General features: G+C 42.6%; 1 protein-coding gene across 6 annotated transcripts; it reads right to left on the bottom strand.

Moving 5' to 3' along the window:
- Positions 1-19,109: 19,109 nt before the first annotated feature.
- GPATCH2L (G-patch domain containing 2 like) lies at positions 19,110-54,517 on the bottom strand. Of its 6 annotated transcripts, XM_017835713.1 has the most exons (11): positions 54,407-54,473; positions 53,622-53,827; positions 52,846-53,513; positions 46,559-46,623; positions 42,967-43,143; positions 42,510-42,589; positions 40,376-40,443; positions 39,356-39,410; positions 37,316-37,401; positions 27,177-27,268; positions 19,110-22,119 (listed from the first exon to the last, which is right to left on the bottom strand). In XM_017835713.1, exons 3-11 carry the CDS (start codon positions 53,502-53,504, stop codon positions 21,947-21,949), a joined length of 1,455 nt encoding a protein of 484 aa, XP_017691202.1. In that variant the 5' UTR covers positions 53,505-53,513; positions 53,622-53,827; positions 54,407-54,473; the 3' UTR covers positions 19,110-21,946. The 6 variants fall into 6 exon arrangements, with proteins under 6 accessions (XP_017691202.1, XP_017691203.1, XP_017691201.1 ...); XM_017835714.1 differs by lacking the exons at positions 39,356-39,410; positions 53,622-53,827 and adding an exon at positions 39,462-39,501 and having other exon boundaries at positions 54,407-54,517; XM_017835712.1 differs by lacking the exon at positions 53,622-53,827 and having other exon boundaries at positions 54,407-54,517.
- Positions 54,518-72,089: the final 17,572 nt, after the last annotated feature.

Here is a 72,089-nt window from a genome sequence, read left to right as displayed (position 1 = left end):
AAGCCATCTCCCCCCCTTCCAGATTCTTTCACCAGCCTTTCATGAAGCAGCAGGGCAGAGCCCCGCGCTGGGCTGCAGGAGCTGGCCACAAGAATTAACCAACTGTGGCTGCTGTTTACAGGGTAAAGAGGAGACCATCAGCACAGGCAGGAGGAAGAGCAGCCAGGGGCAGGAGGCAGCAGAGACCTGGCAAAGCCTCTCCTCTCTGCTCTCTCTAGTGGTTCTGCGGGCGATTACTCCAGAGCACCCAGCCATACCAAAATCAATAAACAATTTATACGCAGCCCAAGGAACTTTGACACACTTAATAAAAGTCTCCAGTCACAGTTATGGCTTCATTTCACCTTAACGTCTTCTTTAACTGTCCCTTCTTTTCAAGATCAATTAGAGGCACATGCAAACAGAAAAACAAAGAACCAAACCAAACAAACAAAACCACCACCAGAAAAAAAAAAAAAAAAAAAAGGGAAAAACCTAAAAAGCAAGGTCATACTAAGCAGCTCAGCTTCTCCTTACTACTCTCCTGAGGCAAAGAGAAATACAGGGACTGACAGGTAACACATTGGGACACCTTGTTTACACATGCTTCTTGCAACCTCTGGTTCTGGGCACAGATCAGCAAGACAGCAGCCTTATTTAGGAGAGCTGGAGTATTTGGTAAGCCTCAGTTGAGCCTGCAGAAGACATCTCTTTCCCTGTAATTAATTTCAATGGAAATTCAGCACCTCTGAAAAACTCCAAATATGAAGGGTGAAACTCTACCTATCCTCAAAAGGGGTACAAATCAGGCACCTTTAAGTAGGTCTTTGTCTTGTGCTGGCATGATCCAGTCTCACTGTCCCAATCATGCCTTTGCTTCTGATAAGACATCCAGAACTCTGCCACTGAATCATCTTCTCTACTCCAGTGATTTACAGGAGGAAAGAGTTAATGAAGGAGGGTTACTTCCAGTAATAGCAATAGGCAGCAAATAGCTTTTGATCTCTCCTCCCACTCTGTGAATTGAGGTGCTAATATTATTTTGATGTTGTGTATTCATATTGAAAGTATTAGAAAAGTTGTCTATGTTTTCTTGGTAACTTGTTTGAAAACATCTGGGACGTCTGGGACATCTGCTCTTGAACAAAACATAGGAAAGTAGAGGGCCTGCCTGGCCCATTTGCCAGACTTTCAGTCCTTATGAGGCTTCCTCACCCAAAGTCTCTGCCCTAGCTGAGCTGAGCCCACCAGCCACCATAGCTATTACAGACAAGAACAGCTGAGCCAGCTCTTTTCATTGTTTTAAAACATTTTAGACCCAGGCAAAGTAAGATTCGACAGCTCCATGGCCCTGATACTACCACTGCCTTTAGGTCCTTAACCAGAACTGTATAGTAGAAACTGACTGAAATCATTACAGCTCCTCAATTCTTCTCACTACTGCAGGAATCAGCAAGGGAAGATCCACTTTGCATTCATGCCATCAGACAGAGGACGGAGCACCTGAAGAGTTACCCTGGCTAACCAGCAACCGGGTTGACTGACCTGTCCAGGGAAGACACTGCTGAATGCTGCCACTCGGTGGCAATGGCCCAGAAAATACTATTCCCACAGGTAATAGTTTGGTGTCTCACATTGCTCTTACAGAGAGGGACCTTCCAATTGAAAGCAGAGCTTTGGAGCACAATTCATGGAGACTGCAGAAAGCAGGACAACACTTACCACCATGTCACTGTCACCAGCCAAGCATCTCCCCAACTTGGGCCTCAAATCAGAAGCGCATCTATAATGAGCCTAGGTTTCTTCTTCTGCCTCCATCACAAGGAAAAAAGAACACAAGAGAGAAAGTCTGGGGCAGGCAGACACCATTCTCTAGCTGGCTCCCACTGCTTTGGCAGGCTGTACATAAAACTAAATGCATGCACACAGTCAGCAGGGCAGTCTGGCTTTTAAAATGAAAGAATCCAAAAAAGGTAGACAACAGAATAAGACATAAAGAACAAAAAACTGCTCAGCCTTCAATCCAAATCATATTTCTCTGATAACATCTCCAAAGTGTGGGCTCTCTTCCTCAGCTGGATCTCTATTCAAAACACATTTACCTCTTATCTTGCTGCTTCTTCTTTCTACCTACACATGCCTTCATACATGTATCTTCCCTGATGACTTTCAGTGTGCTTTAGCTAATATGCTGAGATGCCCTAGCTCAGCTCCTGAAAGTTAAGGACAACTAATTCAGCAATCAACAGTTCAGCAGTATCTCTTTTTTTGCTATTTTATTTCACAGTGATGTCATCACAGATCATGTATCATCCTGTTCTTTCTCACCTTTACCCCTTGTGGCTTACACCCACATCTTTCTCTGTTTGGACAGTATGTTCTCTGGACAGTAAATGCTCCTATTCAAAGTCTGTAAAGCCTCAGGGTCTGATAGACTTCAGTATTGACCAGAACCTTCTAAGGACTATAAAAGTACAGAAAGTGAGGAAAAACTGAGTTTACAATGAACCCACAGACTACAACAGTTGCTCAAGGTACCTTGGCCCTCACATTCTTTGCCGAAAGAACAGTTCTTACATCTCTCAGACAGAAATACTACCTTTCCAGAAGGCCACTCAGTCACTGTTCTTCATACAACCTTTGTTGGAGGAGTTTAGAGCTCTTCATCCACCACTCACTTGATACAGTGCAGATTTTTCAGCACACTCATACCATGGCAACTCTAAAATAACTTAAGTGTGGTTCAGAGGGAGTGAAGCATTTCGAAGCAGGTTATGCAAACCTGCACCTGGTTATATCCTCATAATTTGAAGCCTCTCAGGGAACATTGAGATCATCAATATATTAAAGCATACATCAGAAACTAATTGGGTGTTAAATATTTCCAACTGAGAAGAGCCTACATGTCTAGAAGGAGACATGTCCAGTAAAAAACTGTATGCTGCTGAATCACAAGCCTTCAGCAAGAGAATTTTCTTACTTGCAATATTTTACAGACTGTTCAAAGCTAAAGAAAATCTACCTTTGTTATTTAAATGCAAAATACCTTAGTGACACCCTGTGATAGAGAATTAGTCAGCATCTTGTGCCATGTTTCTACTGTCTGTATGAGTGGGTACACAGTAAGGTCTAAAAACTGTGGCCTTCAACAGAATGCATTCGCAAACACAAGAGGGCTGGAGAGTGATACTTTCTCTTCAGCTGTGGAGGAACGTAACTGCTATATCTGTGTGCATCCAGACACACAGAGCTCAAACAGCATTGAAGCACTGTCACTGCTCTCCTGGACCTGGCAGATAGGAAAAGGCAGAAACCTTTTTGGATTTGAGTGCATACCCCAACCAATCAGACATATTTTGGGCTGCTTCCCCCCCCACACACATCCTTTTTAAATAGCAGTTCTTTCTCTTCTGGCTTCACAGAGTCCTCTCGAACTCCAGAATCCTTCAGCATTCCCATCTGACAAATTTTTATCTACCTAACCTTCTAAAAGGGAACAAGAAGAACAAAACATCTGTGTTCAACAGTGCAGATGGACTTCTAAAGCCAGATGGTTCATGGCAAGCTGAGAGTTGTTTGTTGACATGACAGCAAATTTGAGGGTGGGCTCAAGAGACAAAAAGGTGGACAATGCATTGTCCCGTCTGTCCCTCGTTCCACCTGAGACAAGTTTGTCACTCCTTCGAAATCCTCACTTGAACATTCTGTCCTTTCTTGGTGATTCAAATGCTTAGCAAGCATCCTCATTAGCAAACCCTAAGCCTCCCTTTCACAAGTGGCAGACTGCTGTAGAAGGACACTTTACCAGGCAATAACACCTGGTGGAGAGAAAATTCCTGTAAGCAGATTTCTTGTGACTGAAGCAGCAACCTTGACCAGTCACTTCAGAGTCCTGTTACATCCATAATGATACTGTCTCCACCTTTCCCTTCCCCCTAGCATGAAAGATGAGTGGTTGTATGGAACGAATCCCCGAGCTGTGATGGGAATCCGTCTCGCTTGGCTGCAAAAAATATATATATCCTGGTATGGCTGTGATGAATCCTTTCATTATTCATCTGCAATTGCCCTGCTACTGCTGCTGTTCCATTCTCTCTTTCTTTTATAAATAAAAACGGAAACAGATTGATGACAAATATTGACAGATATTGGTTTTAAAGAGCCACACCTGAATGTGGGCTATCGGGGAGAGGCAGTGGCAGAGCAGCATCAAAGGGATGGAAAGACCAGAAGAGACTAAGTAAGAGAATGGGAAAAGATAAAGATGCTCGCTCCAGTTGGGCTAGATGAGCAGTGACTGGAGCAAGGTATCTTTCTGGTGATGTGAACCTCAATTTGCTCCAAAAAATGAGCTCTGGATTAACAGAGCTATGCTTCCAAAATATTTGAAGTAACTAGCAGTAGTCAGCTGTGCTGTCAAAGATACTCTAGAGCTAAGTTCACAGAGAATGAAGCAAAATATTCACAGGATAAAATGGTAATACATAGAGGGTCAGTTACATGAATAAATGGTACCTGATAATGGTGTTGAACCCACTCCATTCCGGGTGACCAGTGAACATCAAGGCTCTAGTCTGTGCAACTGCCAAAGCTACTTGTATTTTAGGAATGTGGCTCAGATGGACAAAAACAATCTGTGACCAGTCAGGCCACAGGCTGACACAATGAATGAGTGCATCCAACATAGGAAAACCTGGCCTCATGACACCCTTTCCTGGCTATTCCCACTGCATGAAGAAACAAAAGCATTTTACTCCAGTAGTACTCCAAGAAGCTGAACTGTTTATTCCTATTTAACATTTCATCCCCTTATTGAAGAAAGAACAGGAGCGGGAGAGGAGTGGCAGAGGTGGTACCTAGCTCTTAGAGAAGAAGAGTGGCAGAGGTGGTACCTAGCTCTTAGAGAAAGAAAAATCAACTCACTTTGGGTTTACTTCTCTTCTTAAAATTACCTGTTGTAGCCATTCTGAGCAGATGGGCTGCAGGAGACAGAGCTCAAAGTGCTGCCCTCTCATAACCAAACTATGCCTATTCTTTGTAGATCCTGGGACATTTTTTCTCATCACACAAACAGGTAAAAGACCTGACTTGCAAAATGGCCAACTTGGACTGCTTGTTGTGCCACACACTGCTGCAGCATTGCAGAGAGGGGCAGGGAGCTGCAGCCATTGCACCTGCCTTAGTTTTAGCCTAGATATTGCGTCTTAGACCTTCTAGGTGCTGCGTAGACCCCACAGATTGAAATAAGTCTCCTCTCCCCCACAGGAGGACTGATGCCACTCTTCTGTCCTACACACCTACTGATGGCCTTCAAATCAGCTGGGGGTCCAGAGATTACTTTTTCTTTTTTTTTCATTTTTCGCTCTGCTTTTAATCTTTTCCTCATTCTCCACAGACAGCTTGAGTTATGTTATCACTTCTCTATGTATTTCTGCTCCTACAGTGATCTCCAGCAACTGCAGTCTCCTCCTCCAGGTCCCATGCTTCCTAACTCAAGCACCTATCTATCTACCTGAAGATACCATGTCTGCTAAAATCACCTTCTACCAAACCGTTTCCAAGGCTATCTCACCTTCCTGACATCATTTACACCTCCTATCTAGCTCCTTATTCCCATCAATGTGTTTCCCATCACATTTGAGAACAGAGATGTGCATGGATTCATTGCTGCTTGCTCCTTGCCAGCCTCCACTTAACTAAACCCACTTTCCTGCTCTTTTGGTGCCAAGCCACTCTCCCACCCTCCTGTCCTCCTCAGAGCACACTGCTCCTTGGACTCCTTTCAACAGCAGCTAATTCAAGACATTACAGCACAGAAGCCTGTGCCAACATCCAGTGCATAAACAAAGACCAGATACATGAGAGAACACACTGTCAGCATTTCATAACAAACACTAATTGTGAATAGGGGGATGGACTTCTCCGTGCCTGTTCTCTCAGCAGCCAAAAGGCACCCGAGCCAGGGAACGTGGCCATTCACAAACTGGTATCCATTAATTGCTGAATGGCTCAGTATCCAACTGATTGACACCAGACTGCTCAGTGTCTGACTGATCCACTGAACGGACAGACAGCCTACTGGAATTTTATTTGCACCTCATTTGTGTAGGGACACGGAAATATCAGGTATTTAGTGATGCAATTTCAAAAGCTTTTCAGCTTCACCCTATAATCCTCGAAAAATTTTAATTTCTTTCCGTGCCTCTAGTTTTCCTGAGAAAAGTGCCTTATATCTGACGCCAGAAACATGTGGAGCAGGCTGTTTGTGGGCCTCAAGATTTCAGTACTTTTATTGAAAGCTGTTGCAAAAGACAGATGGGGTTTTTAATAACATTCTCGATCACCAGAAAGGCTGGTTCTCATCACATGAAAATGATGTAGAGATACTAAGTAATTTCCATCATTTTGCTCCATCATTCATTGTGCCTCATAGATAAACAAATCAGACCCTTAAAGAGACCCACTGAAAGACACTTTGGGTTCTCTAGAGCCAGCAAGTCCCTTCCAACCATAATCCCTTTTTAGGAAGCATATATAGTTATGTCACAGGAAATGTCCCTTCTCACCTCAGCTAAAGATGATGTCAAAACTGCTAAGGAGCACCTGGGAGGAGTAAACAGTTCTTGGCAAGGCAGCTTGCCAAGCTTACAACCCCCTCAAAGTATCTCTTGCAGCCTTGGACTGTGTGGAGTTCCTATGAGCCGCTGAATCCCTGGAGACCATGGGGTGGTGGGCACAGGTCTGTAAGCAATTGAGCCAAAGTTAAAACCTTGGTGCTGCCAATTGGGTGAGCATTCCCAGGACTTTCTCCCAGCCCACTCAACTCCCCAGCCCCAGTTCTGCCATTGTGCCTTGGGCACACACATCAATTGAGCCAAATCAATGGATTAAACCAGCAGAAATCAAGTAATTTTTTGCAGTTAGGGTGGTTGATGTGACTCCTCTGAGCCAAAGGAGTGAAAGGTAAGCAGCAGGAGCTTACAGCCAGACATGAAGAGACTGAATTAGAGATGGAAGGACAAGGCTTCTCCTTTTAGTAGACATGAACCGCTTACCTCACCTCATGGCCTTGCACCCCGTATTTCCAACAAACACCCCTAAAACTTCAGTCAACTGCAAAGACTTTTTAGAGTGCTTTAGGATGTATTTGGATAAAAAAGTAGCACAGAAATGGAAAGTCAACACCCTTCCAAATTTCTTCATGCTATAGGGTTTCAGCTCCCACAGCACTTGAGATGATGTTGGAAATCCTTTAAGTGCATTGCAAGTGAACCCACTATCCTGATCCAGCTGCACGTGCAGCCCATCATACATGCTGCTATAGTCCTCACTATACTTCTCCATTGATTTTAAGCTACATTGCCCTTCAGGATTCAGTCTCAGTCTCCCCAGTACCCACACCTTCTCAGGCTCTGAGGCCAGTAGTTGCACAGCTACTTGTATATTTACTTAGGACAGCCTCATGAGAGTTTCAGATGTTGTCTTGCCTTGGAAACTTTATTAGCTTTGATGTTTCTCTTCAAACCCACAACTGCATTACCCCACACAATGTTTTAACTCTCACAACACTGAGCAGATTTGAACTCTATGGAAAGACAGAAGATCTGGAGTTTACTGACCTTCACACCCCATTGCAAAGTCCACCTTTCACTCAGACTTATGTTGAATGAGATGATATGAAGGGCCTAAGTAATGGAGTATAGTATTCATATGGATATAAACTACCCAAGGAAAGGCCTAGCCAGCCTGGCTCTTTTTCCTCCTTTATCTTGCCCCTTGTGTCTCACAGCTTTGCCCCTTTGCCCTTGTTTTGACTCTTTCCTGATCCTCCCACCAGGTGACAATTTGAATTTTAAAGCCATTTACACTCCAAAAGGTGCATAATCAGATTTTTATCCTGTACTTTTCTGATGTGACTTTTTTATTATGACATCAAGTACTGACCCATAATAAGGATGTAAATGCCCACTTTAATGTCTATTAGCAGTATCTGCAGATGCATATAAAATTATAGTATCATCACATAAGTACATATTAACCTCTTGAGCTCCATGACAAAGTCTCCAGGGAACACTGTATTCCAATTTTCAATTACCAGCAGTAGTTCAGTGACAAGCAGTAGAAGTTGTACTCATCCATATCCTAAACACTCAAGGTACTTGCAGAATGACAGAGTAGTCACATTCTGAATACACCAGTTCTGGTGCTTCCAGTTGCTAGCTATCTGTGACAAGCATCTGGGTTCTTCCCAGGAACAAATACACAATTACATTTAAGTACATATACAGGTGGGATGTAGCTTACCTGAAAAAAATTTATGGTTTTCAGCAAAGTTGTTTCTGAGTCACAGGGTAGTGCACAATCATCACTTTATCCACAGCGATTAGCAGAGAGAGGATAAGGTGTACACAACATACCATGTGCCATCTTTTATGCTTTTGTTGAGCAAACAATGCACTTTGCTCAGAAAATGCCCGTTTAGCATAGGTGTGAGATGCAATGTGTGAGCAAGGAATTATGTGGTCCACAGTACTTTATTGCAAGATTAAGAAAACTAAAATTGCAGCTACCTGTCCAATCCCAAAATGGTATTAATAGAAATCCAAACATTCTGATTTTCATGTTTCAGGATAATGGTATCTGTTTACATCAGAAAATGGGTATTTAGCTGAAAACAGAGCCTGCCAACCCACATCTGACAAATGACCACTATAAAAAAATTGGAGGGAGGTTGTTTGTGTTTGGGTTTTTTTAAAAAAAGATGCACTAGTTTCTCTAGAAGATCTAGACCTGACAGTCCATGGAGAACAGAACAAAACACAGGATATGAAAGACAAAAGTTAGTATTTTTATCTTTGTATGTTTCTCCTTTGCAACACAGCTCAGTCAGATGATTGATCCTGGTTCCAAAGAGGAGGTCTCTGTCCTGAGGGCATTTTTCCCAAAATATACACTAAGATTTCTGATATTTTAAAACTTTGCTGAATTGGGCATTAACAGGCAGCCTATCACTTGTTAAACAACAGCCAGGTTTTCTTCACTGGACAATCATTACTTTGGAGTTTAGAGAAAAGAATCAAGAGGACAACACTTGAATATCACTGCAAGACATGAGTTAATATTCATGTCATCCTATTATGTTCAGGTAAAAGTATATAAAGTGTGACTGCTCAATAGCAAGTTTTCACCTACCTATTGCTCTTTCTCAAGTTATAGAAGACAAGTTATTTCATGGCAGATTCTCTGCAATACCATGGATTTGGGCTGCTCTTTCAATTCCCTTGAAGTCCATCCAGAAATCATAGTATTTCCAAAGACAAGGCATTTTTGGGGAAACTAAAATACCTTTATAAGGAAACCCCAATACAAAGTGAATACATACCAAAAAATCTTAGCTCAAAAATAAATAATATATATATACAGGCACATATATATCTGGTTACAGATAAAAATACTCAAAAGGGAAGAAAAAAAACTGTCATCCTAAGTTGCCCCTCAGTACATACACTTTACAATAATGCCAAATCAAATGATCACACAATTTATTATTTTGAGAATCTAGCTTCATACAGAGCACAGAACACACATCTCTAGAGAGGTGAGGGCCAAGAATTGAAGGAGATTAGCAGCAAATGAGTCAGACCCAAAGACAGAAAAGAGAAAGCTGGAAACAGTCGAGTTCTTACAATGAAAACAACTGACCACCAGCCCTGGGGAGACGCCTGCCTGCTGCCATCTCTCTCTTAGCTGAGAAGCCAGAGAGAGACTTCAGCAATGCGGACAGCGGTCCACACCTTGTCACTAATTGTGGCTGGATTTGAAGAAGCCCTGAGCACTCATAGCTGCTACGGAACTTAGTAGGAAATGTGATTTGAACCTACAAAAGGCTACAAAGTAAGCCACTCCAAATTGCCAGTGCCTGGGTATTTCATCTTAGGCCCCTCAAATCCAGAGATAACTCCTGGTTTTTGCCTCAGTCGTTCTGACTTAAACTCCTTATTTATACAATAACATCTAAATGCTCAGCACATAAATTCATTAACATTCTAAGTTGCTATAGAAGGAGGTACCCTGAAGACACTAACAAGGAAATTACTTCTTCCCTCTTCAGAGTGGAGTCTGGATGCTGTGCAGTAAATAAAGCTTGAAGTCAGTCTAAATGAGGAGGGAAAAAACCAATCAAAGCCAGTAGCTGTACACTCAGAGACCTCAACTGTCCTACACTAAGGCGGGAACTTGGTGTGAAAGCGGGGGATGGAGGACAGACAGGCCAAGACACACAACTCCAACAACAAATCATGCAAGTGCTTGACTGCATTGTACTGTACGTGCACGAGGGCACTGATTACAGGAGTTTGGGTCACTTGAATTGTAGCCTTGTCAACAGAGCTCAACTTTGTTTTGTTATTTGGGGTGGTGGTGGTGGTGAAGAAGGTACTTGTTTAAATGTCTAAATAAGTATGTAAACACATGAAGCCCGTGGTTTAGAGTCATTTAGCCTGTCACTGTGGTGAGAAGAGTTTGAAATGCCACCTGCCTCAGGTAGCCCTGTGGTAGCCTCAGCACCACTTGAGTGCAGGACAATGGCCAGACTTCATGGTCCCTTCTCCCCACCTGGGAATCAAACCCTGCACTCCTCACTCCCATACCTTTCTGTCTCCACAGTATCTGAAAGGACCAGCATGGGATAAAGGGTTCCCAAAAGCTCCCCTTGCTGCTCATTGGACAGCTAAGAAAGAAAACACAGGACTTCTTTCACTCACCATACAACGCTCAGCAATAAGAGTGTATGGCTTCTTAAAATGGGACTGCATGTTTCCCCATGGAGGGTGCCTAGGTGAGTCCAAACACTTGCAAATTATGTAGTGAAGCAGAATGAAGAGTCCTAAGACAACATCAGTGAACGTCTCAGGATGCTGGTGTCAAAATTACTAGGAAAACAGCAGTGTCAGTGCTGGCATTAGTTTATCAGAATCACTGGTCGGCCATCACTGTACCTGCAGGCAGTCTGAACTACAACACTTCTCAAAGGTACAATCTTTAGGTACAATTCATTACATAACAACAAAATCATTACATAACAACTCCAAAGAATGGACATGATAAATTACCTCAAATTCACTCACGTTTGCAATTCAAAGGAAGAAAAGCCTAGTAACTCCCTACAGACCTTCAGGTTACAGGTTATACTTAATGAAATGATCAAGGAAGCATGCAGATTAATGGACATTCCAATACTGTAAATCTAGTTAGATGTCAGTGAAATCTCTCTTCCACCACTCTCAACTCAGTTTGCTTTATATCAGATAAAACAATTCTTTCATATATTGATTTATTTCCAGTTTCTATAATCAGAAGAGAGATTCTGCAAGAACCTCATTCAGAGAATACGCATCATGTTTTAAGACAGAAGAATCTTTCTTATTTACATGTTACCCCTAAAAGAGAGTCCTAAGAACCCAGAGTCCAATCCCTAACAAACAGTTAAATTTTATGACCCCATAAAATATTTGGGACATGCACAAGGCTGCTCTTTACAGATCTTGTGTAGACTTGTTTGTGAATTATCTCTAGGTAAGCCCTCTGTGACAGAAGGAGGAAGCTAAAATGCAACTGATGGTAGCTTTGCCTGTCTGGTGTTGCCAAAACTTGAGAGAAAATTCAATGGTTTCAGCAGTGCACTGCGTCTCTGGTCAGTCCAGACCAGTCTCAGTTCATGGCCCTCTTAGAAATGCCTTCAGCAATGAAGTCTCACATGCACCAATCTAGGCAATTAGGCTTTAGCTTCAAGTTGATTTTTATGCCCATCTACACAAGACAAGAAATTGCCTAGCATTTCCATTTCCATAGAACACTTTCTATCACACAGACAATAATTAATGATGCGATAGATTTTGGAACAAAAAAAAAATTCTTACTTTCTAGGATCTTGTGCATTGAAAAGCAGTGGTGAGAACTTTAGGTTCAGAGTCAACTGACTGAATATCACCTTCTATGGCAATGTTACAGTAGTGTTTGGGCAGCAAAGGTTAGCATGACAATCATATGAAGCCCGAACAGCAGTATAAGAACACTCTGTAGAGAGTACTATAAGTGACTCTTACAGTTATACTCTGTAACTCTAAAGAATACTCTAAGTGTAGACACTAGCACTGAATGCATATGGATGTGAAATACTGGGGATTTTCATGCGGGAGGAAAATTAAAGGTTAAATGACAAGTTTTCAGTGTGAAGCTTATGAAAAATTACTTATATGGGTTAGTGGATTACATAGGACTTGCTGGGTGCGTATAGGTAGTTATACATGTCAAAAAAAGCCTAATTGTAAAGAAAGAACAAGACTTTTCAACCTTGCTGGAAAAAAAAAAAAAAAGCAGAGTAAGAAACAATGTCAGGATGTTCATAACAGGAAAAAACTATTCCAAGAAAAGATGCAATTTACTTATAAAGAGAGTAATTAATAAGAAAACTGATTACAAACAAAGATGAGCTAATTCTTACTTGATGCTTTTAAAGTCAGGACATGTCCTTGTAAAAATATCATTAAATCCACTTGCAAGATAAATACTATAGCCAAAAGGTTTGCAAAAGTTTTCTCCAGCTTTGAAAAAAGTTTGTACATCTTTTTGAGACTGGACACTGGGCTAAGAGAACACCAAAAAAAGCATCATTATAAAACTACTTCAGCCTTACAATACCCTTAGGTATCCAAACCCAGTCACTGTGAGAGACAGACTACCAAGGCAGATAGATCTTTGGTCTGACCCAGTACAGCTTTTTTCATGCTGTTCATCCCATTTCCTTCAGACATTACAAGGACAAGAGGGTAGCTTTACAAAATCCTGATCATCCTCATAATACTGGCATCTCTGCTTTAAGACAATGAATACTCTAGGTCATAACACGCAGGGCTCAGCAATACTTTTCCTGATTGTCTGTAAGTATATATATATTGCATCTTTCTCTGACATAACATGCTGCACTAGTCCATTTTCCACTTTTACCAATCCTTTAAGTTGGTAAAAGAATTCTCTTTCCCTAGTATGTCAGTTAATACATCTTTGTTAACTCACTGGAGTCCCACTAACAGCCATGTTTGCAGTTGGGAAGGCATTCTACCCACACTGAAGTTGAGAAGGATGTTGAAGGTTCCCTCTGTCTCCACAACGTAAGTCTGTATTGAACATCACGTGGCTGAGGGCCAGCCATGCGCCCGTCTCCAGGCATTGGTGCCAGTTTAGTCTCCCTGCACTTGCCTATGGCACTGTCCACTTTCTTAAGAATGAGATGCTTAGGTATAATTAAGACATTATGTTCTCTGTGCTGAGTTCAATCCTTGTACTGGGTAAAAGTTAATGGTCTAAGATAATCTTGTCTTACCTTCTGCATAGCAAGAGTCTCCTTATGCTTAATGCCTTAAGAAGCATTGCTGTATTTTTCCCATATTTGATGGCATAAAAGGAAGATTTCTCATCATAAAACACAAACTGGAACAGAATACAGAAGACAAAGACATAGTAATGAAGTATCACACAGAGAACTGAGTTTGTCCTTTGATAGTCTCCTAACAGACTATTAAAATACATTTTCTGAACAAATGATTGGTAGCGTCCTTCACTTTTGCTTCAGTGAAAAGTACTCAACAGCAAACTGCTGAGGAACAAACTGTTCCTCAAGACAACAAAGCAAAGCTCTTATCCACTTAATATAATTCCTTTTCAATATCCAGGCACACATACTGTTTTTTGTAGCATCTTCCTTCTTCGGTACAGAAGGGGTTACAATAAAAGATGCACTCAATCACCCTTCTTGTTGTCCGTCCTCCAATTTCCCTTCTCATCCTCTGCTCAGGATCTCTGCAACATCCACAAAATAACCGCAGGAGTTTCTACAGTTTGAAGGGCAGCACTGACCAACTCGATGTCATTATTCAGGAATGATGCTGGCAAGACACACCTCTGCATACCACAATTACAAAGCTAATCTATCACTCAGTAGCACTAGTCCCAGCCTTTAACAAGTTTCTCTCCAGCTGCTGTTTTGTTGCCTTCTTCACTCTTCGTTGTACCTTAAAATTACAAATCCATCAGGCCAGAAACTACATTCTTTTAATTTAAACTTCTCCAGTACCTACCAAATTGAGTATTAAGCCTGACTAGAGCTCACTGGAAGTATTGGAAACATGCAAAGAACTACTCAGAAACATGCCCCTCTCAGCTCTTGATTTCTTTTTCACTGAATGTCCATCTTCTCTCTGTACATAAAAGCATGTCATTTTAAGATGGGTCTCTGTCCTCTATGAAAAAATGTGGCAATTGCACAAGGTCCCCAGTGACAAGAAGGGGTACGTATACATCATCTTTCTAAAAAGACACAAAGGAGTATCTGTGGAATGATAGGCTAGTCATCCCTACCTCAGTCCCTTGCAGCTTTATGAAGCAAGTTCTGAAAGCCATTTCCAGGCACCTAAAGGACAAAGAGATAACTAGGAACAGGCTGCCATATTAAAAGAGGGAAAATCAAGCCTATGAACCTGACTGCCTTCTATGATGAAATGACAGACTCTGTGGATGCATAGACGGCAGTGAATGCTGTTTACAATGACTTCAGTAAGCCTCTTGATGCAATCTCTCACAGTATCCTTATAGCCAAATGGGGGACCTATGGGCTACGGACCAGTGAGAAACTGGCTTAAGTGCCAGGTTAAAAGAAAAATGATCAAATGTTTGAAATCTGCCTGATGGCCAGTTATGAAAAGCATGCCTCAGAAGACAATACTGAGATCAATACTCTTCAGTGATCATTAGTGACCTGGTGGAAAAAGACAGAACAAAAAGATCAGAAAAAACGGCATGTTAGGGAAGGGAGCCACTGATATGCTGGAGGGTGGGGGTACCACCCAGAGGGACTTTGACAGACTGGAGGAATGAAAAAACAGAAACACCACAAAGTCCATGTATAAAATACAATAGTTCAGCTGGAAGGGACCTAAAATGAATACCTAGTGCAAATGACTGATCACATCATGACTAACCAAATGTTAAAATAAGGGCATTGTCCAAATGCCTCTTAAACAAACAGGCTTGGGGCATCAACCATCTCTCCAGGAAGCCTGCTCCAGTGTTTGACCATCTGACTGTATAGAAGTGTTTCCTAAAGTCAAGTCTGAATTCCCCCTCATGCAGCTCTGAACCATTCCCATTTGTCCTGTCACTAGATACCAGGGAGAAGAGCTCAGCATCTCCCTCTGCTTCCCCTCCTCGAGAAGCTGTAGAGAGCAGTGAGGTCACCCCTTAGTCTCTTTTTCTCCAAACCAGACAAATCCAGATTCCTTCACCAGTTCCCACAGGACATGCCTTCCAGCTCCTTCACCAATTTGCTGGTTTTTATTTGCTCTGTTTTAAAATTACATCGTGAGCCAGTCGAAGGAGGTGATTGTCCTGCTCTGTTCTGCACTGGTGCAGCCTCACCTTAAGTCCTGTGTGCAGTTTTGGGTACCACAATATAAGAAGAATATAAAGCTACTAGAGACCATCCAAAGGAGGGCTACGAAGCTGGTGAGGGGCCTAGAGAGGAAGCCATATGAGAAGCAGCTGAGGTCACTTGGCTTGTTCAGCCTGGAGGAGACTGCAGGGAGAACCTCAACACCATCTACAACTTCCTCACGAGGAGAAGTGGAGGGGCAGGCACTGATCACTTATCTCTGTTGACCAGTGACAGGACCGAAGGGAATGGCCTGAAGTTGTGTCAGGGGAGGTTTAGGTTAGATATGAAAAAAGGTTCTTAGCCCAGAATGTGGTTGGGCACTGGAACAGGCTCCCCAGGGAAGTGGTCACAGCACCAGGCCTGAAGAGTTCAAGTGTTTGGACAATGCTTTCGCTCACATGATGTGATTCTTGGGGCTGTCCTGTGCAAGGCCGGGAGTTCATAGAATCATAGAATCATCAAGGTTGGACAAGACCTTTAAGATCATCAAGTCCAACTGTCAACCCTGCACTACCACTGTAACCCCTAAACCGTATCACTCCGTGTGAGATTCGGGTGCCTCTTAAACACCTCCAAGGCTGCTGACTCCACCACCTTCTTGGGAAACTTATTCCAGTGCCTGACCACCCTAACAGTGAAAACAAATTTTCCAATATCTAATTTAAATCTCCCCTGTTTCAGCTTAAGGCCATTCCTCTGCTCCTCTCACTATTACAGGCATGGCAGAAGAGACCGGTCTCTACCTCACTACAAACTCCTTTCACGGAGCTGTAGAGAGTGACAAGGTCCCCCCTGAATACTGAGGGGTGCACTCAACCCCCACATCCAGATAATGAGTAAAGATGTTAAACATGACTGGCCCAAAAACTGAGCCCTGGGGAGGGGGGCCCCAGTGTTCCTGGGGAACACTGCTAGCAACTGGTTGCCAACTGGATTTAGCTCCATTTGCCATAATTCTCCAAGCCTGGCCTTCCAGACAGTTTTTTACCCATCAAAGAATGCACCTATCCAACCTGCAAGGAGACAGTTTTTCTAGGAGGATGCTGTGGGAGATGGTGTCAAACACTTTACTGAAGTTTAGATAGACTGTATTCACAGCCTTTCCCTCATCTACTAAGTGGGTCACTGTCATAGGAGACCAGGTTAGTCAAGCAGGACTTTCCTTTTGTAAACCCATGTTGGCTGGGCTTGATCCCCTGGTTGTCCTGCATGTGCTGTATAATGGCACTTAGGATGGATGATCTCTTCCACAGCCTTGCCCAGAGGTTAGGCTGACAGGCCTGTAGTTCCCCAGATCATCCTTTTTGCAGATGGGGGTTCCATTTGCTAATTTCCAGTCAGCTGGAACTTCTCCAGTTGACAGGACTCCTGGTAGATCATTGAGAGTGGTTTGACAAGTTCTTTCACCAGTTCCCTCATTACTCTGGGGAGGATCCCATCAGGGCCAGTAGACTTGTGAGTGCCTAATTGGCATAGCAGGTCACTAACCATCTCCTCTTGGATTACAGGGGCTTCACTCAGCTCCCCATCCCTAACTTCCAGCTCTGGGGGCTGAGTATCCTGAGGACAACTGGTCTTGATATTAAAGCCTGAGGCAAAGAAGGCATTAAGTACCTCTGCCTTTCCCTCATCCCCTGTCATTGTACTACCCTCTGTATTCATTATGGAGACACTCCTTGATCCTCCTTTTGTTGCCAATGTATTTATAAATACTTTTTTTGTTGTCTTTAACTGTAGAGGCCAAATCAAGTTCTAGTTGGGCTTTGGCCCTTCTGATCTTCTCCATACATGACCTCGCAACATCCTTATAGTCCTCTCAAGTTACCTGACCCTCCTTCCAGAGACAATAGATTCTCTTCTTTCCCCCTAAGTTCCAGCCTAAGTTCTCCGTTTAGCCAGGCCAGTCTTTTTCCCCAATGCCTTGTCTTTCTACACATGGGGACAGCCTGCTCCTGAATATTTAACAATTCCTTTTTAAAGCACATTCAGCCTTCCTGGACTCCTTTGCCCTTCAGGACTGACTCCCAAGGGACTGACTGTATCAATCAATCTCCTAAACAGGCCAAAGTCTGCCCACTGGAAGTCCAAGGTGGAAGTTCTGCTGGTGCCTCTTATTTCAATCAGTATTGAAAACTCTTAACATTTCATGGTCACTATGCCCAAGACAGACACCAACCACCACATCACCCACCAGTCCTTAGCTGGACTTGATGACCCCTGTGGGTCCCTTGCAACTCAAGATATACTATGATTCTATGATTTAAAGGACTTTAAATGCCTTTCAGTAGCACTCAGTATGATCTTCTCCACAATTTTTCCAGGTACTGAGGATAGACTAACAGATCTGTAGTTTCTTTGGTCTTGCTTCGTGCCTTTCTTGTAAACTAGAATAACACTAGCTAGCTTCCAGTCAACAGGAACCTTCTCAGACTCACAAAACCTTAGATAGGTGATTGAGAAGGGTTGTGCTCTAACAGCCCCTAGCTTCTGGATGAATTCCATCTGTCTTCATAGACTTCCAAACATTCAACCGGTCCCTTGCAATCTCAGTGTACACAAACGGAAAACCACTATTCCCACACTAATGGTCATCCGGATCAGAAGACTGGGCAGCCCAAAGTCTGTCAGTATTATGTGAGATTGAAGCAAAAAAATCATATTGAATACCTCCACTTTTTCTTCACCCTGATTTGTCAGGTGACCATCTTCAACACATATTGGTCCAATGTTTTCCTTAGACCTTCTCTCGCTGTTATTGTACTTCAAAAAGCCTTTCTTGTCTGACACAACACCAGCCAGTTTCAACTCTAATTAAGTTTTGGTCTTTCGTATTTTCTCCCTGCATATATGAAGCACAGCTCCGTAATCTTCCTGTGAAGCCTGACCTTGCTTCCAGAGATCATGCAATTTCTTTTTCTTCCCGAGTTCCAAGAGGAGTTCCCTGTTCTGCTAAATTGGTCTTCTGCACTACTTGACTTTCAACAAAGGGATTGCCTGCTCTTGTGCTCTTAAAAGGTGATTCTAAATAACTGACCAGCCCCCATGGAACAGCACACTACTATCTCACCGAGTAGCCTAAAATTAGCTCTCTTGAAATCCAGGGTAGCAACTCCGCTGACCATTTTCCTCATTACATCGAAAATTTTAAAATTACCCATTTCATGATCCCTGTGGCCAAGGCTGCCACCTACCATCATATCTCTCTCAAGTCCTTCTCTAGTCATAAATAACAAGCCTAGGTGGGCATATTTCCTGCTTGACTCACTGAGTACTTGTGATGCAAAATTACCTTCACCATACTCCAGGAATTTCCCAGACTTGCTTGTCACAGCAGTATGGTATTCCCAGTTCATATCTGGGAAGCTGAAGTCTCCCATAAGGACAAGGAGAGTAGACGATTGGAGAGAAGACAAAATTGGAAAAAGACCGGGGAGTCCTGGCTGACAAGAAGTGGAACATGAGTGAGCTGTGTATCTTTAAAGCAATAATCACATACTGGACCATCTTGGTAGAAGCACAGCTACCAAATCTAGACATGTTATTATTCTTTTCTACTCAAGTAATCCACATTGGAAGCAGTATCCTTCACAGTGAGTACTGTGTGAGCAGAGTGTGAGTTCTAAGAAATCTGCCTTAGAGAATAAAAGAGACAAAGCCATGAACGTATTTTATTCATCTAAGAATGCTGCAGATATTAAAATCTGTATCATTACTGAAGTCTGAAGATAAATTTTGATAAATAACCAGGAATAACAAAATACATGATTCATTTAGCTTGCCTCAGGAGAATCAAATTTGGTTGAGAATGCAACTGACCTGTAAATGGATTCTAACGTAGAAATAGGAAAGACAGGGCAGCTGCAATAATTTGAGTCTCCTGACGCTTCCAGAAATTTGCCGTAGTAGGAAGTATGGTCTGCCAAGACAAGACCTGCCACAGTTACTCTTCAGTACTGCCACAGGTACATTCAGCCTTTCAGGACAAGAAATATCTCCTAGGAGCTTACAACCTAAGTAAGGGCTTAACCAGATAACAGTGCTACTGACCTCAATAGGAAAATCTGATAAATTATCTTTGTCCCCAGAGAAAAGTCACGTGAAGCATGGCAACCCACCTCCCACCCACTGCAATGAGATGAAGGCTCTGGATTCCTAACATTTTCTTACACAAGTTTTAAAACCATCATGACACCACAGAAGAGAAAGAACTACTCTGGACAATACGCAGAATGTAGCAAGAGATATCAGAATTGATTTTAAGAAGAGGAATACAAAGGCTAAATACAAAATTTTAGCTGAATGATCAGTAATCTGAGTAAGTCTGTTGAATAGACTCAAACCAAGAGAGGTTGTGGAGGGTCCTTTGTGAGATCAAACCCACTCAATTTCACAAAAGCTCTTCTAGGGAACCACTCCCTGTCACTGGAACAGCATGCAGTTTAGATTACAAGGCTTCCAATCCTAAAATTTATCTGCAGGTTGTCAGGAGTATGTGACCACCTGTATTCACGAGTATTCGCTAGACAAGCTATTCGTCTTCAGATTTACCTTCCCCTCACATGTTCTAGATTAAAGGCCCTCCAGTGCTGAAACTTCTTGTGCTACTCCTTAGACACAATTGCTCAAAATAACTACAAATAAGACAAACCAGTGACTACTTCAAAACAGGAGCATTCCTTCCTCCACAAAAGCCTTACAGCTTGCCCTGTAATCCAAACAGACCTCTGTACTCCTCCTTTAAGGTAAAAATGCGCCACCCTAAAAAAAAAAAAAAGTTTTGAGATGGATTTACAGTGACAGATCTGACAGTTTGCTTGGGCTGCAAAATATAAATCCAATTTGGATATCTCCCCAGGAATAAGTAGGTATTAGGGGATCAGACACAGACAGTATGTCTGTAGTATAACCAACTATATTTGTCAATTGTGATTTAGCAAGTCATTCCATTTCTGTTTTGTGTATGTTATGACCATTTAACATTTTCATACAGAGTTAAATATAAATCACTGCTTCATATTCTCACAATCAAATCTGTCCCTCAGCTATTTGATTTATAAGGCAGAGCAGAACACTGCAAAACCACTAAAAACATGCAAATTTTGTTGTCTGCTTAAGAGTGCTAGCTGCACTTCCACAATCAAAATTAATTTTAAAAGTTTAAATGGTCCTGTCTGAAAGCTCCACACAATGAAGAAAGCAAAGAGTTCTATTCATACAAATATATCCCATTTTTACAGGACTTAAGAAGCTGTGAGGCCACCTGTTCCTTGACGCATGCTATGCAGGTATATATTCTGAAATCACAGCCCAAGATAAGCTCCAGAGTTATTTAAGGAAAGAGAGGGAAGAAATCACTGTCCAATATACATTCCGCAACACAGAAGGTAACAGCAGACCAAGTGGAAGTTCTATGAAGAGAATCTCTTTAGTGTTCACTGCAGTGTAATGTGCAATCATCAGCAGGTGGAGACACCCCCAGTAGGTATAGCAGACAATACTTGTGAGGGGAGGGAAAGCAGGAGACAGAAGGAGTCTGATCAAAACCCATAACGCTCTGAACTCAGGTGACACTTTAGGTGGCTTTTTTGTTCAATGGCATGTTAACTTCAACAGCAAGCATCCTTTAGAAACACTAACAGAATTTTTTTTAATTTATACACTGAGATATGGAAGTGTTGTATATCCTCTACCATACTCCAACGACATTGAGGGACCCAGGTTCCTTTCCAGGACACCAGCTTACATATTTATGCCAAAGTAGTTCTCCCAAATCCTTATCCAGTAGGAGGTTTAAGAATGAACATGCAATACACAAGACTAAAGACATTCAGAACAAGGGAGAAGGAAAAGGTCTAATGGATGATGACGCTGCCAGTGAGCCAATGGCAATTTCTACGTGGACAAGCACCATATTTGCTTTGCCAAAAGCAACATGATTTGAGTCCATTAGCATATGGCCTGAAAACCTTCTGCTAACATAGAATTCAGGTTCCATATTTCAACCTGCTTGCATTCCCTCCTCATTCCTCAGCCAAGAAATCCCTCTGGCCTGGAAGAAAGCAGGGAGAGAATTCTGCCTCCCTGAGTGGCAGTGGGACTTTCACCCCCAAAAATGCCAAACACACAAACAAGCATCATGTCCAGGGGGTGAATAAAGATCTGAAAACCCAAAAGAATCTGTACATGACCTATTACATATAAGCTGGCATCAGAGAAAGAGATGAATGCATAATAAATACAGCAATAGCAAGAATATTTTTAAAAGCCGCTGCGATCCCAACAATGATTACCTTTTCCTAAACATAGAGTCACAAACATGACTTAGGTATGTGGGGCACACAGATCAGTCTGGATGATGGCACGCATCACACACCAATACTGAGGATACCACTACTACCAAACAACATGTTTGGTGCAGATACACACCAGAACCAAACACTTCCAAAATCGAGCAAGCTTTTATAGTTGCAATGCGTCCTTTTAGCTGTATCCAAGGCTCTTCTCTGGTGGCATTTTAAAAAAGTTACTGGAGGCAGCAATAGTAGATTTCTCAGTTGCTGGTGTTTTCCCAGTCCACTCAGAGTTCTGGGATCTCAAGGATGGTGTTGCTGGTAGCTCTGATTCTGCTGCATCCATGTGGACAGATAAAGTTGCTGGAATATAAAATTGCAGGAAAGGGGGAACAGAGGAAGAGAATAGGGAAGGGCAATTAAAAAAAAGTTAGAACAAGTGACTTCATGGCAATTGCCTCATATATATAATTTCTTTTATGAAACTGTTATTTATTGAGTTCCTACAAGTTTTCCATCCAAATTCCTTTGAAATACAGGTTCTTGATAGCATTAACACCTTCACTTTAACAAGTCACACATTCAAAACTCTAATTTCCCTTAGAGTTCCTGTTGAAAATCAAGAGCTTTAGCTGTCCCATATTTAAACTGAATCAATTCACAATCACTCATCTGAAGATAAACTGAACTTTTTGCAAAGACTCAATTAACCCTGTATCTGAAAGTCTCTGAAGGCATGGCAAATTTCAGGTTGCAAAGCTCCTTTAGAGAGGAAAACATACCTCTCCTTCTCACACAGTAAAGGCAGTAGCATGAACCTCCACATATATCCAACATGGTAAATCAGCATATTATGACAAGAAGCTACTTGCCAAGCTAGGTTGAAATCCATTCTCATTTTCTCAGTACAACCACTGCTTCAAATGGGACAGATTATAATAGCACAAGAGACTTGCAGATCCATAGCTCAACGCAACAGTCACACAAATTACAAGAAGGATTGCCAGAAACCTAGAGATATGAGAGTTTACTCCCATTCTCAGTATCCTGAAACACTCAATCCCCACAACCAGAACAGGGCAGGGTAGAGTAATTGCCATAGGAGTCTTTGGGGCAAACAGATTTTTTTTAACAAGTAACTGCCTCAATACAAAACACATCTCTTCTTCATTGTAGTCTCATAACAGATAATAATTGTTTGTGTGTTTTAATTACAAGTTGCATCTGCTGCTCTGTAGTGGATGAAGGATAAATAGGCCTCAAGGATAACAAGCCTCAACTAGAGGACTGATTGCTTTGAAGTTTAAATAAAAAGTTGGTTCAATGCTTGAGGTTCCACACTCAGTAGACCTGGAACCCCAACAATGCTGCTTGTGCACATCCAAAACAGTGAGTCATTCCCATACAGCCACAACAACATAGCTGATAACAATATATTGCATATTTTATGTCTAGCCCACCAACTTCTTCCATCTGAAGGTCATATGAAACATGAAAAAAACTCTCAAAGTCCTTAAACTAACCAATACTACACTATGTGACCCTTGTTAGCAGCCTCCCCACACAGGCTCTCCATCTTTGCTCATAAAAAGAAAAAAAGCAAAGGACTGAAGCAGGCTTCTTGCTGCTGGGTATGAGAAACCATCACCCTGACAAAGAATGAATGATTAGCAAGAAATACAAGAGGGAAAATTCACCAAATTGCTAGTACTCATCAGACTGGTCTCTGATAAGCAGTTTCACAGGCTGCTAACTGGCACCTTTTAGAAATTAGTTTTTCACAAGCTAAGTGCAAATACATGACAAGGCAGACAAAAATCTATTTATGCAGATTTTTACCCCCAACTCACTGTAAGAGCTGAAAAGGATGCCAGTTACCACGTGCACTGCTACATACCTAGTGGATTGAACCACATAAACACTAAAAACATCAGTGTACAGATCGACAGTTGTTCACCATTTATGGCACAACCATCTGTACTTGCAGCCTAATCTGGCAAAGTGAAAACAGACATGACAGTCTTCATCAGATCCCTTTCAAACCAAAGAATAACTACCATGAGAATAACATTTCATGCAGTATTTCTCAGACAAGCCCTACTGTGCAACTGGGGACATTATTCCAAATCTACTGTACTGCAATGGAAAGTAACTAAACACAAGGACACTACCCATGCCTTCAAAGTCTTAGATCACTGAAAGCTCAAAGGAACTTTCTCACCACAGACTTTGTTCCTCCCTAGGCACTGCCTTTTGGTCATTAAGCTTGATGAACCTCTGGTCTAATCCAGTACAGTCAGTCTTAACTTCCTCCAGATTTCCTTATTCTACTGCCAAACTACACCAGTCAGACTTTTGTTCTTAGCCGGTAAAAGCCTTATGCTTTAGGGCTCACACTGTTCGATTGTGTAGTGTAGAAGACACTAACTTTAATTTTCAATCTCTCTGAACATTTGCATGTTTGCTCAACTTAATTTTGATAAGTCACTTCCTGAAGTGCAAATTAATTCTGAATTTCTACCTACTTTTTGTTGCTCTCAACAGATACCTCAGTTATGGTATTTAGGCCCATTAGCCTCAAAGAGCAGGATTAATACCATAAGTTTAATACTATAACAACACAATAGAGACCTAAGGCACTTCTGCTACAGCAATGCATGTTTTTTGATGTTCATACAGGGGTCTCTGGCAAAAGATGCTTTACCAGAACTCATAAATACTCACATTGATGAAAGTATGTGAGAGGACATGGAATAAACTTAGTTTGTTTGGATCCCAAATAAACATTATCTCTAGCTCCCTTCTCTCATTCCTGCACTTAGAAAGGAAATAGCATCCACATCTCATCTGCCTTTTATTAGCGTCTTCTGATTTCAGCCAAATTCGACTCAAAACTTTCTGTGGATAGTGGGGGGGTGAGGCGACAGGGGAAGATTTGTAGCTGCATGTTTAAGAAAGAAGCTAAATTCATCACAATGACAGGGGATAGTGTTGGCAGAGATTTGAGCTATTTATTCTTTTAGGAAAATCCTATAAAGAATGACACGAGAAAGCCTCTATCTGCAGTCTTGTTCATCACACTGGTGAGGAGTCCGATAACAGATGTATGCAGTAGCGTGATTTAGTGCCGGGAGCTGGCCCCTGATGTGTATTAATACAGCGGCAAAGCGGAACGAGCTCCTCTTCATCACTCATCTCTATAAAAGAGGTGGAATCCGAGATGGCCCGATGTTCGGCAGAGCAAGCCCATTTGTTCTGCTGACTGATGAAGCCAGCTCAGGCTGTGTCCTTCACCTCCACGGGGCACTCAGGTTGCAAAAAAGAAGATCACTGAAGCAGGACCTGGTCAACAAGTGAGACGAGAGCAGCTGGACTCAGCTAAGTAGATATTTAAAGGTGAAGAAATCCAGCACTTCATGTGCCTGCACTGGTAGGCAAGGGCCTGTGTTCTGATTCACCTGTGCTTCACCTTTTGCAAAGGAGGTAAAACACCACAAACATAAGCATCTGTAGTGAGAAAAAGAGGCTGCCATGATTCCACAGGCATAGGGGAACCCCAGTATATGGCATTTATGCAGGGGTGAGTAGATGCATGGCAAGGGAGAAAAATCTTTATCTATTTCATCAATATCTAACAAGCACAAGAGTCTCCAGATAATTCTACATTATTGCAGAGTAATACAGTGTATTTTTTTAGGCCTTAGTAATTCCATAGTAAGACCCCCTTTGACAGAAATAATATCAGATTTCAGTACTTTCCAAGTTACATGTCCAGTTTGTGCTCCAGCTACAACTGGGAGTCTGTTGTAGAAAGTCATCTAGGACACAGCTTCAGCTATCCAATCATAAAAGTTTCTTTCCAAAAGTCGGAATTGTAGCAAACCCTGCCCCGTAGTTGTTCACTTTGCTGGGGATATTTCTAAACAGGGTCTAAGGAAGAGATCTTTACCATTTCTGATCATTGCAGCACTTGTCTCTTAAAGATCAGTACAAGCAAGTCCATATTCTAGTTACTACACTCATTCCTTATTTTGTAATACATAACTCTAATTTTCTCTCCCATCCATAAAAAGAAAACTTACCAAACCCCTGTTGCTATTTCCACTGCTAAGTTCTACTCCAGATGCAGTTTCAACTCTTCAAAAAAGTGTTCACTGTACAATTTGCCTAGTCAGGTAAGTACAATTTACACAATATTCTGAAACATGTAGGCATCAAAACAGAAGCTGTCCTTATAGAACGTGACCAGCAATGCAGTACAGAATACAGTCTGAACAGTAAATGAATGGACAGGTAACAGAGGACAGAGAGATATTAGCATTCATACAAAGAAAACTTAGTATTCCAGTGCTAAAATTCTGTGGCTAGATACATGATTTTACTAACCCTTTCACTACAGAAGTTTGAATATCCCAAAATGGAATATGCAAAAGCCAGGAAAGAATATCCTAAATAAAGAGTTGATAACAGATCCACTTATGCTGAGCAACAGATTAATAATGTTCTTTTCTCCTCTTTTTTAATACCGAACCTTTCAGATAGTTTGTAATTCAGATCTGTGACCTGGAGAGAAAGCACAGCTTTCTTTCCTACTTCATTATTTTACTGTCTAACCACCAGCCCAAGAAAGAAAGACGAACTTCATTCCTTTTATTTATCATCAGTCTCTTTGGCCTTCCCCCTGTTTTCACATCTCCATTCTTCCCATCAGCTTACCCACTGCCTTGTTACTGGATTACAAGAACAATTTTTTAATAAACTGGTTGGAAGAACGTGTTGCTTGATAGTCACAAGACCGGGTAAGAGGCCAGAAAGTAGCATCCTAAACTCCTCTGTGTTCTGCAGATTAAAACTTTCAGATTCTGATGAGTCATCAATCACTTTCCAGAAATATGCCACATGAAAATAGACCAGAGTTTTAATGACTACATCCCTAGAGCACGAAAAAGAAAAAAGTAACTATTTTCATCCAGAAGAGTAAGACAACCTCCAGGGAATAATAGGTGGTCTCATCCAGTGATGACAGAAAAACTGCCAGATTTTTGCTCCTGTGAAAGTATCTACAAATACCCTGACAAAGGGCATCAGAGCCACCAGCTAATGCCAGCCCAACACTGAAGGAACACACTGTGCATACTGATCAACTCCCTATTACCATGGACTGCATAATTTAGGACAGCAGAAATAACATCTTATGAAGAAACAGATTACTATCCACTATACAGTGAAGCACCGTAAAATATATTAACCTAGCATAGCTACATCACCAAAAATTTGTTTAATAGACAGCTTTTGATGCTATGCAAAACCACACGATATGCTCTCTCACACTTTTCACTAGTTTCAAACCAAGGTAACACTACTTTTGCCTGTGTCACTTTGCTCAAGAGATACATGACTTAAAAATGTTGGCAAGTTACCTGATGTTGGGCTAGACATGGAGGCTGCAGCTGGCTTTCGTTTCCTCTTGATGTCCCTTGAATATGGTGGTCCCAGGTGGACACTTGTTTGCCTATGGAGAAATTAAAACAAATTAAACTCTGTTACAATATTGTGTTTCTGTAAGACTGACCAGTCACCTCCAAATCCCATCTTCCCCTCAGCCTATCTAGTAAGCAGGACAGGGAAAAACTTCTCAGGGAAGTTTTGATCACATTCTTTGTTAATATACCATTATGCTCCCTCTTCTTTTAAGAGCTCACACACATAAACTGCTCAGAAGAATAAATTCTTAGCCTTTAAGGGATCTAGTTTTGCATTAACTTTAAAATAACTTCTTGCATACATAAAGATGTAGATCAAGCAGTGATAAGACACGTCCTACCATTACTTCTACATAAGCGTAACAAATGTCTGCAAGATTGCTCTTTAAAGAAACTGTGTGATATTTGCTCCCTTAATCAAAATTATTTTGCAATCTACTTAGTACTATAGTCATCTTAGAATGTACCTATAATGCCAATAGTCCATGCATATTGTTTCCACCACAGCAGTAAGTTCGTAAAGTTAGGAATGCAATGCTGTCTCATGCATTTTCAAAATCATTATTTCCTTATCAAAGTGCTGTGAAAACAGCTGAATCTGGCTTATGGTAATACAGACTTGTTGCACCTCTAAACTGGCTGAAAGGCATAATCTGTTCCATTAATATCAACTGTTAAGTTTGAAGCCTACTGATGGCCATTGCAGTTTAATCATTTGACAATTAACAAGAAACCTGCATTGTCACGACTGACTTGAATTGAGAACTCCTCCAAGTTCTAGATCTAGGAAACAGAGAAGTTTAATTCAGAAACAACAGTCTTTACAGCAGACCAGAGAACTTTATCAAATACCATCCATAATCAATACAAATGTGTCGGGTTCAAATCCCTGCTTTGTCCAGTATAACAGTTGCTTTGGCAAGTTCCTTGGTCACACTCAGCCTCAGAACTACAGTGCAAATAGAATGCATTAAGCACTGGGAGGTGCTCACACGGTACAAAGATTGGAACCGTATAAATTTGATTATTAAGTAATGAAAAGCTTGTTATTTTGATTTTTTTTTAAAAAATCCTGGAAGTTTAACAAACACTTTTATAAAGTACTGAAATCTTCTACAGATAACAAAAGGAAAAGTTCATGGTTTTTACTTCTGTGCCAAAATTGATTAAAAAAAAAACCCAAACCCCAAACAGCATATTTAGAATATCTATAATTTTAGATGGTGACTTTACACAAAACCAAAGTGTGCTGCTATATCTCTACAGTGTAGAGAGCACAAAAAAATTCCTATACCACTCCAGTCTATAAATTGTTTGAATGCTGCTGCTTCTACCTACTTACCTGTAAAAAATGCACAACCGTAAAAAATGCACAACCACAAAATAAAAGACATATCTACCCTTCTGTCTTCTCAACTAAACTTCAAAAGTTCTACAAGAAGTCTACAAAATCTGTCCTCTAAATCTGACATTAAGGAACAAAAATTTTTAAACTGTGCTAAGCTTCACTGACAGCCAATTTTTCAAATTTGGGAACACAGGTTAATACAAACAGACAAAGACGTCTCCTGAGGGGATTGAGTGTACCCTCAGTAAACTCACAGACAACATTGAGTTCAGTGGGAGCGCTGACCTGCTGGAAGGTAGGAAGGCTTGGCACTGGGATCTGGATAGGCTGGATCGATGGTGAGAGGCCAATGGCCTGAGGTTCAACAAGGCCAAGTGTCAGGTCCTTCACTTTGGCCACAATAATCCCCCACAGCTCTACAGGCTGGAGCAGAGTGGCTGGAAAGCTGCACAGCAGAAAAGGACCTGGGGGTGCTGGTTGACAGCCATTTAACGTGAGCCAGCAGTGTGCCCAGGTGGCCAAGAAGGCCAATGGCATCCTGGCTTGGATCAAGAACAGTGTGGCCAGCAAGACTAGGGAAGGGATCATCTCCCTGTACTTGGTGAGGCTGCATCTCTAGTCTTATGTTCAGTTTTGCGCCCCTCACTACAAGAAAGACACTGAGGTGCTAGAGTGTGTTCAGAGAAGGGCAACAGAGCTGATGAAGGGTCATATGAGGAGTAGCTGAGGGAGCTGGGCTTGTTTAGCCTGAAGAAAAGGAGGCTCAGGGAAGACCTTATTGCTCTCTACAACTACCTGAAAGGACACTGTAGACAGGTGGGGGTCAGCCTCTTCTCCCAGGCAACCAGTCACAGGACAAGAGAGTGCAGCTTCAAGTTGTGCATGGGGAAGTTCAGGTTGGATATCAAGAGGAATTTCTTCAAAGAAAGGGTTGTTAAACATTGGAATGGACTGCCCATGTAGGTGGTGGAGTCACCATCCCTGGAGATGTTCAAGAAACGACTGGACATGGCACTTAGTGCCACAGTCTAGATGACAAGGTGGTGATCAGTCAAAGGTTTGACTCAATGATCTTGGAAGGTCTCTTCCAACCTAAATGATTCTGTTATTCTGTGAAATGCTTTCAAAAATACTGGCACACCTATAAACTGCATATTCAAATCTTGTGTTTGTACACTGAACCGAATAACCTTTAAGTGACTTTGCATATCCTAAAAACTGCTTTTGTACATGACTACAATAGCAGCTATATAATATTTTAGCATAGCTGTACCATGAAACATCTAAGAACACATAGCCCGAGGAAAAGATTCAGTTTTTTTGTTTTGCATCAGTGACACAGTATTAGATTACTAACTAGATGACTACATCATTATATATAATAATCCAACTAATTTTAAATAATAACAACATTATTAATAATAATAATAATAAAAATGTTCCCTTTTTAATTTTATTCATTTACGCCAACGTTAGCCATCTGATCCTTGGTGGAGAATCACTATGGACTAGGAAAGAATCATGCACTATCATTTCCAAGAGACTTTATGCAATTTTTCCCAGTTCACAAATATTACAGCTAGGTTTTGAATAAGAACTCCTGGCTCTCAGCTACATGCTCAAACCACATCTATCCTTACCTGATGATTACACAGGGGGTAAAAAGAAAAGGAAAAATGAAAACAGAAGAATCTCAAAATCACTTCTTGTAGTGAAAGTAAAGGCAAATCATTCTCCAGCTGGAGACTACTAGCAAGGATATTGTATCTAGTAGCCCAGCCTCTAACACACAAAGGCTCAGAGGTCATAAATTGTCTCTGTAACATGTATTTCATTCAGGTATATCCCTTATTGATCACCCACACTTCGGTTAGTAAATCAGGAACCTATTGATTACTCACTGGCTCTGACTAACCCGGTAGTAAAAGTGTCAGTTTCAAGTGGTTGGTGCACTTTACAGGCACCATAAATCTGCATACAGGGAATCTCCAGGTGGTAAGAACCTTGGCAGAGAAAAGAGCAGAAGACTGCATGCAGGGATGATAGCCCTCATTAAGACATGGACAGAAAAGATGACTGAGGTATAATTTATGAAATATACACATTTTTGGTAGATAGTACTTTTCAATCTAAATTTCTAATCACTAGTTTGCATACAGGTGCTATATCAGTAAGATAATAGAATTAGTGAATCCCATTTTAACAGCAGACTCCTACAAACACCACCACCAGGCAAGTCAAGTAATGGGTATGCAGAGCACCCAACATAGCAGTGGACAGGCTGAACTATAGAATGTGAAAATATCACTGACAAGCTGCAATGATGAATTAGTTCTCTTCCAAAGCTGAATTTTAACAACTCTTCTGAACTGTTAAAAATTACTCTGAAGTAGAATAGAACAGGAAAGGCAGAAAGAAAATGCATATTTGTGCATTGTCACAACACCCTCTGTGTAGAAGTTTGAGGCCAGAGCTTTGTGGGATGAAAGATATGGGCCTAAACTGATAAATTAGAACAGTACTTACTCTGTCCTTACTAGCTTTCAATCTCTTCTGCTAGGCTTCCATATGTTCTTTAATGTTGCATAAACAGTAATGAGAATATAATTCCCTGGTTTCTTTTGGAATAGGTTGATCAGAAATAAAAACCAAAGTTGCAGTGCTTAATCACAGATGGAACTGCTGGGTGACCAGAGACTAATATGAAAACCTAGTCTACATTGTAGAGAAGACTGAAATTCTAACCTGGGAAGAGAAAAAGGAAAATACACTTGGAGAGACAAAGCAGGATGCAGAGTGCAGCTGTGTTGATGGCTGTAATATATTCAACTCACACCGCAGTCCCTCACTGCCAGGAGTTAGTAAATGAAAAATTACATATGTATAGGAAAAATGGCTTTATATGAAAAGTCTATAGTGTCTTTTTGACAGTGATAATATTTTTTGTAATCACAAGCTAAAGGAATTATTCAGGAAATATGGATTTATCTCTTGTTTTTAACATAGTACTTATAGCACCCAATTCTGCATGCAGGTCACGCTGGAGAAAAAACAGGCTTTGCTATGGAGAAAGCTGAAATTCATGGTAATCTCTAATGTGTCTGAACTAATGCTTCCTTTCTTTTCTTTTCCGCATATTTATTCTATGACTTTATTTATATTTTTTTAAATTAAAGGTAGCTAAATACACGGGACTCCTATCTCACTTCTACAGTTCAAAGTCACCATGTGCTAGAACTTGCCGCTATTTTACATCTACCACAGGATTTCAACAGAAAATTAGGATTGGCAATACAGTCTGTGGAGACAATACAGAGCACAAGCAGACACCAGACCACAAAGAACTTTACTGAACAGCATCAGGCCCCTGAAACCTTCACTAATCTGTGAAGCCTAAATTGTAGCATAATGTCCACTTAAAGTCCAGTGTAAAAACCACCTCAATCTCCCAAATGAAGGCCTCTGAAAAGGCTCTACTGAACTAAATGTGGCAGTCTGTGGCCTTCATGGAGGCAGGAGGCACACTGGACACTTGTGAGTGCATGCATCTTGTTGTAATGTAAAAATGTCTGTGTCAACTGCTTTAGGCATCTTTGTATTTTTTTTTTTTTAACTCCTTTTCCATTTATCTGGAGCACTTTCATGTCTTCCTTTGCTAAAGCCTGGCTAATATTCCAGTTGGGGATATAACTGAATTCTTCTGACAGGCATGCAGTGAACAGCAGCTATCAACCTAGTGTCACATGCAGTTGTCTGAGGCCTAATGCTCCCATCTTGGTGAATCCTAATTCTCCGAAGTGAAAAATAAATTCTGCTTGGCTTCAGAAATTTTTTTACTCACTATTTCAAATCTGTGTACTCAGCAGGTCTGGCAAATATTAGGAGTCTTTCTGGCACAGATATTGTGTGATTCAGTGTGAAAATAGAGACTATAATATATGGGATCACATCATCTCTGCTTAGAATGCTTACATGGAAAACAAGAAGAAAATATGTTCCCTTGCATTTGCCACACACAGGCTTTTAGGGATGGAATTGCCACATCATTACAGTGCTTACTTGGGGAACAGCCTGCTGCTGTTGAAGACCTGTAAGATTTGTACGACTTAAGAAGTGAGCTGACCTTTTAGTGATTTTGGAATATGAAAATGTGCTCTAGGAGCTTTCTCATGAGGCACTGCAGGGCATAGGAGACTGCTGTGCACAGGGAATATCTACAGTGAGATGTGATGGTAAGAACCACTTGCACACAAAGCTCCCATATGTGAGCAACTTGTATGGATTTACACATGTTATGCGCAGATCAGACTTTGGTGCCCAGCTGGCTCTGTAGTCAAAGAGGAGGAAAAATTCTGCTTTTACTACTAATTTTGTGAAGCCACTATCAACAGCCTCAGGTAACACCTGAGGGCTTAGAGAAAGAGCCTTTCATTTGGCTTGTGTTTGCTGGGAATATAGCATCACAACAGCAACAGCTGAGTTGTTGGTAGTTTTAGAAGCAATATCCTTGTTAGAAGGCAGTTTCTATCAACATTCACTTTAACATGAGGATAACATCCCTGGTTTGTGTAATAGTATACTAATGTCTGCCTCTTTACTACGAAGTCCACATGCTTTGCTTCATCTAAGGATAGGGCTAGAACAAAGAATATAAACAGACAAACTGAATTATGTGAGATTTACTTTCACAAGCATATTTCTAGAGCTGGAACTAGAATTTGAGGCATTCAAGTCTGTTCAATTTAACAGCAACACCAAACCCAGGGTATGGGGCAACTGGCAGTTTATAAGAAGATCACTCGGCCCTCTACATCTTTATCCCTTGTTCCAGGCAAGATAACAGACTTATTTCTAAATCAAATTAAACTCTAGATTTACAGTTAATATTAACTGAGAGTACATGCAAAACAATTTTCGTTGTCTGTACTGTTCGAATGTCTAATACAGTTCTTCAAATCTCCAACATCTACCTGCCATCTGAGGTCCTATGACCTTCAGTGGGAACATTTAATTGCATTTTTCACCCATAATCCTATTTTCAAGGCTAGGTAAATAATAAATGGCATTAGGAACAATTTATCTTCTACCTTCCTTTCTTATTCTGCCTGCCATTCAGGCTCAAATTGAAGTGACTATTGGTTCTAGGCTCTTCTGAGACTCTTACCCTGCATCAAGGCAATAACATTCCATCAACCAGCAACCCATAACATCTTCCCACCAACATAACCACTGAATAACCAAAATCTAATAAGATATTCAACTTCAGCCTATACAAAACCCTCTCAAGTAGGAGTTGGAGAAGAAAATTCTGTTCAGACCACTCTTTCTCCCAGACGCAAATGGGCAGAGGGGGAAAAGGGAAAGGATCATTTGCGCATGCAAGTCTCTACTTGCTTGCTTTTAACGGTCTGCATCATGAAGTCAAAACCTTAACAGACAAGACATGATTAGCAAATGCTTTGTGCTCTTAAAGGAGAGTAATTATAGGCATGTGAAAAAAAGAAGAGATCCCTGAGGTACTCTTCCTTGCATGCCTCCCGAGAGGCAGCAGGGCCATTAAAAATTCCATGATGAAGAGGAAAAACAGTCTGGGAACAGCCAGGAGGCAATACAGCAAATTAATACACCAGCCATCCCTTGGGAGGACTGCAAGAAAGCAGGAAACTCTCCTTGCTTCACAAAATAAAATTATACCACTAATGATAACAGTCACCACACACACAAAACGGCTTCTAATGATGGGTGTGAAATTCCCAGTGCTGTGCATACACTTTGAATGAAATCTCTTCTCATCACAGACATAAATCAAGAAAGGTAATCTAGGTAGTGTACAATTTATACAGCCTTTCAAATAAGACTTCCCAAGGAACCTTCCGTATAGAACCTCCTCCTTGACACTGGCAAGCCTTTCTTGAACACCCTCAACTGCACTCAGTATTCTGGCCTTCAGCTCTACTTAAACAAAGCACTGGGTTACCAATCCTTCAACTTGCACCAAAATCCACCACTGAAACAAAGAAAACATTTCCACAGCAGAGAAAGACTCCACCTGGGATGTACACTCCTTGGGACACACTCGGTGATAGCAGAAGCTAAGCAGAAAGAGGCAATTTTACGTGGCACAGTGGGCATCAGGTTGAAGAAACTGGATGTCCACAACAGCAAGACAATTTCTTCTCTAATACATTTCATATTATTTCAGGGGATTGGCTTCCCACACACATACATCCTACTCTGACAAATTTCTGCATAGAGTTTCTCCAGGATGAGGTGCAAGCTGTTTGAGTTTCCTAAAGCACAAACTACTGAAATTGACTCCATCCATGGCAAAAGAGGGAGATGTTAACTGGGGCAATAGCTAAACAGAGCTTAGAGATCACCTGAACCTCCTGTAAGGAAATGGACTACTAAGTAGTAGGCTTAGTGCGTAAAGCACCTAAAGAAAAACTACTGTCAAGAAAATGTTTCTGTGAAGGAACAATTTCCTTCTGTGCCCTTATCAGCATCTTTACATAAAGAAAGCACCTTGTACCAAAGAGTTCAATCCTTGCCATATACATGGGGCCACAAAACACATTCGTTCTTTTCATATTTCTTTCTCCTATAAAGGTTCTTGAGCACATTTCACACTAAAATAGTAGCTACTTTCTCAAACTACAAGCATTCAGAAACACAACTGCCTCTGGGATGGTATAATTTCTCCGTCAATTCAGTAACAATTTATCAGTGCTTATGTTTGTCAGGACACCAGTCACCTGTTCATTAGAGAATGAAACCAAAATATATTATTAATTAGTTAACTAGACTATATACTCAGCAAAGCCTAGCTAACCTGATCCCTACGGGTTTAGAAATCTCTTTGTAAACAGACTGGTTTTGGAAAGGGCCTTCACTAATCATCATAAAGGTAGAGATTTTGCCCAGTTTGAATTTGCAAGCAGGATTTGTCCAGCTCTCCTTTCTGGAAGACAAACTCCTATAGAGCCCCAAGTAAAACACTTGAGGCACAAGAAAGGTTATCCTAGCTGAAAATGAAGAGACCAATCAATTTTCCTGCTTCACAGGTAGAAAACAGCCCCAGAGTGGGGCAAAAGCACAGAAAGGAACTAATTTGCTGATGCACAATCTTCTGAATTCTCTTTATTCTCGTCCAGTTGAACATTTAAGAGCTGATTTCTTCCTCCCTCCCCCTTTCCAGCTTTAACATGCTGGCTACAGCAGCATGAGGTCATGGTGCGACATCACAAAATTCCCTGCAGAAGCCAGTGGGAGGAGAGGCTTTCTTGGGTGGGTGCCAAGCTTCTGTTCAGACACATACAACCTTAGTACATTTTTCATGCTCTATTTGCTAATTAACAAGGAAAAGAAAGCCATGAAGCTGAAAGTCCAGACGTTTCTTTCAGATTTGGTCCCCCATACAAGCACACAAGCAGAATTGTGTCCAAAGCCAGGCTTTCTCTACGTGCATGAGGAAAGACCTCAAGGGCACCTTACCTTTACATAGTCACCTGCAGCACAAGAACAGGAGTCACCTCTAAGGCCAACACATGAATTTAATTTAGGATTAGTCAGCAGAAGGTGCCTGAATAGTGTATTAGCCCCAACTACACAGACTCAAATATATCCAACTTTGGCCAGATCAGATCTAAATTTCAGCTTTAGCAAGAGAGAGACATATCAAGCCATTAGAGGTCACCTCAGGTGAGTTCTGAATCTGCTCAGAGGGTGCTCAGAGGGTCTATTTTAGACACTCAGGATACCAAAACGCCTCAGCATGTCACCCACACAAGCTTGTCAGCACTTTCTCTCTCATCTTCTTCCGATTGTAATTGTGGACAATGATACTATGCCCACTTGTATCTATACAGCAGACTTGCAGCAACTCACTGCACATTCCAGAACAGATTACAGTAGTTTCTAAATAATCTGCCTGTCTGTCATACACTGTTTCATATACTGTAAGCACTTAGTTCATTGAGACTCTCAAACTGCATCAGTATGTTTTATGCTAAGTTTGAACACGGGCTTCCTAGGGAAAAGCCTGTTAACTTACAATAAGGTCCATGAGTATTGTTCAGGTCTGTATTGGGTCTATCTGAGCTGGAATTCATTTCCCCACAGTAGCCCTCACAGTGCTGTGCTTTGCACTGGTAGGTAGAAGGGTGTTGATAACACACCAGTGTTTTGGCTACTGCTGAGCACAGCATCAGCACTGTAACATTCCTTCTTCAATCGAGGGCAAGATCCTGGGAGGGGACACAAGTAGACCAGCTGGCCCAAACTGACCAAAGGGATATTCCAGACTATATGACATCAGCTCAGATATAAAAGCTAAGACAAGGAGCAGGAAGGCAGGCATTCATTGTCTCCAGTGGCTGCCTGCTGAGAAACCGTCATGCATGCTGAAGCCCTGCTTCTCGGAGGTGGCCGACCATCGCTGCTCATGGGAAGTAGAGAATAAACTGTGTTATCTTCCACTTCACTTCGCTTTTGCGCGTACAAGCTTCCACTTTGTTTTTTGCTTCAAATAAACTACCTTATCCCAATGCACGAGTTGTTTTTCCACTCTGTCACTCCCTGTCCAGCTGGGAAGGGGAGTGACAGAGCGGCTGGGGGGGCACCTAGCATCCAGCTAAGGTCAATCCACCAAAAGACCACACAGTACTACTGAGAAACACCTCTGAGAGGGAAGTGAGACAATGCCAACAGAGCAGAGCAAGGGAGTTACCTGGCAGTGCAGTGTGCTGGTGAGCATCTTCGGTGGGAAGCATCAGCAAGCACATCCAGAGAGTACAGAGGAGATAACGGATTGAACTGGAAAGTCAAGAGATTTTATTTAAGCAAAGTGTTAAAAGAAATAGTCTCCAGATACAGCTGCTCAGATCTATTCCCTATAGCTGTTCATACAAAGAAGACCTTTCCAACACCTCAAGGGGTGAAACTAGATGAGAACAGACTCTCACTTCAGACAAAAGGCTAACACAAAGGGGGCAACAGCAAATCTCACAACAGACAGCCTTAGCACACTCCTCTTTCAACTCACTTTATTAAAAATGCTGGTTGACTAAGAGCATAAGTGCTCTACTGCTGCATGCCTTGAGCAAAATGTTTGCTTCTCTTTCAGAAAGCCTCTTGTCTACCTTCACATTGTAGAGAGAAAAGTCACTGTTATGAATGGTGCAAGCACAGAATTTCCCACAGAGCAGTTCCCATATTCCCTATGGTTGTATGTATCACTGAAACAGACCTCTAGAAGACTCAGGTGCACCAGGTTCAGTTCACACATAGCTCCCAATTCATTCCACAGCAAGTGAGCTGCTCCTTCCACTCCCAACTGACCTCACAAGCTCCCTTTGCAAACTGCTTAAAACAAACTTCTGAAATACTGCATAGTCAGGCTAATCTAAGATCCTTTGTTAGACAAATCCTGAAAGCATCAAACCTGCACAAGATAGCTTGTTGTAAAAGATGCAATAGTTAGGACAGAAATGGAATAATCTGGTCAAACAATGCATGAAGCAAACTTTCCTCAATATGTAAATAGAAGGTTTAAACCGGTAGTTTCTCCGAGGTATGTGGATTATACTTCCATTCAGCATCTCCTCTTTATTTATAATTCACACCTCGAGCAGGAAGTTCATTTCCATCTGCTTTTCAAAGTGCTACACCAATCTCCAGAACACTTTTCTTGTATTACTAGGATAACTGATGCATTTTTAAATAAGGATAAATGAACAACCTACAGCTGTAGCAGAACTCATCATACAGGCTATCTGCAACTCCAGAACTCAGTATACTAGGCCTTTACCCTAAACCTTTCTGAGAAACAAGATGGATCACAAAGCTGCTGCCATCAGGGAGCTCCTCCTTAAGTGGGACTGTTAGTTTACTGTCAGTGAAGTAACACTGCAACTGCACAGCAGGGAGAATCACCAGGAACCCTCTGTAGCTGATTCAAGTTCATTTAAGAAAAACAAAAGTAATTTGTTTTGGTCATTTTAAAGCTCTACATAGTTATCATTCCTATCTCTAGCATTATAAAAGCAGCATGTGAAATGTTCTTGTTAATAGAAAATACACAACTGCACAAAGGCCTGAAAATCATTTCTTATCATACATGTATTTGTAGTCACCTGAAAGAGAAAACAGAATTCAGTCCTACTGCTCACCAACCATAAAACAACACACAGACGAATAGAAAGGAGTGTGCATGGCCAGGAACACTGTTAAAACGTGACTGCTCAAAATGAAGATCCTTTTTGCTTTCTGCTATTAAGAATCTGAGCTCTTATATCTTAAGTAAAAAAGTCTCCTAGCACTGAAGCTAAGACAGACTTATTGGAGAATATAAAAGTGCATACACAAGAGTTTTAGTTACAAGAATGCCTATTTTTCTTGCTTATCACCTCTTACATTTTCCTGTTACAGCTTCTATTTAACTGTACCATTTAAGCTCACCCTTTTTTTCGTTTCTCTGTTGATGAGACTATCAAGTAGAAGCCTGAGTCAAAAAAGGCAAAACAAAGCATTTCAAAAGAGAAAAATGTTCCAATTCTTATGGAATTTTGAGAGGCCAAAGGTCCTCCTTTCAAAAGGCATTTTTCCTTCCACTCACTGTCAGAGAGGAAGGCTTACACTGACCTAAAACAGGCAGATAAACAAAAGGAGTTCAGTTTAAATAGACAATATAATGCCTGAGAAATGGTTTGTGTTCAAAACCCAGAAGACATATCAGTTCACAAAATGAGAAGGGACAGGGCTGCCTTACCTCATGTGCACAGGCCACAATGTGTGGGAAATCAGAAGCCAGCACTGTGTTCTCTCTAGAGAGAAGGAAACCAAAAAATAAAAAAGGAAGAGCAGAGTCAGCTTACCTGGTTGCGATCTCTCTTCCCCATGGATGGTAACCAAAAACTGGAAGGAGGGCAGAGTCGAAAGGACAGGTGGGAGCAATCCCAATGAACGAACATGAGGGGGAAAAAAAAGGAGGGTTGGGGTAAGAAGAGAAGGGGAAGGGAAGAACAAAGATGGAGGGAGAAGGAAAAAGATTAAACATCATCAGGACCCATACTGAAAACAAGAAATTTCAAATCCAAGGAAGAAACCTAGATATCAACAGCTGGTGAAGGCTGGACCCATTGCACTGCAGCCAAGAGGTGCCATCCTTACCTACTCGTTCCCCAGCAAGAATAGCATCACAGGGATATCAAAGGATAGGCACCATGACTATTCCCAGTGCCGACTACAATTTAAATACACTAACTGGGAAAGGAGACAGAACAACAAAGAAAGAGAATTTCATGGCTGCCTTGTCAGCATGATTTCTGCAGCCTGGGTATGCACCCATAGTATGACTCCACACCAAAGCATTTAAAAAAACTAACATATAGGGCTTAGTCTCCTCTTACTGCCTTGTCAGCATGATTTCTGCAGCCTGGGTATGCACCCATAGTGTGACTCCACACCAAAGCATTTAAAAAAACTAACATATAGGGCTTAGTCTCCTCTTACCATGCAAAAGATCTGCAGTTATTACAATGGCACATTATAAGGGAGGAGGAAAGAAAAAACTGTAAACAAAAGGGCATTTGAGCAGTGTCCACACACTGGGGCAGCAATTCTAAGTAAGAAAACAGAGAAGCCACCAGTAGAGTACTGTCCCCCATTCCATAGGTTATGCTTAGGTTACTACCCAGCTCTTCATTCCCTTCAGCCCCAGGAGAGAAGGGGACCCTATAGTTCTTCATCCCCTCCCAAAGGTCTATACAACAGCTGTTAAGGGCCTTACTCTTTCTGGCGCGGATCACTAACAATATGACCTAGCCTCTCGGTGCCCAGGTTGCTCATGGAGGTCTCCTGAAACACAAAGACAGGTAAAGATTGCAAACTCACACAGTGAGCAGACATAATAGCTTGCAGCTGCCAGTAAGAACAAATCTTACTCCCCTGGGTCACATCCTTTCCTTACCAGCCCACTCTCAGCTAAACATATTCACTCTTACCTTTTAGAACCTCAGCTGAGCCAATTTAACTAAGTAGAATCTCAGAAAATCATTTAGTTTTATTTGTGAGGCTTGGTTTTTGTTATTTCAGTGATGATATTTGCTTGCAGAGGGGCTCACCAAGGACTGGACTAGTACAAACTATGCAGCACAACGATGCAGTTAAGAGCAAGAGAAACGACTGAGAAGTGCTTCTTTCCAGGTAGTCAGGGTCAGCTCGGCCACAAACAGGCTGAGAGACAGAACACTACACTATTCCACTAACAGCAGGGATTCACCAAGCACAGATGAATAAAATAAGGAGCAAAAGCACAAAGCTTTTGCCCTTTCCAAAAGCAGCAATTCAGCAGCAGGACCTCTAGCAGCTAAAAAGAGGTAGATCCTAGAAGAAAGGACTTGCACTGGGAGCACGTTCCTTCCTGTGAGACGCTGCCCTGCGTATGTGCTTGATGCTGGAATACACATACACACACAGCCTGAAGCACCAGCTGTTCACATCTGCATAGCAACTCCCTCCAAGAAGGAAGTATACTTTGCAGCAAGGGGCTGAAGAAGAGGGTATAAGTCTTTCACAGGTATGGTTTGTTTGTGCCAGATACACAGGCAAAACACACTCAAAGTTTGGTGGCAGTTGTAGCAGCAGGGGTGAAAGATGGGCTATTTGTTACAGCAGGAAAATTATTAACTTAAAGTGCCATAATGTTTAAATTTACAGTTTATTACTGTGTAAATTACAAGCCATACTTTTGGTAATTAGCAGCTCGCTGGCGGGGAGCTCTGAATGAAACTCATTATTTATGATTACAATTTCGAGAGAGATGGGGAAGGGGGAGCAGTGACCTCTGCTGCAAATGACAAAGATCCCTTTAAGGTGATGAAGATGAATTAAACAAGTAAATATTATCCTTCTCATTTGGATCATTAGAGGTGTGCCGCCAGGCCCAGCCACTTGCAGGTGGCCTGAGGAACCCTACCCAAAACCAGTCTCTTGCCAGCTAAGGATTCATATTTTAAACACTGGTTACAACTAAGCAAGGTGAGTGGAAGAAAGAAGGGGCAAACAAGAATCTTTCACGTATGACTGAACTGAAGGCAACTGTCACACTCCTCTAGACCCTGGGCCCCTCTAACACACCTTGCTAGCAGATTCTATCTATGGCCACTCAGCTCAGAACTTATGCCAGTGTTTTCAAAAGCACAGAGAATATTGCAATAAAAGACAAGCCAAACACAGCCAACACCTTCCTTCTCAGAAACTTCTTTTACAACAGTCAATGCTCCATGATGCAGACCCAAACAAGTGTATCCCTCCTTTTAAGCAGACATCTGCAAAGTATTGCTTATTCCTTTACAAAAAGGACTAATATTTTGTATGTTGGTTGCCCTATATATAATAAGACTAGTCAGTGGCTTTGGGTAGCTTTGTCTGCATTACTGCATATACCCTTTTATTCTTCTGTCACCCCACTAAAAATGCAACCGCTAAAACCACCTTCCTTTGCTGCCATTAATATCAGTCAGCCTCCCTATCTAAAATTTGGCCTTCCTTCACCTTTGAGCCACCTCTCTGCCCTTGTGGTCTCAGATGAGCATGCACAAGTCTCACGCTATCACCATTTTCCCCTACATTCTGTCTAAATGTTCTTGTTATTTACTCTGTCATTCATCTTCAGGCCTCCTTTCATACTACTTTCAGTGCTGATCAACTGTCTTTGCCACCCCAAACATGCCTTAAAATCCACTTAGTCACTCAATCAATTTCTGACAGTCAAAGCAGTTAAACAAATCAAACAATACATGAAACAAAAAATATAAAGAGCCACTTTCTGCAGAAGACAATTTACATGATATCTTAGAATAGTACTTCAAGACTGATCAGTATTGAAAATACAAAATTATCATCTTTCAAAAGGGCAATACCTTGCCAACAAGCCTCCTCCGACCTTTTCGGAGACAACGGGCAGCAGCTCCTGGAAGGCGATTCAGGCGAGCATGAAATCCTGGAAACCAAACCCAGAAAAACTGAGCAATGAACACAGAAGATTCTTTCTGACAAAACCACCAGGAAAAATCATTAGTCCAGTAATCAAATCAGATCCTCTGTCTCTTGTTTTCCAGTCTCAAAGATGTAGATACGCCAGTTTATCCACAAATCAAATAAAATCCGTATTTTTTTAAAAAAGAAGACTCAAGAATGTGGGCAGCTGGTAGGAATATTATAGTAAACTCTCCAATAGTGCAGTTTTTTTTAATTGGATCATGAAAAAAACCCAAAACAGATCACCAATACCATTTAAATGTAACACCTACAAACAGAATCTACTTCTCCCATCACAACAGAAGTTCTCAAACACATGGCATTCCTGATGGATCTCACCTCTCTGAGCTGGTCGTGAGGGCAAAAGGAACGTGGAAACTGAGAGCTTGTCCAGGCCTGAGTCAATCCTCTCCACTTCAGATCGGTGATCAGCTCCCCACTTAGGAAGAAGGTTGGGGACAGTGAATCCTGGAACACATTCTCCTTCATAAAACCAATCACTTTGCTCATCATCTCCTAAAGAAACAGGATGGAATTAGCCACAAATAACATCAATGTAACCGGTGACAATCCCTCAAAATATTAGAAGTAGGCATATTTGGATGTGAAACAGCTGAAGTCTCATTAGGAATTCCTTCCTGAAGAGCCTCATATTTGTATTCCGTTTCAATGATCCTCAGTAACTATGGGGCCTCACTAAATGCTTTAAACTATCCAACTCATCAGTCTACAGAATTTCCCTATAGAACAAAGTCCTCTTTATAGACCTGCCTAGGGCAGCTTTAGCACTCTGTTGCTACTGCATCTCATCAACCTTAGTTCAGTGTTGTGTGATGTCTTATGCAGAACTCTTTCTCTGAAGTAATTACTGTGACAACGGTAGAGGCCAATCATTTGGCACACACTATAGGCAGTCACAGGAGAGATTTCACAAGAGAAAAAGACCAGGCTCACAGAGTAAGCAAAAGGAGCATGTTCACTGATGAGAAAGATCCCTACCCTCCTAAGACAGAAGCTAAGAGAAAAACACACAACTATCAGAAATGGTCACTTTGAGCATAAGCACTAACCATGCTGTGAGTTCTTCTCAATCAAAATTTCTTAGAATCTGTCAGAACTACAAACGCTCAGCAAAACTGAAGCAGCAGCAACAGAAGTCATGACAAAAGTCTCCGTAAAGCTGTGTCACTAATTAACGCAGCTGCAGCCTAAAACTGAACTGCATCAGGCACCATTCATAGTAAATCTGTCAGGCCAGAAACTCCCTGAGAGTGGTAGCCCATGAGCAGTGTATGAAAAAAGCAGGAGGAAGGCAAAGAACCTGACACACGTAGCTTTTCAGTAGTCCAACTAACAAACAGTCCCATCTAACTGCAAGGTCCTTCATCTTGCCTTAAAAAACTAACACACCTGACTTAGGGAAAACTCTCAGTTACCTACCATTAAGTCTCAACTCAAGCATCCCCACTTACTCTCCTTTCCTCACAGTTACATTACTCCTGACCAAAGTCTATGATGCCTACCCACACATCTTGCCAGGAAAAAAAAAAAAAAAAGGGAAACCCCACCATACCCTAAAAAAAAAATCTAAACAAACAAACAAACAAAAAACCCCCAACAGTACAAGAAACTAAGAAAATCTCAGCCTAGTAAGAATGCTGCAATCTTGCACATAACAGAAGCAGCAACACACAAAACCAACTCCAATCAGCAACAAGTAGGACAGCCAGAACACTTCAGCCCAAAGCTCTGACATTGCCTTTTATTTCTGTGATATATCAGTTGACCTACCACTTATATCTTAAAATATAAACATCCTTCTGCATCTCTTGGTAAATTAAAATTAAATAATGTTGCATAGTTCTTCTAAGTGATCACAATTTGTGCAAAACTATCCCTTCCATTTTGGGTCTATGAGCATAGTGCAGTGTCATATCTCAAATCACTACTTTTGTATTTCATAAAACAAACTTTAACAATCAGGATCATATGCTAATACTCCAGTAATTTTCACTGTGAGAGATTCCAATGCGTGTAACAAATACAAACCAAAAAACCCACCTTACAATCAAATTATAAACTAGGACCATTCTCTGCTCATAGAAGTGTGCTGGTATGTGTAATTGCAATGATAACTCATTTAATTAGCAACAGCAAAAATATTACATGATGTAACCTCAAAAGAAGTAAGGGAAAAAACTACATTAATTTTAGTATGCTGCTAACTTAAATTTTCCATTATTCAGTTTGGAATTGTACTAGAAAACTATTTCTAAGAAGATGATCTGTGAGAAAAATAATTTTGTGCTCTCCCCATTTCACTGACCATAGACAGCTGTTGTTTTTTTACTTACTTTATGACTAGAAATTGTCCAAATTAAAAAAAAAAAAAAGGAGAGAGATATTTCTTATTTAGCCTGAAAGTCCAACAATATTTTTTAGCCTTTTTAACATAACGGTTAACATAACATCTTGGCCAGAAATCTATCACAGTATAAACTGTTTGAACAGACTGAGACCTGATGACTAGGATGTCACATCTCTTCTAGTACCTAGACAGGTAAGGCTGTAATTGGATTTTATTAATTTATCTGAGTCACATTTCTACATATTCTTGTATATTGAGTATCCTACTTCTAGTAGCAGCCAGAAGTTAATGTCTAAAACAGGGTATAAAACCAGGGCAAGTATATAGAGCAAGCATATAGACAAGTATATATATAGAGTATCCAGTCTACATCAATCTTACCTTGGGTGATGAAGTAAAACACTTCAGTCACCACCCTGCTTTATCAACTGATATACAAGTGCTCACTGATTTCGGCTACTCCCCAAACAATCATCAGTAAAAAGAGAAGACAAAAGATTTTACTTTTCTGTTGCTTTTGAAGAACCAGAGGCTGGAAACAGCTATTTTTCAGCAAAGGTCAAAGCTGATATTTGAAATCCCTAATTATACCCATGGAGATCACAACAGATTGACCCTACAGCCTAAAATATCATCAGAAAACATGTAAGCATATTTGCTATCATTGTGTTGCCTCACTCACAGATACCCAGGTCAGTAACAAGCTAGTGGAAGCAGCATTTCCTACTGAGCTACTGATGCTACTTCCCTTAGCACGCCTATATTCCCAGAAGAGACTTCATCCAAATCTTAGCCTGGTAAATGTGACAGAATCCTAGTGCACAGAATTGCAGGTCTCTAGGGTCACAGTCCACACGCTCCAAATATAGTCCTGAGTGCCTATGTGCCTACTACAACCTATTTCATACTTACTTCTGCCATATCTCCCATAAACTGGACACTGTGTTGCCACTGATAAATAAAACCAGATTACACTTCACACTCAAAACTCCTAAGAAATAATTTCTACAACAGACATTGAAAATACTAGGTTCAACTAATGCACACAAGGGCAAGGGAAGAACATATATTTAAAGAAATAAAACCAATCATGTATTACCGTCATCTTCTTAGCACAATTAGGTGACTTATCAGTATTAAGTAATTTTTTTTCACATCTTCTCTTTCTAGCCAGAGAGAAAACAACTAACAAATTCAGGCACTAATGGTGTGTAGACAACAACTAAAACATCTACAGAAACAAATCATAAGCCGTGTTCTTTCATTGTGGAGAGCTCTCAAATTCCCCTTGTACTTCCGTGCCTTTCCATAATAATAGCTTCTTATATTGCAAATATTGTGGATCTGATATACAAAGTATTTCAGCAGGAAGAGTGTACTGTTATGAAAATCACATTTTTGCAGCCCTCTCATTTCTTAACTTCTAGCCCCTCCGTGACACTGGCTTTTCTCCCACACTTCCCTCTTCGTCCCTCTTTAAACACAGACCTTTCTTTGTACTTGTAAAGAAAGGAAGAAAAATTCCCCAGCAGCACAGAAGGAAAACCACAAGACACTTGTTACCTTGTCGGCCCTCGTCATTGGTAAACAGGCCAGTATCACTGCTGCTGCACACACTGCTGGTTTCACTGGAACAAAAAACAAAATAAAAAAAAACATGGTTACAATTGCAGCAGGCACAAAACAAAAACCACTTTACTACATTCTACTGGCTTCTCCAAAACGCTTTACACATCTCAAAAAATTGCATTTCAGATACATGGACAGGACGTAACTGCTTTCTGTTATAACCTAGCAATGCTGCATCATTTGAAAAAGAGTAGAATCCTGTATCTAGTTTAGTTCTAAGTTATCAAAAAGTAATTAATACAGTGGCATTTGCCTCAGGTACGAGAATTAATAACCTAACTATGACATTGTCTGGAACACTCACCAGGAAATTAAGTGCAGTTAAAAACTCTGTCCTTGGGTCACTTAACAGCTACTGAAAACCCTCTGAAGTTCTCTACTTCAGATTCCCTTTTCTCAAAAATGTTACACTGATACACAAACCCTTCCTTCAACAGCAACTTTTATTTTATTTGGAGTGAAGAGCAGCTGGTACATTTACAACTCTTCAGCTAAATACCTTAGCACAGCATGAATTGTTGCTGCTGAATGCAACCTTGTTAGAGCATGCTTTGTGTTTGCTGAAGCAGTTAGGGGAGACTCTTAATTCTTGAACAGAAGAATAAAGCTAATAATTAATGTGTAGAAAGCCATTAACTGACTGTAGAGCTGGATAAATGTATGTAGGAGAAGTACATGCTCAGGTCAATACCAAGCATCTGATGGCTTTAATGCTGACATTAAATCAATCCTTAGACACTTCAGGCCGTACTTCCTCCAATTTAGCCAAGAGATACCAGGACAAGCAGAAACCACTTACTGCCTACTCCTGTAGCACTAAGATCTTAGATGCAAACACCTGGTGTACCTCAGCACTCAAATCAACCTCCCTTCTAGGCATGCTGTTCGAAAGTATCTCTGGATCCCTCTTCGCCAGGGAAACTCAATCATACTAGACACCAGTATCAACTGGAAACCCCTTGGTTCAGAAGGCTGAATGATGAGGGACCACAAAATATGTCACCCCAAAGAACTGCAGGCACACAATAAACCCCCCCATCCTGTGAGCATATTACTGCTCTTAGAAAATGCACCCTAAAGCACAGTCAACTCATCATGCTGGATGTATACAAACTCTGCATCTTCATCATTCTATAAAGGCCATTTATACTTAAAAGATGAACAAATTGTACATCATTCTCATATTTCAGTATTTAAGTTAATATCAAGTTCCAAATTAATCCATTACAAAGCTTGGCCATTCTTTCACCCTCCCACATAGTAGCAATTAAGGCCAAGGACTGAAAACCATGAATTAATTGTTTCATTCCTAGCTCTCCTACCAACTCACTGTATACCCTGGGCCAATCTCTTAGCAATCTTGCACAAAGGTGTCTGCTTTCTCTTTTGATAGCTTGGATTAACAGTCCTCATAAGCTGCAGATGTGAGGACCAAGTGACTCCTTCATAAGGGTTTTAGCATCCTCAGAGGAAAGGTGCCTGAGAAAGGAAAAAGCATTGTCAAGATTCCAGATCACATTAACAGTATTTAAAGCATCCTGTTGCACTGAGAGCTCTTTAGTTCCTTATAGATAAGCATCACTGCCAGTGCTTTACCGGAACAAACTTTCAGGAATCTGGTCTTCTTCACCACCCCTTTTACACTGCAGGGCTGAACACAAACTAGACTCCTACTACACGAGCCTTTCTGCAGGTCCAGTAAGCACTGATTAATGACCTCCACTTGCAAAGGAGGCTACTTACCTTAACCACGAAATAATGAACGCTATTGATCCGACAAGCTACTGCTATAGAGTGTTATTGATCACGCAATCTTTGGTTAAAATGGTCCTCATTTAGCAATTTCACTGTCAGAAACACCTGGAGCAAAGCATGCTTATAATTAAATAGTTTGGGGGAGTTAAAGTGAGAGGTGATGGACAGAGATCTCAGGTTTCCCCCATTTATTCTTTTGCCTGAGCTATTGTTTGTGTCAGGAGGGATATTGATTTTCTATAAAAATAAGAAAACAAGAGGCACCGAGGGGCTGCAGAAGGTCAGGCTGGGCTGGAGAAGGAGGGGAAGCTGAACACTCTGTCTTTGTCACTTGCCTTCCAAGAGAGAGGAATTTTTTCTTTATGGAGAAACTGGCCTCCAATTCATCAGCTTAGCCAGACTCTTGAATGCCACTGCAGGCTGTCATCGAAAGAGCTCCCTTCCAAAGGGTAAAGCAACTTAACTGCACACCCAGGATGAGCAATGGTTACACTCTCAGGCCAGAATATAGTAGTGGTTTTGGCTGGCATAGAGTTAAATATTTCTCATAGTAGCTCTATGGTTGTATGTTTTGGATTTGTGACCAAACCAGTGCCGGTAACACTGATGTTCTAGTTATTGCTGAGCAGTGCTTATACGGTGCCAGTGCTGTCTCTGTTTTTCACACTGCCCCACCAGTGAGCAGGCTGGGGGTGCATGAGAAGGTGGGAGGGGACACAGCTGTGACAGCTGACCCCAGCTGAATACAGGAATATTCCATACCATATGGTGTCATGCTCAGCAATAAAAACTGGGAAAAAGAAGGAGGAATCTGGGGACATTTGGAATAATGGCGTTTGTCTTGCCAAATAACTGCTACAAATGATGAAGTTCTGTATTCCTGGAAATGGCTGAACATCTGCCTGCTGATAGGAAGTAGGGAATTTCTTATTTTGCTTTGCTTGTGCACATAGCTTTTGCTTTACCTACTAAAATGAATTCACCTCAACTCGGGAGTTTTCTCATTTTTACTCTTCCACTTCTCTCCCCCATCCCACTGCGGGGGAGTGAGCAGGCAGCTATGTGGGGCTGAGCTGCCTATACAGATCAATCCACAACAAACACATAAGCATTAAACCAGCAAAATCTCACAGCATTGCTAGGCCAGCAGAATCCCCAGTTCGAAAAAGTCACACTAAAAGTTCTGGCACTTGAAAATAGATGAGAGCAATTGCACATCTTTCACTAGTAAGCATGCCACTGAAAGTCATTTTTCAGACAGCTCTTGTACTATGGTTTGTTCAGTCCTCAAACCAAACCAAACCCAGACCTGGAAGTACCAACAAGAGAAAGAACTTCAGCACTCTATATATTTGCCTTTGCTTTATTATGGCTGCAGGGAATCTCAAAGCACTAAAGGGGCAGAAGGGCATGCTACTTCTAACAGTTAACTTAGCAGTTAACTGTCACCTTTGTACAAATATACAAACGACTGCTTAAACCACTTGCTTCCTCTGTTGTTTCCACAATTATTTATAGATCAGGCATTGAGTCGTGTCATTACCCAATTCAAAACCATCATCATTTCCTCATCATGTTCTTGCACATCCCTCCTTCTCTCAATTTGTGTTCACCTCTTGCCACGTTTGGCAAACAATTTCAAAGATTTCATTTCATGCACATGTTGAATCATAACACTGCAGCTCATCTTCCTCCAGGAAAAGACTGGGAGCAGTCCCACGAGCAAACTATAAAAAACTACCTCCTTGTTAAGAATTCATATCCAAGACTTTCTCAGTGAATGGGAGTTTATCGACTGAATACAGGAGGGTTTTTGATCTAACTTAGGATAAAAAGCCTTCTAGAAAGCAGAGAAAAATACTGGATACTTCGGCATTTACAGATTCATTCCTGCATAACAAAGAAAATCAAGTGTCAGTGGAGGGGAGGAAAAAGAAGGTGGAAAAAAAAAACGGTTCTCAATATACAGCTTAGTTTGCCTGAAAACCCACTCCGTTTGTGACACTCCCTACTGCTAGAGGAGTGAACAGTGGCGGAACCACTTCAGTATGAAAGTTTTGTAAATCACCAGATCACCACAGATTGCTTCCAAGTCCCACAAGCAGCATCAGTCACCCTTCCTTGTGATGACAACCACACCATTCACCCCCCTAGGCATCCAATTTTCTTCTCCCTTCCTCAGGATATGCCCTTGTCATACATCTGTGCAAAGTACTTCTCTTACTGTACCAGAAAAAAACATCTAGAGGACAGTGGGAGTGAGGTAAGCACAGCCAGTTTCACTCTGCTGCTAGCAGCAAAGTGCTATATTTAGAGCAGCAGAGACCAAAGCATGATCCTTCATTGCCATAAGGGATACTCTGCACTGAAGAGGGTTCTATGTATTTCTCCCTCCAACTTTGACCCTCCCCAGTGAGTCATAGCACAGATCACCCATGTGGTGTTGCAGAGGTCAAATATTCCAAGCCCTAGCTTTCTGAAGAGAATTCCAAGGATTTGGCAGCAGATGGTAAGTGTCATTTGGTGCATACACTTGCACAATAATTAGTTTGAGAGCAAGGGACAACTGAGAGAGAACAAATCAGCATGGTCCTCAAGTAACAGTCTGGACATAGCTCTTTATTAACTCTTTCAAAGGCTGGAACAAATAAAGGCTGGATGAAAGCCTGATGGTTTAAGTTCAAGTTTGACATGATGGAACAGACTCTGATTGGTGAAAAAATAAACAAACAACTCAAGGAACACTGTCCATCACTGCCACATCAAGGAAGGGTATCTCTCAGTCCATCATCACTGACATGCAACATTCAGGAGCTACTCAGCACATTCCTCTTCCTGGAATACCAACAAATAGCTCTGAAAAGATAAAACTGCTTTTAACAACTAGTAGCAAAAAGGCATCCACAAGTCTCTTGTAAAGACCCACTTTTTAGCAACAATAGCCACTCTTAAAGGAAAAAAGTGACCACTTTTTTGCTACTTCCAGCCTGTAACAGTTACATACAAACCACACTGACCCACTAAAAATGCAATAGTGGTCCCCTGGGCCAGGACAGTGAGGACTTATTACAACCTAAGCTCTTCACAATGTCCCAGAAAATACCGCTGAGAAGTTTGAGCTTCCAGCTGTTATCCACAAAGCTGTAATAACAAAGTGCCACCTGTCCACTCTGACAAACGGCAGGAGCTAGACTGTCAGAACACTTAAATGAACCTTAACATATGAACAATCATACTGGATCAAGCAGTTATACTTTCCAAATGCACTGCCCTCTGTCTGATAGGGCCTGTTACAGTGGATGGTTTAAGAAAAGAACATGAGAACATGACAAATGCAGACTCCTCTGTATACTTCTCCAGCTTCTAGCTGTCAGTAGTCTAAGGACTTCCTGAGCTGGATCTTTCATCTGGTCTGTAATGTTTAACAGACCCTGATAAATCTAGGCTCCACATACCACTTCTGAACATACTTAATCTTTGACCTCCAAAATGTCCTGCAGTAGAGTTCCAAATCTCATGTTTCATGAAATATGGGGGTTTTGTTTTACATGTTTCCTCAATGTCTGCTGCTTCTTACACAATGATAATTAGAAAATAAACAATCACATTCATTTTCTGTATGCCATTCGTTAAGAAATGTCCTCCATTTGGTTCTCAGCAGTTACTTCTTTTCTAATCTGAAAAATCTTTTCAGACAGAAGCAGTTTTATAATGCCAAACCTTCTACAGAAAGAATAAAAGTCACACTCGAGGGAAAAACTTCCCAAGGTTTTTAAACTCCCAAGTTTTTTTTAAATTCAGACCATGATATTTAAATGTCTCTTTTTAATCCCTTCTGAAATTCTGACAGAAATTCATCAAAGTTCTCCAAAACTGGACATGAAGACACGCCAGACACAGGCTTATCCTGTAAGTAATTCAAGTTCCCCTCAACTTCTTCATCATCTCCCTACATTCTCCCCATAGCTAGCCTTTCAGGACCAGATCAGAGCAGAGATGTAGAACTGCAAGCAAGATGTTTAGACTGAGGTTCACACAGTACCTGTACAGCAGTAATGATGGGAGGTCTTATCTGTTCTCTATTACTACCTATGGTAAATTTTGAAAACAAGAAACTGAGATCAGTTCATATCAATCACACAAGTGCCAAAGGTGGACTTACTCTCCAAACCGCAGGCCACAAGCATGCCACTTTGTAGCTGCAGGGCCACAGACATTTCAGAGGACTCCTTGAGTAACAGGAGCCAGAAACATATCAGCTTCCCAACTTATCAAGGAAGCATTTCGGGCCATTATACAGCGCTGACAGGAAAGACTTGGAAAGAATCTACAGTTTGGAAGTAGCTGAGATACTTCTCCTCTTCAAAGAGAGAGCAGCACTGAATAATTTTGATAAGAACTTCAAAAAGCAAGGCATGGGATTTACAAGCAGCTGCAGCAAGGCAGGGAAGAAACCAAGATCTCACCATTCTGACATGTTTTCATCTGAGCCCTGTTTCTGATCATCAGCTTCACACTCCATCCGCTCCTTCCTTCCCCCTTTGCTGAGGAAGGGCCTGTTCTCTCCTGATTCACAAAGGCCATGACTGGATGATGTCCAAGGGGCATTTTCTTTCCAGCGTGAAAGGCGCTGTTTCTTGGCTGACTTGAACCTGCAACCCCTCTCACAGTTCCACTCTGACACCCTGAGCTTTTGCTGGAGACTGGCAGCCACCTCTGATGTCACACGTTTGACTTTCCGTCGGCGCCTGAGAGGTCGACAGGGTGCATTCTCTGTAAAGGAGTCTGATTCATGCCACAGGTGCTGCTTGCTCCTCAGGGTGGCACTAAGAGCTGGGTGTCGTTTGACCACTGCCATGTCATCAGAGTCACTGAAATTAGCTGTCAGCACCTCACGGCAATCCTTGATAGCTTCGTCCAAGCTGGACTCTGAGGCCTCACTGTAGCAGCAGGCGTGCTCTGCCTGATGCGCAAAGTCCGAGCGTCGCTTACGACCCCGTCTCTTGCGGAGCTGTCGCCGCTGCTGCCGTGGGCTTAGTGCCATCTCTTCCCATAGCTCATCCAGTTTGTTTTGTTCTGAAGTCTGCTCTAAGGCTGAGGCCAAGTCATGCACCAGTTCATCCATTGGCAATGCCTGTGAAAAATGACAACAATTACCACCAGACATAAACACTGCTACCAACATATCACTGGACTGTAGTATGCTATAGCCTTTGTAACATTAATCAAGTTAGACACTTACTTTAGAGTTGCCTGGGAGGACCCAATGCAGGACAACTGCCACTTCTTGGGCTAACACTCACTTCTTCCTTTGGCAAGGGTTAAATCCCTCTTCTAGCCATTGTGGCACAGAGCTCCATACTGCAGCAGGTGAGTCAAGTGCTCTGTGTCTGAAAAGGCCTTAAGGTTGCATCTTTTGCGTTGAAGCAGCATGCTCTATTACACATCCTAAGGGTATGAAAGCCTGCAACTAGTTTGCTACCTCCACTAGGTAAGCCACAGAGAAGGATTAGCCTGCTCGACAAACAGATTGCATCTTCCAAAAAGGAGACAAACAGCAAAGCTGGCAGTAAAACAGATGGTAAAACAGGTATTTTGCAGGCCAGTATCACTTCAACAGCAAAATAAGGCGCGCGGGACTCCGCGCTCCTTAGAACAGGGTGTATGAGACCGAGCCCAAACTCCTACTGCCGAAAAATCCCACCCCTTTCACCTCAGGGCTGCCAGTGTGCCATTCCCAAAGTCCTGGGCAAATCCCTCACCTCACAACCCCTCCCTCCCTCTCCGTGCCTTGCAGACGTGGGATTTCTCTCCTCACCGGGCTCAGAAACACCCGCACCCCCATCCCGGTGAAACCACCCGCTGCCGGAGGCCGCCTCCCTTAGTCCTCAGGGACCCGGCCGCACCGACCCCCTCCTCTGGGGAGAAGCTGCTGCTTTTGCTCGACAGCCCCCAACCCCGCCGGGAACACCTGTCCTCAGCGCCCCGGCCCCACCGGCTCCCGCCAGGACCCCCGACCCCACTCACCGGCCAGCGCCCCGCTCCGCCAGCCCCTCGTCAGCGCCGCTTCCGGCCTGCCCGGGCCACTTCCTCCGCCCGCCCCGCCCGCGGGGCGGGTCTGCCGGCGGGCCGGGTGGGGTAATGCCGACATGGAGCCCGCCGAGCCCTGCCAGGCCGGCGCAGCCCTCGCCCCGCGGCCGGCCGGCTTCTGAGCGCGGGTGGCCAGTGTCCGTTGCGTCTCTGTTTGCGCTGTGGTTGGTGCCGCTGGTGAAGACATTACAGATTCCTTACCCGCTAACGGGGCAGCCCTTCCCATATACTTACTCTCTAGTTGCTTGGTTATTGTATTTTATTTTTAATAGACAAACAATAAACTCCGCACTCGAACTCCTCCATTTCGCTGCTGGCTAATTGTGTGTATCCTGAATTAAACCTCTCAGTGTTACTTCCCTCTCCTTAAGCCTTGCATCTCTTTTCCTCTAATTCCATTTAACATATCACCAGCAGCCATCAGAATAAAGCTCGGTGCGACCCTGCCACCATCCAGTTTTGCTTAGCATTTCTTTTTATTTCTCAATTTTCATGATATTTCTTCGGGTTTGTTTTTTGGGGTTTTTTTCTTTGTTTGTTTGGGGTTTTTTTGGTTTGGTTTGGTTTTGGTTTTTGGTTTTTTGGGGTTTTTGTTTTGGTTTTTTTTCCGGGAAGGGACAGGGTTTCGTTCTTGTTGGTTTTTTGTTTGTTTTCGGTTTTGCTTTGTTTTCGGGGGGGAATTTTTGGAGGGTTTTGTTTGTTGTTTTTTTTGTTTGAGGGGGGTGTTTGTTCTTGCAACTCAGGTGGCTGCACTCACATTCAAGCCGATACTGATTCATTTTTCAAGTAATGTTTTACGAGGCAGCATACCAAAAGTTTTGTCAAAGTCCATAGCTTGCAGTATTCACTAATTTTGTAAATCCAATCAAGAGAAAGTAATCAGATTTGTCTCAATGTGATTTGTTCTCTATAAATGTATGCTGCTGCTTATTGCTCATAAATCTCTTATCCTTTGCATTTTTTCTCCCCCCCCCTTCTGTTTATTCCATCGTGTTGCCAGGGTCACAAGTAATTCTAAAAGGGTGATAATTGCCAAGATCACTGCTTCCTCCCTGCTCCCCCGACCTCACCCCGCAAAATACTGGCAAAGTACTTGCTTTTCCTCAGTCCTCTAGCGCTCTCCCAAGTTTGTCAACATACTTCAAAAATAGCCGAATCCTTGAGTTTGCCATTGATTCCTACACCCCAATAGGAAAAGCTTCGTTTAGCTTTACTGATTTTTCTACATGCTGTTTATCTAACCAGTCCTCTATGTTCTTCCGAGCTGTCACGTTAACATTTTCATTACCTTTTATTTATCTGACAAATTTCCTTGGAAAGGAGATATTAAAAGAAGAAAAATAGTCATTAGGTAGATAATTTTTATCCCATTTCCAAGAGCTGACTTGATTAAAGTTATTTTCTGTGCACCAATTTGCCTGTAAAATTCTGTCCTTTTGTCTTTTTTAACCCTTTCTGTGGCAGTAACTCACCTTACTTGCTGGCAGTATTTTGTTTTCCTCGCCAGTTTCCTATTGCCAACACAGGGGTTTTCTTTTTACTCTCAGATCTGAGAGCAAATCCCTCCTAAAATCTAATCCTGTTTCACCGCTGCAATCCTTTTTCATGCTTCAGGATATAAAACAGCTACAAAATGTATGGGTTAGAAAGAAACTCCCCTGATGGGAAGGTTATTTTGTAAACATCCACTTCAGAGCTTACCCCTTCATTTCAAGTAATCGGTACTGGCTGCCGTTCCAGGCAGGATAACAAACCACACAAACAATTGTGTACAAGAAATCCTGTGTTCAGATGTCCTGGGGAGATGGCAGCAGATGCCCACTCTAATTTTCCCCTCATTTTCCCAACTAGTTCTATGCTGTTTCTGTAGGTCAGCAAACTGTTCTGCAACTGGTATGAATTGCACTTCACATGTCCATTTTTTTTTTCTCATTTTCAACACTCCAACCCAAATTTCAGCAGATGTCAGCATTTGGCCTGAGTAAAGACAACAGATTGATGCACAGGGTTGATTTTCTGGGACAGAGATAGGGCAAAAGCAAGAGACAGGATGAAAGTGCTCTTACAATTACAGAAGTCCCAAAACCTAAGAAGGTGCAGCAGAGGAGCACTGATGTATACAGGGAAACATCAGAAAACTGGGAATAGGAGTTGAAGAAACATAATGAGACAGTTGGGGTAATCTGGTTTTGAGCAGTTTATGGTATTTCTGTCCAGTATTACAAGGTTCTCCCTGACATGGGCCAGCAACAGTAAATTTTGAATCCTTGCCTGCATTCAACTTCATCCCATGTTCCGGGCAAATTGTTTACTCCCTGAGTACTTGTAGGTTGCCTGCATGGACAATGGGAACTGGCCCATCTCCTCAGCACTAGTTTGGCTCGTGAAATGCTCCAGGGATACAAAATGTTCAGAAATCTTATCCCAGATGGATTGTTAGCTGTCACTAGGCTTTGTAAAGACAGGGATTTTTTTCCTGCCCAGAGGCTATGGTCACCTGTGCTGAACTGTTGCTGGGCCTGGAGACAGGAGAGGAGGTGTTAGTGGTGAGGGATGTTTCGGAGGCAAGCAGGAGAGGAAGGTCGGCTGGATGCTGGCCGCTCATCCGGAAATGCCTTCACCCAGCTCCCTCTCCGGTGAGCAGCAGGAGCCGTATGGCCCAGTAGGACAGGGAGAGCAGCAGGGTCATTGCTCTACCCCAGCAACTGCTCTGCCTGGTCCCATGGCACTTCTCAGCAAAACCTTCCAGGGGTTAAAAGGAAAAAGAGAGACAGAAAGGGGACAAGAGACAAAGGGAGGAATAAAGTCAAAAAATGTGCCGTGAAGCTTCTTGCAGCAAAATGCGGAGAAAGTCATTTCCAACTTCTTTCATCTCAGAGATGAAGCCACTAAATAAAAGGGCAGCGCAGAACACAAGGGCTTTTAATCTGTCTCATCTCCTTCATAATAACTGCAAATTTTCCCTGGGCTCCTGGGAGTGAGCCTCTTTCCTCTGTCTTTGCCTTATCTCCCCCCTCCATATTTCACAGCCGGCTCGGCTCCCCTCACTCGGCTGCCCCCGGCCTAGTCTCCGAAAGGCCTGTGGGAGCCGCCAGCTCCCAGGGCCTCATTGTTCCCGGCTTGGGAGGAAGCTCAGGGAGGGAATTGAAGGCAAGTCAAAGGGAAACGGCATCATCGCTGCTTCATTAATGGGAACCTTTCAGCAGAAAACATATCAGAGCGAGGTCTTTTCAGAGGCAGTAATTAGCAATTTGGAGCCTTCCCCCCTCAGGAGATGCAGCTGCGATCTAACAAGTGGGAGCAGCGCTCGCCTCCTTTTACGCTTCGTATTTATTGTTTTTCATTTTCTCCATCTTCCTCCCATTGTCCAGCCTCCTCCTCATGGCCAGATAAGGGCCCTTATTAATCACTCCCTTTTAATTCTTCATTAATGATAATAACTTTCTCTGGTGTGCGAAGAGGAGTTAATCTTTCCTGGGTATTGAGAAAGGACAGGGCTGAAAGGGAGGGAGGGAGAAGTGCACGGTGGACAAGGCTGTACTGCCATGCTTCCCTCCTGCCCCACCACCCGGAAGGAGTTTCTGAAGACTTTGGCTGTCAAGTTGCGAGTTGCCTGTTGGAAAGTCTTGGGCTCTCAGTTTAGTCAAGCTGTGTGGGTGTGGTGAGATGTACCTTGTCTCAGACATCCAGCCCTTACCAGAAACAAGTATATGTGGGCCAGAAGAAGAGACCTTCTCTGCATGTCTTTGCCAAACACTCACCAGTGTCTTGGTGTGACTAACTGGCTGAATCTACTTATTTTGTAAGAACGCTCCCTCGGACACCTTCAAAGCCCAGTTTCCCAACACCCAACACTGTCCAAGCTTAAACAGCACCTGAATGTGGACAGAAATGGCATCTGGGAGGCTCTGCAGATTACAAGGCCCTCTCTGGTTTCTCTCCCTGGCAGCTGGTACAGTCTGCCTTCGATTGCTCCCTGTCTTGGATTGCTCCCATCTGGAGGTGCCAGTCCACATCTTTGGGCATCTGTGTGAGATTACTGACAGCAGGCGGCCTCAGAATGGACAGCCCAGTGACAAAAGCTGGGTGAAATGGGCAGGGAGGGGAGGAGCTTCTCATGGAGGCTCTGGCTGTGTGTGTGAGGTAACGATCAGTGAATACTAGCCCCAAGAACACAGAGAGGACAGTGCCACAATCCAAACATGCTTACAGAGCTCAAGCTTCTTTTCCTGGTGTTTTGTACCACTGGCTTCGTGGGAAACCCTGTTAGTAAAGGCCATGCAACTGATCTAGTGGTAGCTTTAGCGGTGGATCTAGTGGTAGCCCTTTCTGAGTAACTGGGCATACCACTATCAATTAAGAATATTTTACTATTAACAAATATGAGGAAAAAAGGGGGGAATGCCACTGTCACCAGAATAAGTGGCTTCACAACCTCACTGAGGATTGTCAGGTTGGCAGCAGTGAGAGATGCTGAGGGAAGGGAACAAATGACATGCGGAGAACCCAGGAACTTCAATGCAGGAGCTCAAGTTAATCAGTCAATTGCAGAGACAGCTCTGTGTCCTTCCCTTACACAGTGGGTCCCATCCTAGCTTTACATTCCAGTGTTATTACATGGGTGTTGCCAAAGAAGCCAGTAACAGTTCAAATTAGTGACTCCCATGGCCCTGGAAGAATGAGTCACCACATGCTCCTTTGACAGACATTACCCCAACACCACCAGTATCAATGTGTGCTGATCTGAGGCAGTTGTCTGGCAGTGCTGGGAGTGGGTGGAGAAACCAAACTGCTGAGGGAGTCAGGGCAGGAGTGGAGAGAGACAGGAAAAAAAAAATTAAATTTGGTGTTTTCACTTCTTTGGTGTCATTTGCAGGGCAGATATCCTGTCTGCATTCTTTTACAGACCATGGCAGTAAGTACTTTTTTCTCTACAGTCAAAGCTCCTTTCTTGGCCCAACATCAGGACTCTTGCCAAAGGCTGTGGGACAGAGCAGGTCTGTTTATTTCTAGTTACTGTTTTACAAGCATCAGGTGGTGTTTGCCTAATATGCTCCAGTTCTCAGCTGTGTTTGAGGGTGCAGTGAAACTCAGGCCTACATCTATGTTCCTCTGAGCAATCTGCTGCTATTGTTTGCATCTTTGGCATTCATTTAATATGGACTTAGAGGATTCCTTATAGTCCCAATAATTAGGGATAACCTGTATTTCAACGTTCTGTGACAGACCTGTGCTTAATTTCCAGTGTCCCTAATACACAGTGGGGAGATGTCTGAAAGAACAGGCTATGAACTTGAAGTAATACCAAAAGTGGGGCTGGCCTATCTGTAAATGTTGTATTTTAATCTCACAGTGGGTCAAGCTACTCCTATTAAATGTGGGCTGGATTTTAGGTTTTATTGTTTTCCCACAGCACCTCTTCATGGGGCCAAAAGACCTCACTTGTACACAGCAAATGGAAGAGGTTTTCAGGCTTAACAGCAACAAATTGATGTTGTATTTTAAAAGATGGATCTTTTCTTTAGACTCACTGAATCAGAAATTCTCTGGTCTAACACTGCTCCCCTGTACTGTCAGGCCAGAAGGGTCTACCAAATCATCTCCTCCACCCTTACTGCCCCACTAGATGCTCTGCACCTTCTGGGACTGGTACCTGCCTTCACACATCCAGCAGTGGATGGACAAAGTCTGCATGGTAGAGACTGAGTGAGTTGAAGTGAGTGGAACCAGAAGGTTTGTGAAACCTGGTAGGTATGAACCCTCCTGCCAGTATTGTGTGCTGAGTACTGAGTAGCAATGCAGATCCTACCTCAGTGAGGATTCACAGGGACTCCAACACCTCTAGTAGTCAGCTGAGCAATGATCATGTGTGGGATACATGGCTGAGACTTGTGACAAGGTGCCACTCCTGCTGATATGGCCAAGTCAAACTCTTGATTGCTGTGAAGAATACACTAAATATAGGTGTGAGGCAACATAATACAAACATGATTATTACTGGGACAGGCAAGAGACAAGGTGTCACATATGCAGAGTTCCTCCAGAAAGACATTTTAAAAATTAAATTGGCTTTACTTGGATTCTTCCATGGAAAAGACATTTAAATACAGCAAGAAGAATGTTAATGCTCTAACTTGGAAGCAGGAACTAAATAAAAAGATGAACAGAGGGAAAGCGAAGCAGGAATTAAAGAACCACTAAATGAATTACAGGATGGTACCAATGATGCTGGTGAGGGCTGGAACATTGTGGATGTTAATGACGTTGGGCAGGAACTGAGTGGTAGCTTGCCCTCAGCAAGAACAAGCGGTCTTTCAAAATCCATAGGCCTCAAAGCAAGCCAGCACAGCCAAGTGTAGGGATCACCCACAAGGACAGGTGAAGCCTCAAGGAGGCTAGAATTATGTCTTTTGCAGTTATAATGATTGCAGGTTTTGCTTCCTGAAAGTCCTCTACGGACTCTCTTGTTCCTCTTCCACTGTCCCTGCATCTTGTGATTATCTGCCTGTTTGTTGCAGTGAGATCAACTAGTGCAAAGAAGAAGAGCAGCAGATCTTATATAGAGCTGCAGGGCATGCCACAAGTCTACATAAAGTGGGCAGGCAGGGGTTCCCAGAAGGCCTTTCCTTATTTGAGGGGAGGTGAAGGTGCTCTGGGTATGTGAACTGGGCTGGGTGTTTCAGCCAGGAGCACACTTGTTGACTGGCATCTGTAGGTTAGGGTGGCCCAGATGGCTTATTTTTAAACATGGAGCTATTATGCATATGGGATCCATAAATGTGTAGCTTTAGAAAGCAACCAAGAGGACAGCATTTTCTGAATCACATGCAACAGCAACCAGATCCCTGCCTCAGGCTGCACTTAAGCTCTCCCTGCCCTCCAGACAAATCTACAGCTATGGCTCTCCTCCCTTATCTCCATGTACTTGCTCCTTCCTCCTACCACTGCTTTCTTTCAGCACAGTGTATTTGCCGGCTCCTTGCCTCTTGTTGCTCAAGACCCAAGTAGAACTGCTGCAAGCCCTGCCCCTTGAGCAGATCCTGCTCGCTGCCTTTCCTGGTTTTTGCCTGCTGGGTGCTGTCGCTTTCCACAGCCATTCCCAGCACGGGACCCAGGCACACCCTCCTCCTACCTCATGCTGTGGCCAGGGGAGCCTTTGGTGCTGACATTGCCTCCCTTTTGAAGGGTTGAGAGCACTTCGTGGTAAGGAACAAGGCAGCAGCATGGATCTGTGGGGAGGGGGAGGGGAGCAGTTCTGACAGTCCCCTTCGAATTATAAACATATCCTCTTTAAATACATTTCTAAGGATAACATTTGTATTACTGCGTCCTGTGGCTGCTGATAGGGCCCTGCTTATCGCCTCGGTCTCTCCTCCTTTCTCTGGGCTCTGCTGGGAAAGGTCCCTATCTGGAGCCGAGCTGGCAATCCTCCGCCAAGCAATTGTTTCAGTCCAGGGGAAAAATTAATTTCTGCCTATCGTTAATTGAGAGAATTGTGTAGAGAGCTGGAAGGGGGGGCTGGCGGGGGTAGTGGGGGATGGAGTGGGGAAGAGAGAGATCGTGTTATTAACAGTGTCCCTTTCATAACCAAATACCCTGATTTCCATCAGTGAGATGAGAGGCTCATTACAGCAAGAAGGTGATTAGAGAACTTGGAGGAGCTATCAGGCTGAGCAGGAGAGTGGCAGGGAATTCGGGAGGGACTCCCAGCAGAAGGGCAGCCGCACCAGCCAACCATCCCCTCTCACCCTCATTGCCATCTCCTCCACCCCGCTTCTCCATGTCAGTCCCAGTGACCGACCCCCTACCCACATCTGAGGAAAAAGCAATTAAGAAGTTCCAATGATCATCAGTTTTAGTGGCTGGAGAGATGCTTTATGTGGTGGCAGAGCCTGCACACTCATAAACAAAAGCCTACTGGAGCTGGCCCTTCCCTGATGGCCAAAGAAGAAGGTGCACAACTGTTGGCCTCTCTCACAGCTACACGAGGAGGTCATGCATGGCTATTCAGAGTGTCTCTCATTAGCTGATCCCTCAACAAGTGGCCTAGGACCCCTGACTGACTCACTTACAGAAACGATGTACAAGTGCAGGAAAACTACGTCAGACTGTACTCTGGTGCAGCTTTTGCACCATTCTTTCCATGTGTGTCTCCTGAGATATTTCGCCTATTTTAGAGGTATCACTGCTGTGACACAGCCCACCAGCCCCCAAGCCATCTCATGTACCATGTTTATGTCTTCATGAATTTGCTGTCCTTCAGCTCACAATCACTCCCCTGACAAATAGCTACAGAATCCCCTTGATTCCTGACATTGCTAGAAATAACTTTCTCCCTCTTTGTGAAGGTAAGCAGCCTTGAAAATTCATCCTGCTCACATAAACTCTAGGGGATGGGACTAGGATAAAATGTTGAACTCCCACCTAGCATGTGAATGATTCTATGAAAAAAAATCCCATCACTTTAATTTTCATTCTCTTTCTAATATAAACATTTGGCACCCCAGACAAATTCGGAGTGGACAGGAAGATAATATTCTACTAAATTAGAGTAATATAACCTATTAGTCCCATAGTTAATATTAGTTAATGCTTTAATGATTATGATTTTTTTGTTGTTAGTCTATTACCAGTGATGTACTTAAGAATGTCAAAAATCCTGATTTGAGATGAGAAAGTTCTCTGGCAAGGTCCATATTGAAGAGAAAAGCTGCAGCAGAGAAGTCAAAGTGTTGACTGAGCACCAGTAGATTGAAAAAAATTATAGGGTCTGAACTCTCCTCTTCCTTTGAGAAAAGCCTTTCCTCTAGGCTCAAGATGAAGGGCAGATTGTCCCACTCTACAGGCTCAGGAAATTCAGTTCAGGAAGATACTCACAATAAATTGATGTGAAAACAGAAATATTTCTCATCTAGATCATGCAGGAGACCGTGAAGGCTGACAGAAGTGCTCACTTTCACAGTGTATGGAGTTCTGCATACAGCAGCACAGACAATCTCTCCCAACTCCCAAACCAGGCAGATCTCCTACCCCTTCTAAGCCTAATCCCATCTACCCGTGACCATGTGTTGAGCTCAAGTAATCTCCAGCTCTTCAGGGAGATCCAGACAGAAGCAGAGAGAAGCAGACCCTCCACACAAGGCAAGGCCTCCCATTTAGCACCAAGTTTCATTGCTGACAAATAGAGGACACATCCAGGAATATATGGTCTCTTGTAAAGCTAGCTGGAGGGCACAGTGGTCACCAAGATCCATTCAATCCTTAGGAAGTTCTCTTCATTCACTTATTCCCATGAGAAAATTATTGGCAAAGAGCAGGGCCATAATAGACAGTTAAGAGTAGGTCCAGAACCAGAGTTAGAAATCTTTGAAGCCAGAATGATTTGTGAAAGTCTGTATATTTAGCCTTTTCTCTAACAAAGTATCCATTTCTTGCTGTTTTCTTGTGCAAATCAGCAGCAAAATGAAAATGGAGAAGAATGTTTGCAATAAATATCTTGTATGTTGAAATTTGGGGCATGCCATCTTCTCATGCCATCTTCTTCCAAAGATGCTAAAGGCTTAGCCTTGAATTTCTAGTATCACCAGTCAACTAATTAATACAGAATCTTCCTCTTGATTAATAGGTAGCTCTGGCTTAATAAAATTGTTAATAAGGCCAACATAGGCTTAATGACAGCCCCTCAGCTAATCTGACCTCTGGCTAGAGAGGTTCTGGAGACAAACTACAATAGCCAGTCTGACCCAGGGACTAAGCACTCGATCCTGGGCAGTTGAACACAAATGCCCTCTCTCCAAGCCTTAAACAGCTGAGACTCCACTGAGATTGCTGTAAACTGGCAGCCTTCAGCTTTGGATAGCCGGTCTGAGCTACTGTTTTGCACTCAAATAGCCCAGATTACCTTCAAGTGGGGAAGTCTAGGCCTTGCATCTCAAACCAAAAATGATCAGGCATTTGCAAACGCCTCTACTACTAGCTATTTTCTTCCTTAGACAGTATTCTGCCACCATCTTTATAAGGTTTCAGCATTTAGGTCTGAGGAAGAACTTGTACAGCTGCTTCTCATCCTCTTTCTTTCACTCTCTCTGCAGCCCATCAGAAAATAGAAAAGGGGAGACATGGCATGGTCAACCTCCAGCTCAACACATCCCAGGCTGTGCAGTGTCAACTTAATGACTGGAGTCAGTTTTAAAGAAGAGAGCGTAACCAAACCCCACCAAAGCATTTGGAAATATTTCAGCAAGTAAGAAGAAAGCTCCCTCACACACACAGAGCCAGTCTCTGAAACCCTTCCTGGTGCTCACACTGCTTGGGCACTGCTGGGTGATGTAGAGGCTACAACAGTGGTTAGGTGCAGCCCTTGAAGAGAATGGGATGAGGATGATAGTGCTGAAAATATGTTCATAGGGCAACTCTGTGCTCTGATGATCTCTGGTATCCCAGGAAATCCCAGAGCAGGGCAAGGTGTGATAGACTCTGTTCTGACACAGGGAACATGTACTTTCCAGCATATTTTCTCCAGTTTGGCCCAGACAAAGAAGTAAGATTAGCCAAACTCATGGAGTGAAAGAGAGCGTGACACCTATACAAAGAGGGACAGGCAAATAAGCAGAGAATATGAGAGAATTTTAGGAGGAAGAGTTTGAAAAACAGAAATGTGACTACAAAAAGAGGAGAGTAAGGGTGAATTAGACAGAGAGAGATGGAGACATGGACTGTGTTTTGAGGAAAGAGCATAGGGGGAGAAAGGAGGGGGCAAAGTCCGAGGCTCTCAGTGAGTTCAGAACAATCTCTATTCTCCACAGCACTTTCTGTTTAAAAAAATAAAAAAGGAATGATGGAGAAGGGGAGAGAGTCAGACAAGTTTAATGATGTGTGTTCAAAGCTCAGATTGGAAAAATGACAGAGAAAAGCAGCCTGTTTCGGCTCTAATAAATTGTTCTTTGCTGTAAGAGACGCCTGTCGCAGCATTAATACAGGGCCCTAATACACGGGTCAGGGTTAAGTAATTTTCTCCGGCAACTTAAGCGAATAATGAAGCTGGCAGCGGCTAGTGGCGCAGTGGGAGAGATGGCCCGGGCCGCCGGCACTTTGTCTTCATTTATTATGCCAGCTCTCATGATTTGGGTACTGGCTGCAGCGACGGGAAGCCTCCGCCGAGGAGATATCGCTTCATTTCGGCAAGGTAATGAAAGCTGGGATGGGGGGAGGATAAACCAATTTGCTGGCTGACATAGGAAGGAGTGATTTGCAGACCTGGGTAAGGGAGGGGGGCTACTAAGCAAGAGGAAGCACAAGGCTAAACCAAGGGGGTGCTCAAGGCCCTTCCTTAGATAATAGCACCATGTGTTTGTGGGGAGGGCAATGGAGCAGGACCAAGCAGGAGGGGATGGTGAGGCGGTAGTGTGGCAAACGTCAGGACTTGACGGTGTGGGGAGTAGGGAAGAGCCACCAGGAAGAACAGTGGGGGTAGCAGAGGCTGATGGAGGAGGAAGGAGCAGGAGCAGGAGGAAGCAGCAGGAGCTGGTGGAAGTGGCTGGTGAAGTAGAGAAGTACATGTAACAGTGGGATGATGGAAGACAAGCAGAGAGCAGCCATGTGGTGGGGAGGCAGAAGCAAAAAGCAGGGTGAAAGGCAGAGCAAGGGATGTTGCCTTGGCACTGTGGGGAAGATAGACTGTCACAAGCAACTTGCCAAAGCATAGATACTCAGGAACTGAAGTACTGGAGCTCACTGAAGTTTCTCCCTGCTGAGCCCATCAGTCTTCTACTGTGGAAAAACTGCAAATGAAGTAAAAGGAAGTCCTGCAGGCACATCCTTTCCGAGAAGAGGGAACTTCTGCCTCTTGCTCTTCAACCCCACCACACGGGCACAGGAAATCCATCTCCAAATGTACTTCCTCAAAGCAGATTAGCAGTGATCAATTTTGTGGCTTAATTCCCAAAACCCATCACTCTGACCAGCCTGGGCATACTATTTGCATGCTCACTTTGACTACCCCTGCACTGCTGTCCTCTCTTCTCAGCCTGAGAGGATATATGCCTAGAAGTAGGATGGCATCTTAGTCTCTACTTTAAAATACCTGCATCACTCAGAGCACACCCCTACCTCCTTCAGTATCCATGCTTCCCAGTCTCAAAACATTGAAGGGAAAGGAGGCAACAGAGCCCTGGCTGAGTCAAGTCTGGAACTCTTACATTTTCCTTTCCTTCCCTCCCCCTCTTCTCGATGTGGGTTAAGGATTTCCAATAAAGACCAAGTGTTGGAGGCTTAACACTGCAGTCTCTGGAGAAGCAGGCCAATTTCACACTAATCTTCCCCATGAAGGGAGAGAGCATCGGAAGCAAGAATTACATCAAAGAGAAGTTAATGCTGAGAAGCGGACGACAAAAAGGAGCTGCTTTCAGTTTCAAATGAATACACACAGCTGGATTAAGAGATCAGGCAGCTCAAAGCCTGTATCACAAGCTTTGGTACCCAGGATTTAGCCAGCAGGGAAGAGTTCTGATCTGGGCGCTCTTCTGAAAGGAGAAGAGAGTCTTTATGGAGCACTGCAGGTATTTGAGAAGAGCTGGGTAGAAGACACAGAGGCTGATCTCTTGTTCTGGCCTCCACTGACCTCTTCTAATAAATATCATGACAGACTCAGATAATGAGATAGGTTTGCACAACCTACATAGCTCCTGAAGCCTTTTGATTAGCAAACAGTTACCCCATCATCTCCCCCTGCCCTGCACAGCCCTTCCTCCCACTTTGGTCTGGGGCATTGCAGTTGCATGGGGAGTAACCCTCCAGGTGCTGAAACGCAGGCAGTCCTTTCCCCCATAGCAGGAGGCGTGTTCAGCTTCAAATTCAACTCGCAAAGTCAGCTGAGCTGCTGTAATATAAAACACACCCTCCAGAGGACAGGAGAGCAGAGGGTGATTGCAGTAATGGGTCTGTTGTCCCATTTTAAGTGGTGCCAAAGTAAGTCCCAGCATGTTCCCCCCGCTAGGAGTGTGACAGGTGTAAATCCCACGATGAATGAAGGCACCGAGCCCTACAAAGCTGGTGTCTCTCCACGCATCTCCGCTCTGATTGACTTGTCGGCTCTCTAAGGCTGACTCTATCAGCTCCTTGCTGCCTCCAATTCCAGGCGTGATTTAGTTTGGAGATGAGAGGTGACAGTTAACATTGGTAGTCGTCAGTGTAGATCAGACACAGTCACGCTGTCTTCTCCTGGCTCACTCCCTCAGCTCCTCCCCCATGCTCCCCACTCCTCTAGTGTCTCCCACTCCTATCTGTTGCTCTTATTCTCCCTGCCTATCCTCATCCAGTCCCTCTGTTTACCACCATATCCTTTTGCTTCCCATCACCATTGCCAGAGCTCAACATCAGTAAATTTTCCCTTCTGCTTGTCTTTTCTATTCCAGAATAAGAGATTCCTAATGCCTTCTTCAAGGAAACATCTTTTGTGCAAAGACTAGGAACAGCTGTTTTGGCTTGTCCTTTCCAGTCCCCTGTAAAGCAAAGTGAGGAATATTTAGCAAATATTCTATCTGACAAATTTAACCTATTTCTCCACTGATGGGTTGTTTGTTTGAGTTGATTCTCTCAAGTGTATTTGCTGTTTGAAATTCACCAAATGGTTTTGACGCGTGAATTTGGGCTTGAAGACAAAAGAAAAAAGGATTTTGCACTTAGCGTGTGAGATTACATCTTACTTGTTTGGTGTGGAAGAACTATTTGTAGTCCATATGCTGTAATATACTAGATCAGCCCTACAACCCAGGTTTCCAACACAAATACTCAGATTTTCCATCTGGAACTCCTCCTTGATTTAAAATTTCCAGTTCATCAAACATTTCCTGCCAATGTCACTACCTGTAATCCTTTTAGAAAAGGAACACAAGGGAAAGGAATCCTACTTTTTATTACAGTTAATAGTTGCAAAAGATCTTGGATTTATTTACACAGTTCTTTTTAACCCAAGTAGCTTTCTATTCTGTGTCACTCATGGTCTCTCATTTTCCAATCCCATTCAGTTTCAGTCCCTAGTACTTTAAAGTGACAAGATTTCTTTAAGCCACACTGAAAAAGGCAACTGTTCCAGCATCAGCAAACAGAAGGTGACTCAGTAGACAATACACTGGTTAGGTTAATCCTTTTCAGTTTCCAATTCCCACCCTTCTAATTTTCAATAACATCGGAGATAATTTCCAGTAAGGTATATTTTCCTCTTTTCCGGGGGATGGTCACCCATCAACACAGGCTTTACTGTAGCAGAAACTTTGCTTATAAATTTACAGGTTACTTAAGCTGGAAGCAATTGAATGGACATTTTAGGATGGGCAGAGGATACAAAATGGCCTTGACAAATTGAAGAAAATGTCTGGAAGAAAGGAAGCAGAGCCACCCCAGCACCACCATCAGGTAGGAATAATACAAACAAATGCAACTCTACAACTAAACAGAAGGTGAGAGACTTGCAGAGCCACATTGCCTCAGCTCAGAACATACCACAAGCATGGTGCACTTGGAAGTGATAAAGGAGATGGGCTAAAGCTCCCTTAGCATATTCCCTCCAGTACATCTGAGCCTGAGTATTCAGCTTCACAATCATGGGTCTGGAGAAGAACCAGGTAGGTAGCAGCACTACAGAAATAGATATATGATGAAACAGTGGTTCACAAGTTGAACACCAATCCACATGCCAAGCTGTTGTGAAAAGGCAAACAATGCACTGGGCTGTACAAACAAGAGAACAGCCTGTAAGGCACAAGAACTAATCCTTGTCCTCTCCTTAGTGTTAATAAGGTCTGTGATGGACTTTTTGGCTCTTGTTCCTCACTGGACACTGAGGTTCAAGAAGAAAAGCAGACAAGCCGGAAGGCCACAGGAAGTTAAGCAGGAATTATCAGAGATCTAGAAAACCTGGCCTGCATGGAAAAGGCTGTAACCAGGTTTGTTTAGCCTAGAGAAAAAGAAGACTGGAAGAGATGATGGCAATCTTCAAATTCATAGCAGGCTGCTTTGAAGAGGCAGGGTCTTTGGAAAGTAGGAGAAATTGTAGCCTTAAACTGTATTAATGAAGATTTAGAAAGTTCAAAGAACTTTTTAGCTGTATATGTAGTGAAGTCTAGAAATAATTTGTTTAGAAAGACCAAGTTAGGTAAGCATTTGGAAGGAATCATATATTTTGGCTGGATTAGGTGAATTTTCAGCATTCCTTCTTTCTGTATTTTCTCTGAATCTGCAAATACTTTGACAATACTCTGCTAATGTGACAGAGACTACCCATAATCATAGTCCCTTACAGAAATAAACTCCTAGCTGCAATCCTATAGTGCAGCCACACTAGCTTATGAATGATAATAATACAAGGCACTAACTAAGTCCTGTCTATGCCTCCCAGCATGGCTATGATGAAATGAAGCAGAAGGAAGAGCCACTATACATGTACCATGATACTGCTGAGAATCTGAAGGAATGTGTCCTTTCCTCTGCATGAAAGGCAAAGATGCATAATTTGGAGACTGAAGATTACCTGCTGCAGATATTGCTGAGTTTTGTGATTCTTTCTAAATTTAGGTAATTTAATGAAACATTAAGTTCTGAGGTTCAATGAGGTGTGACAGTAGTTCCGTCCAGACCTGGTGAGAAAGACAATGTTTAGAATACACTTATCCTTTAATTCAGACTGCGTGAATAATATTTACTCTAGATCATTCAGTGATATTTTTTCTCTAAACATAAATTATTCCTGGCCTATGGAACTTCACCAAGAAGTCCCATCTCTGCCTAGGAGAGACAAATGGAACAACTCTGATGTACATATTCACCCCCAAGCATGAAGAACTGTCATTCCCTGTACTGTCAAAAACCACTAGTCAAAAGCTCAAAGTGGCACTAGGTACAGCTGTCCACGTCACTGTCCTCCAACTACAAAAGTTTAGGGGAAGACCTTAGTGATGGGGCACATCTGCCTGTTTCATGAATCTCCCTGTGACACGCTGATGACAGCCGCTGTTAGAGGATGGATATTGACCACTTGCCTACTCTACAGGGGCATTCCTGCATCTCTCGATTCTGAGGGCATGACAGCACAGTACTATATGTTCTTTACCATCTTCCCATGCATAGGCCAAGATCCTAATACTAAATTTTGGGCTTGTCTATAGTGAGAGATGCCCATGCTATTCTGTGGCTCATCAAGACAGTTTGAGTCACTGAAGACATGGAAACTGAAAGTACTTCCATGTATACTCTCAGAGGTTGGGAGCTCTCAGTCCTAGCCTAGGGAACACCTTAATGAAGTGGTTCCCAGTTACAAGATGACAAAACTAGAAATTCAAGTTTAAGCAACAGAACCTTAGGAAGGCATAAACAGAATCCATAGGAAAACTCTAATACCCTGGAGTTATCTAAGTCAGACTAGAGACAGAAACAGTGTACTCTTTCCTCACTTCTTATCCCAAAGCTCAGTAGCCTGACTCAGGACTGTGCTCACTGCTAAGACAATTCTCAACATCATTTTAGCCTCTCCAGCCCCTATCTGCCAGATAGCATTCTTAATCTTGCCACTGTCAGTACCTAAATTATTTCTGTCATTTATATGCCTATATGATAGCTGTTCTCCTGTTCCATCCGAAGTCCTCCTCTCCAGGACAGAGATATGTAACTCTCAGTTTGTCTTCATCTACTTTTTCCTCATTATTTGCTCTGCTAAAGATTCCATCTCTACCTTGGGGCTCAAAGGGGACATTCAAGGGTATAGCCTGCATCTGGGAGACTTTTTACCCAGGCAGCCTCATCTTGTCCACAAGACTCTAGATAGGGGACAGAAGGAAATGGGCAGTGTCAGCACAGGACAATGGGTTACTGAGCCTGCCAGTTTCTCCATCAAATCACTCCCAGCAAAGCACACTCACATATGATTTTTGAATGTCTGAAGGCACTCTGGTCAGTGTTGTGTTGTCAGTGTTGGGATACAGCTGCAGAGGGAACTTAAAACATTTTTAAGTGGCCAAAAGCCTCTCCAGACAGAGGGCTGCTTCCTGATCCTGGCAGCTTTCCAAATGCCCTTTCTGTCTTTCTGCAGGCTACAAGTCCAGTTTGGGGAAGAGCCTCAGTTTTACACTTTCTCGTTTCTCTCAGAAACAGAAAACCCCTGCCTCCCGTAACCCCACTGCCCACTCTTGCCCTGTGTCCATCCACTCCCCCTCCCTGCTCCAGCACCACCCTCCCCACCTCCAGCCTGGGTGACGATCCATGAAAGCCCCCAGCAGTATGTCACAGGAGTGATAATTACATACCTCCGCTCGCATCATGCTGCCTGCTGCTGACCTCTCACCCCTCCTCTCTTTTAATCACCCCCTGGCATCAGTCACTCTGACAGGGCAGCGGCACAAGACACGTGACCTGTCAGCCCAGGGACATGACTTATAGGGCCCGGCTGGTGGACAAAGGGAAGGGAGATAGGCAGCATAAATCTCCAGTACGAATAAAAGAGAGTGATGGGGCACTCTGCTGGGGTCTGCATTAGCAGATTCTCGGCCTCTTGTTATTCAGCCGAGAGTTATGGTGATGAGGCAGTGGCTGAGAGTGACACACACTGGTCCCAATCAACCTTGCGAAACCT

This window comes from Lepidothrix coronata, unplaced genomic scaffold (assembly GCF_001604755.1).
Source record: "Lepidothrix coronata isolate B3197 unplaced genomic scaffold, Lepidothrix_coronata-1.0 Scaffold262, whole genome shotgun sequence".
In the NCBI taxonomy this organism is placed as follows: domain Eukaryota; kingdom Metazoa; phylum Chordata; class Aves; order Passeriformes; family Pipridae; genus Lepidothrix; species Lepidothrix coronata.
This window is presented reverse-complemented; position numbering and strand designations above follow the sequence as displayed.

Bases quoted from the DNA above. Each gene is read 5' to 3' on its own strand.
- GPATCH2L (XM_017835712.1), bottom strand. From the start codon at position 53,504: ATGGATGAACTGGTGCATGACTTGGCCTCAGCCTTAGAGCAGACTTCA. The intron at 43,144-46,558 runs GTAACAAGTGTC...CTGTTTCTTTAG, and splicing joins CAATGACGAGGGCCGACAAG to GAGATGATGAGCAAAGTGAT. The intron at 22,120-27,176 runs GTAACTTGCCAA...TTTATATTCCAG, and splicing joins CATGTCTAGCCCAACATCAG to CAACTTTATCTGTCCACATG.